At 38.2% G+C, this 72,089-nt stretch overlaps 1 protein-coding gene and 2 long non-coding RNA genes across 5 annotated transcripts; 1 reads left to right on the top strand and 2 right to left on the bottom strand.

Moving 5' to 3' along the window:
- The first annotated feature begins 21,358 nt into the window (after nt 1-21,358).
- LOC111899281 (lysine-specific demethylase JMJ29) lies at nt 21,359-35,283 on the top strand. 3 transcript variants are annotated; one of them, XM_042895970.2, is made up of 14 exons: nt 21,359-21,632; nt 21,769-21,939; nt 22,542-23,803; nt 23,892-24,013; nt 24,094-24,187; nt 24,278-24,410; nt 24,507-24,570; nt 24,654-25,365; nt 25,478-25,807; nt 25,947-26,297; nt 26,383-26,455; nt 26,532-26,617; nt 34,727-34,846; nt 34,981-35,283. In XM_042895970.2, the coding sequence occupies exons 3-14, from the start codon at nt 22,547-22,549 to the stop codon at nt 35,074-35,076; spliced, it is 3,438 nt and encodes a 1,145-aa protein (XP_042751904.1). In that variant the 5' UTR covers nt 21,359-21,632; nt 21,769-21,939; nt 22,542-22,546; the 3' UTR covers nt 35,077-35,283. The 3 variants fall into 3 exon arrangements, with proteins under 3 accessions (XP_042751904.1, XP_042751905.1, XP_042751902.1); XM_042895971.2 differs by having other exon boundaries at nt 21,756-21,939; XM_042895968.2 differs by lacking the exon at nt 21,769-21,939.
- On the bottom strand, nt 34,069-39,760 carry LOC122194757 (uncharacterized). Its single transcript, XR_006184556.1, has 2 exons — nt 39,463-39,760; nt 34,069-34,325 (listed from the first exon to the last, which is right to left on the bottom strand). It is a non-coding gene; the product is annotated as an uncharacterized LOC122194757 (long non-coding RNA).
- Nucleotides 39,761-48,571: 8,811 nt separating this feature from the next.
- Nucleotides 48,572-50,713, bottom strand: LOC111899282 (uncharacterized). Its single transcript, XR_008229887.1, has 3 exons — nt 50,398-50,713; nt 50,238-50,320; nt 48,572-49,339 (listed from the first exon to the last, which is right to left on the bottom strand). It is a non-coding gene; the product is annotated as an uncharacterized LOC111899282 (long non-coding RNA).
- Between the last annotated feature and the right edge of the window lie 21,376 nt (nt 50,714-72,089).

Genomic DNA, 72,089 nt, shown 5'->3' with positions numbered 1-72,089 from the left:
AGTACGGTTACGTAGATGATATATGATTGTAACGCCCGTGTTTCTAGGCTTGCCATTTTAGCAATGTAATAGTCTAGGTTAACCTTTGTAACCCAATTTGAAATAATAAAAATGTATTATTTGTGAATTATGTGAATTATGTGATTTATGTGTTTATTTTCTTAATTATTATAAGTTAATGAATTAAGAATAAAATAAGCGTCAAAATTTAAGTGTGAGATAAGCCCGATATCTTTGCATAAAGTTGTAATGGTTGAAACAAGGATTCCGGAGATATAAGGAATGCCAAAATCCGAGTTATAACGAAGAAGTTATGACCTGTCGAAGTTTCGCGACAGAACCGGCACGACGTCGAGTGACGTAAAATATGAATTTAAGATAGAGTGATATTTAGCCTTAGCGATCTAAACGAAAGTCGTAGATTTCGTTAAACCGAGAGCGTGCATAAAAGGAACGCCCAAATCTGACTTCGTATGAGGAAGTTATGATTTTTCTAAGTTTCGACTTAGCGGTATGCAGCCCAAATACTCGATTTGAGATCGAGCGGTTTTTAGCCGAAACAATCTAAATGAGAATCGAAGATCTCGTTGTTAGTAGCGAAACGATGAAAAGTTAGGCGAGAACGGACGTCAAACGAAGAAGTTATGAATTTATAACGAAGTTTTTCTGTCCCGGCCTTCTAAAAATAAATAATAAAAATAAAAGTCAAAATTAGCCGACGGAGTCTAAATGAAAGTTGTAGAGTATGGTCTGACCTTCGCGTGGATATAAAGAACGTCGAAAACGGAGCTCGTATGCGAAAGTTACGCAATTTAGAAGTTCGACGAGTCAATTACGCCCCGCGTAATTGAGTACGCCCCGCGTACTCAGTCGGATGCAACTTGTCTGACCAATACTCGAGTGCCACAGATCGACGCATGCAGTGACGTCAAAGTACGCCCCGCGTAACCGAGTACGCCCCGCGTACTGAGTACGCCCTGCGTAATTTAAGATTACGCCCCGCGTAATCCCAGACCCTCAGCCTATAAATAGAACTCGAAATCAGCCATTTTCTCTTGTTCAAACTCTTCTCTCTCTCTAAGTTTTGCCTCGATTTGCGTGCCAATCATATCCCGAAGCCCCGGTATCATTCCCGAGCCCCGAAGCAAGATCCGAAGCCCCGAGGATCCCAAAGAGCGTTATTCCCGAGCCGAAGCCCTGCCCGCGAGGAGCCCGGTTTTGGTGAAGATCTTCCAGATCTATCGAAGTATACTACTTCTATAAGCCGTAGTGCTGTCGGATCATCTTCTGATCAAGTGAGTGTATAGTCCCTTTTCAAAACGCAATATTATGAAGTATTTAATATAAAATACGTGCTACGTGTATATATTTTGTGGTTATATGTGTGAATGTATATTCACTCTCTTCTATCTCATAGATCTGATATATTCTCTATGAAATACGTGTTATGTGTGTATGCCTCATCTGTTATGTGGAATATGTATTGATTAAAGCATGCTATACAGTTTTTTTTTAACAATGTATAAAAATGTATATTTTTATCTACTAATATGTTGGGTAGAACATGGGTAGATAATTAGTGTGAAATAAACAGATGAGAGGCCTCGGTGTTATTGGTGTTATTCTAGTCATTCAGCAGAGTATGGATGACGACCACGGACTATTCTAGACTGTCCTGTGGAACACTAGCAGGCTCATTACCTGTAGGTGTTGTGAACGACGTGTTCACCGGTGTACTCTATCCCCCACATGGTTGCCTTTAGGACACTTATTGTTGAGGAAGCCCCTTTGCAGTAATGTCCGTCCCGATGAAAATCCTGAAATAAGTTCCTTATAATAGACGTTATTTTTAGGAACGTAAGGTGAGGATAACGGGAATGGGTAATCGGGTTTATTGTTGATTGATGAAATTAAATATAATTACTGTGGGTTTGAAAACCCTATATGCTCACCAGGCTCCCAAGCCTGACCCACTCAGTTTAATTGTATTACAGGAAGTGGCGCAAGAGCTTAAGATGGGCGAATCATCAAGTCATTTTTGTTTACAAGTCTGCATATGTATATAGTTGTTGAATGACTTGTAATGTAATCGTTTATGCTTTGTGATCTGTATCGGAACATGACATCCCGACTTTTGATTATGAAATGAAATCATATTTCTATATGAAATGTTTTGATAAATATCTATCTTATCATGTTTTGTTTTTGGGAACAAATTCCGCATCTCTTTTAAAATCAAACGGATTTACTCTGAAAATGTTTTAAAAAGCATAAATGAAATCGGTCTTTTCTGGCCGAGGTTTTTGGGGATGTCACAGTTGGTATCAGAGCATTAGTTTAAGCGAACTAGGAATTTGTAGGATTTCTAGACTTAAACTTAGTATGCTAAGTGGAGATTGTGAGATGTGTGTCTGATAAATTTTAGACACGAGCACTAGTTTATTTTAGGAAGGTTGCCTAAAATGCTTTTATGTGCTAAATGTTATATGTTGCCATATATGATATTGTTTGTTCGGATCTACGGTTTGTTGCCAACCGGATCTGAAGGTTTATGTGTTTAGGATTCTAAGCGTATGTATACGATATTAGAACTAGCATGTAATCGTTTGGAGTAATAAGGTGAAATTATTCGGTGTGTAGATCAAAAATGGTGAGAACAAGAAGCGGAGTTGGAAATGCTGATGAAAATAGGAATCAACCGCCTGTAATTCAACAAGTACCTGTTGTAGCTGATGCACCTGAGCCGATAACAATGGCTGGTGTACAAATGATGATTCAAGTGATGTTGGATCGTCAGATGGAAGAAACAAGACGCCTGCTTAGGCAGAATCGTGAAGAACCGTCAATTCAAGCGGAAGAGCCCGAGGAGAATGGAGGGCAGTCTGAAGGAGAAAACTTTAGTGGAATCATTGGTCAAGACGAACAACCAGTGGTTAGACGCAATAACCAGTATGGAGGAAATGATGGTCGTGGGTGCAAGTATAAGGATTTCATGGCATCCAAACCACCATGTCTATCCGGAAGCCCGACGCCGGTGCAAGTTATGGACTGGGTCTCCGAAATGGAGACTATGTTTGAAAGTTGCGAATGCAGCAACAGGCAGAAGACCGCTCTTGCGATCCCTCTGCTAAAATCTGGGGTGTTGAGTTGGTGGAAGCTGTTAGCTGACTCTATGCCCAAGGGAGAAGCAAGCAAAATGTCTTGGGAAGACTTTGTGGAACAACTAAAAATGCAATACTGCTCCGAGCAGGACCTTCTGGAAATCAGTAATGAATTTCAGAATTTGAAGAAAGGGAAATTGAGCGTTACTGAATACGTTGCAAGTTTCACGGAAAAGATGAAGTTTATCCCATATTTGGTGCCTACAGAACTCTCTAAGGTCAACAAGTTTGCCCTTGGACTACCAGCGGACTATGGTCCAATGGTTAAGCAAGCAACCACATTGAAAGCCGCCATCTGGGCTGCTAGAAATGTTGAGACCCAGATCAGGGAAAAAGGTCTGGAAAGGTCAGAGGTTGGCGAGAAAAGGAAAATCGATGGATTTTCAGGGTCCAGCAAGAAAAGTAAATTCTCGAAGTCTAGTTCGAGAGGAAGTGGAGGAAAGGTAGAGGCGAAATGGTGCGACAAGTGCAAGAAGAAGCATTATGGGAAGTGTGGCGGGGAAACCACATGCTTCAAATGTGGAAAGCTAGGGCATTATGCCAATGACTGCACCTTCACCAAGAATGTTTGTTATGGTTGTGGTGAGGAGGGGCACATCTCAAGGGATTGTCCGAAAAAGAAGGAAGCAGCAAGACCCAACATTCCGCCAAAGCCAAAGGCGAGAGCATTCCAAATGACACTGGAAGCTGCTAAAGATGAAGCTGATGTCGCTTCAGGTACCTTTCTCGTTAACAAATTGCCTGCCCAAATTTTATTTGATTCTGGAGCCAACTACTCCTTTATATCGCATAAATTTGGTAGAAAACTAGCTTTGCCTGTTGATAGACTAGATAATGCTTTATTAGTCGAAGTTGCTAGTGGCAAGTTTGTACCTGTTAGCCATCGTATGAAAAACATCTTAATTGATCTGAATGGGAATAAGTTCCACGAGGAATTATTGCCTATCAAACTTAACGGTTTCGACATCGTTTTGGGAATGGATTGGCTTAGCGCCAATGATGCTGAAATTTTATGCAAGAAGAAAATAGTGAAAGTGAATCCACCTGGGAAGGAATCGTTTATGGTGTACGGAGATAAACGCAGAGTAAACTCTGGGATCATTTCTCTAATGAAAGCCAGAAAATGTTTGACCAAGGGGTGTACATCATACTTAGCATTTGTGATCGATGCTAAGAAGGAAAAGAAGGTGATGCAAAATATTCCTGTTGTGTGTGATTATCCGGAAGTATTTCCCGAAGATCTTCCTGGATTACCGCCCGATCGACAAGTGGAATTTCGTATTGACTTGTTGCCCGGAACAACGCCAATTGCAAAAGCACCTTATCGATTAGCACCGACGGAGATGAAGGAGCTAATGATGCAACTTCAGGAGTTATTGGACAAGGGTTTCATTAGACCTAGTTCATCACCCTGGGGAGCTCCGGTGTTATTCGTAAAGAAGAAAGATGGAAGCATGAGGATGTGCATTGATTACCGAGAGCTGAATAAGGCAACAATAAAGAATAGATATCCGTTGCCAAGGATTGATGACCTATTCGATCAACTACAAGGTTCCAGTTATTTTTCAAAGATCGACCTGAGGTCAGGATATCATCAGCTAAAAGTAAGGGAGCAAGATATAGAGAAGACTGCATTCAGAACGCGATATGGACACTACGAGTTCTTGGTTATGTCGTTTGGACTAACCAATGCTCCAGCAGCATTCATGGATTTGATGAATAGGGTTTGCAATCCTTTTCTTGATAAATCCGTGATAGTGTTCATAGATGACATTCTGATTTATTCGAAAAGCCAAGAGCAGCATGGCAGACACTTGCGAGAAGTGTTGGAAGTCTTGAAGAAGGAGAAGTTGTATGCGAAGTTCTCCAAATGTGATTTCTGGATTCGTGAAGTCCAATTCTTGGGTCACGTGGTCAACCAAGAAGGGATAATGGTTGATCCAGCGAAGATCGAAGCTGTGATGAAGTGGGAACAACCGAAAAGTCCCACGGAGATCCGAAGCTTTTTAGGATTAGCTGGATATTACCGAAGGTTTATCCAAGGCTTTTCTTCGATCGCTAGTCCATTAACAGCTTTGACCCACAAAGGAGCTACTTATGCTTGGAGTGATAAGCATAAAGAAGCATTCGAGAGACTAAAGAAGAAACTATGCGAGGCACCGATGCTTTCTCTACCCGATGGGGTTGAAGACTTCGCTGTTTATAGCGATGCGTCTGGGGTTGGATTGGGTTGTGTTTTGACCCAAAGGGATAAGGTGATCGCATATGCGTCTCGACAACTGAAAGAGCATGAAAAGAACTACCCGACTCATGATTTGGAGTTGGCAGCGGTAGTTTTCGCACTGAAAATATGGAGGCATTACCTCTATGGCACAAAGTGCAAACTTTTCACTGATCATAAGAGTCTCCAATATCTCTTTAGTCAGAAAGAATTGAATATGAGGCAACGACGCTGGCTGGAATTACTTAAAGACTACGACTGTGAGATACTTTACCACCCCGGTAAGGCCAATATTGTTGCTGATGCTCTCAGTCGGAAGGTCAACCTTGAAAAGAAAAGGCCAAGAGCGTTGAGAATTGAAGTTGTCTCGACTATTTTGGAAAGTATAAAGAAAGCTCAAAGCGAAGCTTCTGAGAAGAATAACCGAAAACGTTGGTGTTCGGCATAAACAGTCACGGACTAAAGGTATTCCAAGATCGAATTTGGATACCTAAGACAGGAGGAGTCAGAGATCTTCTGATGGAAGAAGCTCACAAAACCATGTACTCGATTCATCCCGGTAGCACAAAAATGTATAGGGACCTGAAACCCTATTATTGGTGGCCGACGATGAAGCTCGACATTGCGAAGTATGTGGCCGAGTGTGTGACATGTGCAAGAGTCAAGGCACAACATCAGAAACCATACGGGAGTTTAGAACCATTACCTGTGCCTATGGGTAAGTGGGAAGACATTGCTATGGATTTTGTCACTAAACTACCCAGAACAAAAAGTGGTCACGACATGATTTGGGTGGTCGTTGATCGATTCACTAAGAGTGCGCATTTCATAGCAGCCAACGAGAAATGGTCTATGGAAAAGCTTGCGAATTCTTACGTGAAGGAAATTGTGAGGCTTCACGGTGTTCCGTTAACGATTGTGTCGGATCGTGACAGTCGTTTCACCTCACGATTTTGGAAAAGTCTACAAGAGGAATTGGGTACCAAGTTGTGTTTAAGTACAGCTTACCATCCGCAGACTGATGGTCAGAGTGAAAGAACGATACAAACACTTGAGGATATGCTGAGAGCGTGTACCTTGGAATTCCTAGGTAATTGGGATGAACATTTGCCTTTGGTAGAATTTTCCTATAATAATAGTTTTCACTCGAGCATAAAGATGGCACCTTATCAAGCATTGTATGGACAGAAGTGTCGTACACCGTCTTGTTGGCTTGAGGCTGGGGAAAAGCAGTTTATGGGGCCGGAGATAGTCCATCAAACTGCAGAAAAGTTGAAAATAATTAGGGAAAGAATGTTAGCAGCTCAGGACCGTCAAAAGAGCTATGCTGACAAAAAGCGAAGACCGATGACTTTTGAAGTTGGAGATTTGGTTTTGCTTAAAGTCTCGCCGTGGAAGGGACTTATAAGATTTGGTAAAAGGGGAAAGTTAAGTCCAAGGTTTATTGGACCGTTTAAAGTTCTTCAGAGGATTGGGAACCAAGCTTACAAACTCGAACTACCAGAAGAACTGAATGGAATTCATAACACTTTTCATGTGTGTTACTTGAGGAAGTTCATGGGAGAAGTTCCCGACATAATTCCACTTTCGGAGTTGAGGATCGATGAGAACAAAAGGTTGATCGAGGAACCGGAGGCAATCGTTGACCGAAAGACTAAGAAGTTGCGACGTAAGATGGTTGAGTTAGTGCTTGTCCGATGGAAACACGCGAATGGGCCGAATCTCACTTGGGAGACGGAGAGTGACATGATGAGTCGCTATCCGCATTTGTTTGCTGGTGTGTGATTCCGGGGACGGAATCATTCTAAGGTGGAGAGAATTGTAACGCCCGTGTTTCTAGGCTTGCCATTTTAGCAATGTAATAGTCTAGGTTAACCTTTGTAACCCAATTTGAAATAATAAAAATGTATTATTTGTGAATTATGTGAATTATGTGATTTATGTGTTTATTTTCTTAATTATTATAAGTTAATGAATTAAGAATAAAATAAGCGTCAAAATTTAAGTGTGAGATAAGCCCGATATCTTTGCATAAAGTTGTAATGGTTGAAACAAGGATTCCGGAGATATAAGGAATGCCAAAATCCGAGTTATAACGAAGAAGTTATGACCTGTCGAAGTTTCGCGACAGAACCGGCACGACGTCGAGTGACGTAAAATATGAATTTAAGATAGAGTGATATTTAGCCTTAGCGATCTAAACGAAAGTCGTAGATTTCGTTAAACCGAGAGCGTGCATAAAAGGAACGCCCAAATCTGACTTCGTATGAGGAAGTTATGATTTTTCTAAGTTTCGACTTAGCGGTATGCAGCCCAAATACTCGATTTGAGATCGAGCGGTTTTTAGCCGAAACAATCTAAATGAGAATCGAAGATCTCGTTGTTAGTAGCGAAACGATGAAAAGTTAGGCGAGAACGGACGTCAAACGAAGAAGTTATGAATTTATAACGAAGTTTTTCTGTCCCGGCCTTCTAAAAATAAATAATAAAAATAAAAGTCAAAATTAGCCGACGGAGTCTAAATGAAAGTTGTAGAGTATGGTCTGACCTTCGCGTGGATATAAAGAACGTCGAAAACGGAGCTCGTATGCGAAAGTTACGCAATTTAGAAGTTCGACGAGTCAATTACGCCCCGCGTAATTGAGTACGCCCCGCGTACTCAGTCGGATGCAACTTGTCTGACCAATACTCGAGTGCCACAGATCGACGCATGCAGTGACGTCAAAGTACGCCCCGCGTAACCGAGTACGCCCCGCGTACTGAGTACGCCCTGCGTAATTTAAGATTACGCCCCGCGTAATCCCAGACCCTCAGCCTATAAATAGAACTCGAAATCAGCCATTTTCTCTTGTTCAAACTCTTCTCTCTCTCTAAGTTTTGCCTCGATTTGCGTGCCAATCATATCCCGAAGCCCCGGTATCATTCCCGAGCCCCGAAGCAAGATCCGAAGCCCCGAGGATCCCAAAGAGCGTTATTCCCGAGCCGAAGCCCTGCCCGCGAGGAGCCCGGTTTTGGTGAAGATCTTCCAGATCTATCGAAGTATACTACTTCTATAAGCCGTAGTGCTGTCGGATCATCTTCTGATCAAGTGAGTGTATAGTCCCTTTTCAAAACGCAATATTATGAAGTATTTAATATAAAATACGTGCTACGTGTATATATTTTGTGGTTATATGTGTGAATGTATATTCACTCTCTTCTATCTCATAGATCTGATATATTCTCTATGAAATACGTGTTATGTGTGTATGCCTCATCTGTTATGTGGAATATGTATTGATTAAAGCATGCTATACAGTTTTTTTTTAACAATGTATAAAAATGTATATTTTTATCTACTAATATGTTGGGTAGAACATGGGTAGATAATTAGTGTGAAATAAACAGATGAGAGGCCTCGGTGTTATTGGTGTTATTCTAGTCATTCAGCAGAGTATGGATGACGACCACGGACTATTCTAGACTGTCCTGTGGAACACTAGCAGGCTCATTACCTGTAGGTGTTGTGAACGACGTGTTCACCGGTGTACTCTATCCCCCACATGGTTGCCTTTAGGACACTTATTGTTGAGGAAGCCCCTTTGCAGTAATGTCCGTCCCGATGAAAATCCTGAAATAAGTTCCTTATAATAGACGTTATTTTTAGGAACGTAAGGTGAGGATAACGGGAATGGGTAATCGGGTTTATTGTTGATTGATGAAATTAAATATAATTACTGTGGGTTTGAAAACCCTATATGCTCACCAGGCTCCCAAGCCTGACCCACTCAGTTTAATTGTATTACAGGAAGTGGCGCAAGAGCTTAAGATGGGCGAATCATCAAGTCATTTTTGTTTACAAGTCTGCATATGTATATAGTTGTTGAATGACTTGTAATGTAATCGTTTATGCTTTGTGATCTGTATCGGAACATGACATCCCGACTTTTGATTATGAAATGAAATCATATTTCTATATGAAATGTTTTGATAAATATCTATCTTATCATGTTTTGTTTTTGGGAACAAATTCCGCATCTCTTTTAAAATCAAACGGATTTACTCTGAAAATGTTTTAAAAAGCATAAATGAAATCGGTCTTTTCTGGCCGAGGTTTTTGGGGATGTCACAATGATGAGTTACTATTACATATTATATGTGTAGATACTGTTATATAGTTCTCCTTCTTATCTTTACCTTGTGATACAATCACATAATCGACGAGATAGATTGGACTTTATATCCTAGTACCAAAGGATACTTTGTGGGACTAACCATTCCTATCACCACTGTTAGCTACAGAGGTAAATGCACATTTACGGATGTCTACGGTTGATACCATTACAGGTATACCTAAGGGACTAACTATTCCTACACCCGGCTGTTAGCAACAGAGGTAAATGCACATCTACGGATGTCTACGGTTGATCCATTTACGGCGAGTTTCCACGTCGTGTGTATCTTAGTACCAAAGGATACAACATAAGTTATTATATTATTACTTTTATAGTTTTATAATAATAGTTAAACAGGGAAAAACCGTCACATTTTCAAGTGATGCGTACTTTCAAAACATTCGGGTCTTGGTAGAAGATTACTTTTTATACTAGTAGGAAATATGAGATTTTCTTGGGTTTTCATACTTATACTAAATGTTTCATCAAACATTCACCAGTATTTCATAACAACTTTTCAAAGCAATAACATTAAAATACTTATGAATTCACCAGCTTTATTACTGATACTCGCTTTCAAAATAACTTGTATTCTCAGGTTACAAATAGACAGATAACGATGTAAGGTTTAGAGAAGACGGAGCAATCAAGACTCGTCTTTTATTTTGAGTATTCATTATGTTGTTTTATACTATGAATGAAACATCCCAAAAATACAGTCTGAAAATTTCATTTAAAATTAGTAATAAAACCATATTCATCAATCGTCATATAAGAATCATAAAGAATGTATCTCAAAATATCTTAACAACTGTCAAATATATCAGAGTATAAACATCCCAGGTTGAACAAATGGTGTGTGCACTGCAATCTTTCCGAGCTCCTCTTTTGAAAACTGACTACCTGAAACCAAAACTGAAAACTGTAAGCACGAAGCTTAGTGAGCTCCCCCAAACTACCACATACCATACAATAACATATAAAGCATCTACTGGGCCTTGCCCACTGCATCGGACCGAAGTCCGGAAACTAACCAGGGCCTTGCCCTCTGCATCGGACCGAAGTCAGGAAACTGCATCGGACCAGAGTCTGGAACTAACCAGGGCCTTGCCCTCTGCATCAGACCGAAGTCCGGAAACTGCATCGGACCGGAGTCCGAAACTAACCAGGGCCTTGCCCTCTGCATCGGACCGAAGTCCGGAACTGATTGGGACCTTGTCCCCTGCATCGGACAGAAGTCCGGAATTGACTTAACATAACATAGCATAAACATATCAACTAGCATGAATACATATACTTCATACTGCATCGGAACAGAGTCCGGAACACATAACACAAAACATGCTTGAATCACAAAGACATCAAGCACTCTAACTACTGCATCAGACCGAAGTCCGGAACTACTACTAACTGAATGGGCCGACATTGTGGCCGTAGACCCGTTCCTACTGGAAGGAAACTCACCTCACACTGCTGAAGTCCCGTAGACACAATCCCACACTGCTGAAGTCCCGCAAACTCCACCCCAGCTGCTGGCTGACAGATTCCCGAACTGTCAACACCAAATAACACCCAATTAATAATTGGGTTCTAACAGATAACTAAAAATACATGCTTTGGATAATTACTACATTACCCCTAGCTTGGCTTACCCAAGCCCAAGGCCCAATCCATAGGCCCAAAGTCAACTAGGGATCAAAGCCCAACATATGGCCCAATTTTCCAAATTAGGCCCAAACCTCTACATGGACTTCCCTTAAGGCCCAATTGATCAGTCCAGTCCAACATGTATCATTCTAGGGCCCAATATCATACAACCATCTAGGCCCCAACTATGGCCCATCTATGGCCCAATTTTCCAATTTGGGCCCAATCCTTCATATGGGCCTTACCCTAAAGCCCAACTAATTACTCTAGTCCATTTGATTATTCTCGGATGGCCCAACACAAAGCCCAAGTGAAATTAGGGTTTCACATCAAATGATAACTAGGGTTAAGTGTTTCTTACTTAACCCACTAAGGACTTAACACACTAGGGACTTAATCCATTAAGTCCTTTATTGCTTAGATTAATTTCTGCCAATGATTATTATTTAATATTCACTTATTAAATAATTCTCGTGTGCGTGCTGATAATCTCTCAAATATTAGTATTTTCTCAATTAGCCCATTAAGGACTTAATCCATTAAGTCCTTTAATCTACTAGATAAACGGCATGGAATAGTTTGGGCTTAATTCATAATCCAATCCCAATGGCCCACAAGTAGCCCAATTAGTCTAAGGCCCAATACTCATAATTAGGATTTTCCACCCAAACATGGCCCAATAGGCCCAAAACCAATCTCTAAGCCTATTAGGGTTTGCTAGAGGGGCACCACCCACTACCACCTCGGGTAGTGGTGGTCAATGGCGGTTCGAGGCGGCGGCCACCACCTTACGGTGGTGGTTATGATTCTTTTCATTATTCAATTTGCTAATTACAATTACAAGGCTTTAATCCAAAATACACACACTCACTAACACACACACACACACTAACTAATACACACACACCCAACCACACCATGGTGGCCGGCAGTGGCGCTTGGCGGCAGCCACCACCTCATGGTGGTGGTAGTGGCTTCCTTGCTATATCCGGCTAGACTAAACACCCAAACACCACTAAACTGCAATAAACACACACACACATACAATTTCTGCTTGCAAAACGAACTCAGCCACCTCCCTTTGGTGGCATACGGCGACGACAACAATTGATTCACGCTGACAGCCACCACCTCACGGTGGTGGCACTGGTTCCTTTTTGGCTCCCAATCTCGTAGCAACACACTCTAGTAGGCCGAACCCTTGAATCAGTGAAACACTTCATCGACGGAATCAACATCAACGACGCTAAAGGCCGGAGATGGCGGCGGAGATCGCTGAATGAAAGCCACTAGCGACGGCGGAGTGGCGACAGTTGACGACAGTACCCCACCACGACCATGGCGGCGTCACATCCTGACGATACCGGCGACATGGTTGACTGAGTAATAGAAGAAGAAGAAAGAAACACGGAGAGGCGGCTCAGCGGCTGTTGGAACGATCCCAGCAGTGGCGGTGGTCGGAACGGAACCAGCGACAACAACTCTCCGTACTCGGCCTTCGACGGTCCTACCTTGGTTGTTCGTGACCTCACCGGCAGCGGGTTATGGCGGTGCTCAACACACCAGGTGGCTCGTGATCGGAGAAACAAGGGAAGGACGGTGATGACGGCTGGAGCAAGGAAGATAGGGGGTGACAGCTGCCTCTCATTCCTTAGGGTTAGGGTTACTCGACTTCTCTTCATGAAGCGGGAAAGAATGAGCACCGGGTCTTAACCCGTGTCTCATCCAAACATTTGACCATTTTGTCAATACTAGCCCCTCCTCCCATAATCTTTTTCAATTCAACTCATTTATTTACCCTTTTCGCCCCTGACTTCAAAAGTCCTTTCATAATAGGTCCTGAAATTACCAATAAGCCCTTAGCTTCCAACATCTTTCAAAAGTAAGTCCATTAATTACCAAACGTACCCTGATTTCTGAAACCCTTTTCAAATTAAATCCATAACTTACTCTTTTAACCTCCAACTTCTAAATTCTTCACCAATTAGTCCGGGACTTTCATTTGTTATTTTATTTAAATAACCGGGGCGTTACAACTCTCCCCCGCTTAAATTAGATTTCGTCCTCGAAATCATTCCTTACTTTTCCCTGCCCGCTCACTTCTCAAGTTACATGGTCATGATCCTGGGTACACCCTAGCCTTCTCAGGGTAGTTGTGACTAGCCATCACAAAGCCCTAATATTTGCAGGCGAACTAATTCCTCACGAAAAGTTCACACCTCCTTCATCTGAATACTACTGTCTCGGGATGGTCTGAATCCCCGATAGACCACTCTTACTAAATCACTATTGTTGAATCTAATCCACTTGTCTCTCAACTGCCTGCTCATCTCCTGATAACTCAAGGCTCCTACTAGAAAACTGAATTTCAGATCTACTTATCCCTATGATTCACTTATACTTGGCCAATGCTCCGATAATCTCGTTGAGGGTGACTTGTCACTTCCCATTAAACCAACTATCCTGTCTGTACTTGCAACTTAGGGCACAATTACTAACATTGCCCAAAAGTTGTAATTGCCTGAAACACTAAACTTTCTGAACACTGAACTACCTGAACACTGAACTGCCTGAAACACTGAATTGTCTGAACACTGAACTACCTGAACACTGAACTGCCTGAAACACTGAATTGTCTGAACACTGAACTGCTCAAAGCACTGAACTATCTGAACACTGAACTGCTCGGAACACTGAATTGTTTGAACACTGAACTGCCTGAATCATTGAATTGCCTGTAACTATATGCTGCCACGTGGCTGCTTCCTGACATCTACCGAGACCTACCTGGTCTCAATTTTCCGCCAATCATCTAAAATATCGGGTTCCAGCCCAACTGCAGAGTCAAAGGACTCCCTACTTAGCCGCCTCGCACGAATTCTGGACGAAATCCTTCTATGGATCTAGCTGCTACTAGTTATCCTGACACTATGGCCCTAACGGCCTTCTGCTCTAACTGATTGGTTCCATGCGTCGAATCCTGACGTCACCAAGCCCAAAGCTAAACGCGATTGCTACAGCACCAATTGTAGCCTTATGTCATAAATGACCTTAAGCAGTCCACTGCTTCCTTGCTCTCATCTCTATAGTGGCACTTCTACAATCTTATCACTGGCTTAAACAGGTCTCATCCGTCTGGGAAATTCCGAAATCCAATCTGTGGATTTCCATTTCCTCACTGCTACACCCGAACTGGTGGGTACTACTGTTCTTTCTGCATCCTAACAACGCACTCATGTTATCTACCAACCTAGTGAAGGCTGCGGCTACACCCACAGACTCACATCACTCTAGTACTATCTGCTAATCTTGTGAATGCTACGGCTACACCCGCAGACTTACAACACTCTAATACTATCTGACTGCTAGTGAATGCTACGGCTACACCCGGAGACTTACAACACTCTGATACTATCTGACTGCTAGTGAATGCTACAGCTACACTTGCAGACTTACAACACTCTGATGCTATCTGACTGCTAGTGAATGCTACGACTACACCCGCAGACTTACAACACTCTGATGCTATCTGACTGCTAGTGAATGCTACGGCTACACCCGTAGGCTTACAACACTCTAATACTGGATCGAACACGCGCTTGCCCCGCTATCAGCTGAACTTGTGTCATAACTGGAATCCCAAACCTGATTCCCTAAGGCTTGTTAGTAACATCACGGGAACGCGATCTCCTTATTGGCAAGCTTTTCCGAACTTCCATCTCACACTATCCTCAAACCATACAACCGCTTGAGCTATCTTCCTTCCCAATAAGGATGCGAAACTTATCCTAGTCTCAAAACTGCTCCTGCTTCTGAATCCTTGGGTGATTCTCCCCCACTTTGATTCAGCTAATTCCCTACAACACACAAAACTGGAAGAATTCCCAATCCTTCTCGCCACCCATGACCAATCTGCTAGAAACCACACTTACCATTGCTAGTGTTTCAACACTAGCTAATCTAAAAGATCACACAACTTCTAAAAATCCAAATAAATCTCCGGTAATAACATGTTAAACCCAGGAAGCTCCGAATCTCAGTTGGAGACCACGGAATTCTCCTCTGCATCACGGCCTCTATCTTGGCCGGATCGACTAGAATATCCTTCTGATTGACAAGGTGCCCAAGAAATTGCACCCCGTGCAACCAGAACTCATAATTAGAGAACCTTGCAAAAATTCTCTCCCTCCTCAAAATCTCTAGCACCTCCCTCAGGTGCTTCTCGTGATGCTCCTCAGCCTTGGAATAAACCAAGATGACATTGTACTTCCCAGTCCCACAAGTATTGCACCGAATCTGGTCCCGCTGGTCTCTCGAAAGCTAATCTGAAATCTACGGTCTCCTCCCGATACCCCTCACTATAAGCAACTGATTTGGTTCCCTCTACCAATGTGCTCCAAGTCCATATCCCGCTCTCGAGCTCTAGAAGTCATATCATTCAGGGTCTTGCACTCCGAGATACTCACAATCTCCCTACTATCATTCTACAGTATGTTCTGATAACTTACCTTCTTCATTTCCTCATCTGCTGCATACCGTGGTACCATATAAGCTCTTTCCCGAGGCTTGGCAGTGATCTCTGCCACAGTCTCAGTCTTCTGGTGGAGATCTAACAACTCTTGCGCCAACTACTGCGCCCCAATCGTCTGGGCACACTCTGCCCAGAATCTGGTCTGGAAGTAATCCCATGACATAACATCAACCACATCATCCCTCAACTCACTACCAACCTCTTCCTATCAGTCCCGTGCTCTATCCCTCAAGAGACAGGAAGTAAGTCAGATCTTGTCTCCTTTCGAGACAATGTCTGGTACGCAAAGCGTTGGTAACATCCGCCAACCATCTACTGCTAACAATGGGGTCCCTAACCCCCATGACAATCTGAAGCCTCACAAACTCGGAATTCCTGAAACATCAACTTACAGGTCTCTATCATGACTGCTATCTCAGTGCAGAATGCACTCGACCTCTCATCACAAATCTCTATAATGCCCTCCTTGATCACACTGAGGATCACAGGAGTTTGGTCAATGATACGGTGCAAAATTCTCAGATGAAATGAACTCTCTCATCTTATCATCAATCTGCCCGGCTCCAGAGTCCGAGCCTGATCCCCTATCGACACCAGAACTACCATCTGGTCTACCACGTAGCGTTACTATACTCGGCAACATGTCATCACTAACATCACAATACTCATCCAAACTCGAGGGATCTCACACACTACAAGTTCTTTGGATTCATCTCAGCCTTCCTTGATTCGAGTACGGATCCTCTACTTTCAGTAGTACGGGCCCATACCACCTTCCACATCTATCCGTACTTTCCTCAAGAACTGCCTTGACTCCACCAAGTCACTTCTACTACTACTAATCTCTGCTGCTCTCATCCTAGGCTCGCCCTAGGGAAACTTCTGACTCATCCAAACCAGTCCTCAGCTGCTGAAAGTCCCTTCATAATGCCAATTAGCCACCACATGGATACCATCACATGCAACGAGGCTCAGATGATCCTTCGAGTAAGGGACTCATCCCTATAACGGTTAGGACTCAGACAAGAGCTACGCAATAGGGTCAAATCCAATCCTCTAAGATTATTCAACCCTGATTGCATGTGACTTAACGTATCCACCTAATAGCTAACTCCCATCACTCAAAGTCCCACAAAGCACAAAGCAAGCAACATTCAGACAAAGGGAAACTACTCAAGCAATCTATTCTCATAACAAGAAATTGTACTAGCATACAATGTTAAGCTCATACTATCAGGCATAATCTAAACAGGCTATCCTACTACTGTCTAATCAATACTAGCACACAATTCTCATAAGCTGAAACACATAAATCAGGCACATAAGGCATCCTCCTAGATCCTTAGTTCTATACTAGCACGCTGTTCTACTGAGACTGAAGCTGAAATTGATAATCATAACATAAACTTGTATGGGTAATTTGGGAGTACTTACTTGAGCTCGGCTGATTGCATGCACCACACCCTTTTCTCTTTTCAAAACTCCTTTCACTTTTTCTAAAACTCTTTTCTTTATACTTTTTCTAAAATTGTTTTCTTTTCTCAAAATTCTTTTGTAACCATGGTTTTTCTCTTGAAAACTTTATATCACTTCCTTAGTTTGAGTTCAAACACACCCGAAAGTGTGTCCGAATCCCTCAAACCAAGGCTCTGATACCAACTTGAAACATCCCAAAAATACAGTCTGAAAATTTCGTTTAAAATTAGTAATAAAACCATATTCATCAATCGTCATATAAGAATCATAAAGAATGTATCTCAAAATATCTTAACAACTGTCAAATATATCAGAGTATAAACATCCCAGGCTGAACAAATGGTGTGTGCACTGCAATCTTTCCGAGCTCCTCTTTTGAAAACTGACTACCTGAAACCAAAACTGAAAACCGTAAGCACGAAGCTTAGTGAGCTCCCCCAAACTACCACATACCATACAATAACATATAAAGCATCTACTGGGCCTTGCCCACTGCATCGGACCGAAGTCCGGAAACTAACCAGGGCCTTGCCCTCTGCATCGGACCGAAGTCCGGAAACTGCATCGGACCGAAGTACGGAAACTGCATTGGACCGGAGTCCGGAACTAACCAGGGCCTTGCCCTCTGCATCGGACCGAAGTCCGAAACTAACTGCATCGGACCGAAGTCCGGAACTGACTGAACATAACATAGCATAAACATATCAACTAGCATGAATACATATACTGCATACTGCATCGGAACAGAGTCCGGAACACATAACACAAAACATGCTTGAATCACAAAGACATCAAGCACTCTAACTACTGCATCGGACCGAAGTCCGGAACTACTGCTAACTGAACGGGCCGGCATTGTGGCCGTAGACCCATTCCTACTGGAAGGAAACTCACCTCACACTGCTGAAGTCTCGTAGACACAATCCCACACTGCTGAAGTCCCGCAGACTCCACCCCAGCTGCTAGCTGATAGATTCCGGAACTGTCAACACCAAATAACACCCAATTAATAATTGGGTTCTAACAGGTAACTAAAAATACATGCTTTGGATAATTACTACATTACCCCTAGCTTGGCTTACCCAAGCCCAAGGCCCAATCCATAGGCCCAAAGTCAACTAGGGATCAAAGCCCAACATATGGCCCAATTTTCCAAATTGGGCCCAAACCTCTACATGGACTTCCCTTAAGGCCCAATTGATCAGTCCAGTCCAACATGTATCATTCTAGGGCCCAATATCATACAACCATCTAGGCCCCAACTATGGCCCAATTTTCCAAATTGGGCCCAATCCTTCATATGGGCCTTACTCTAAAGCCCAACTAATTACTCTAGTCCATTTAATTATTCTCGGATGGCCCAACACAAAGCCCAAGTGAAATTAGGGTTTCACATCAAATGATAACTAGGGTTAAGTGTTTCTTACTTAACCCACTAAGGACTTAACACACTAGGGACTTAATCCATTAAGTCCTTTATTGCTTAGATTAATTTCTGTCAATGATTATTATTTAATATTCACTTATTAAATAATTCTCGTGTGCGTGCTGATAATCTCTCAAATATTAGTATTTTCTCAATTATCCCATTAAGGAATTAATCCATTAAGTCCTTTAATCTACTAGATAAATGGCATGGAATAGTTTGGGCTTAATTCACAATCCAATCCCAATGGCCCACAAGTGACCCAATTAGTCTAAGGCCCAATACTCATAATTAGGGTTTTCCATCCAAACATGGCCCAATAGGCCCAAAACCAATCTCTAAGCCCATTAGGGGTTTGCTAGAGGGGCACCACCCACTACCACCTCGGGTAGTGGTGGTCAATGGCGGTTCGAGGTAGCGGCCACCACCTTACGGTGGTGGTTATGATTCTTTTCATTATTCAATTTGCTAATTACAATTACAAGGCTTTAATCCAAAATACACACACTCACTAACACACACACACTAACTAATACACACACACCCAACCACACCATGGTGGCCTGCGGTGGCGCTTGGCGGCAACCACCACCTCATGGTGGTGGTAGTGGCTTCCTTGCTATATCCGGCTAGACTAAACACCCAAACACCACTAAACTGCAATAAACACACACACATACAATTTCTGCTTGCAAAACGAACTCAGCCACCTCCCCTTGGTGGCATACGGCGACGACAACAATTGATTCACGCTGACAGCCACCACCTCACGGTGGTGGCACTGGTTCCTTTTTGGCTCCCAATCTCGTAGCAACACACTCTAGTAGGCCGAACCCTTGAATCAGTGAAACACTTCATCGACGGAATCGACATCAACGACGCTAAAGGCCGGAGATGGCGGCGGAGATCGCTGAATGAAAGCCACTAGCGACGGCGGAGTGGCGACAGTTGACGACAGTACCCCACCACGACCATGGCGGTGTCACATCCTGACGATACCGGCGACATGGCTGACTGAGTAATAGAAGAAGAAGAAAGAAACACGGAGAGGCGGCTCAGCGGCTGTTGGAACGATCCCAACAGCGGCGGTGGTCGGAACGGAACCAACGACAACAGCTCTCAGTACTCGGCCTTCGACGGTCCTACCTTGGCTGTTCGTGACCTCACCAGCAGCGGGTTGTGGCGGTGCTCAACACACCAGGTGGCTCGTGATCGGAGAAACAAGGGAAGGCCGGTGATGACGGCTGGAGCAAGGAAGATAGGGGGTGATGGCTGCCTCTCATTCCTTAGGGTTAGGGTTACTCGACTTCTCTTCATGAAGCGGGAAAGAATGAGCACCGGGTCTTAACCCGTGTCTCATCCAAACATTTGACCATTTTGTCAATACTAGCCCCTCCTCCCATAATCTTTTTCAATTCAACTCATAAATTTACCCTTTTCGCCCCTGACTCCAAAATTCCTTTCATAATAGGTCCTGAAATTACCCATAAGCCCTTAACTTCCAACATCTTTCAAAAGTAAGTCCATTAATTACCAAACGTACCCTGATTTCTGAAACCCTTTTCAAATTAAATCCATAACTTACTCTTTTAACCTCCAACTTCTAAATTCTTCACCAATTAGTCCGGGACTTTCATTTGTTATTTTATTTAAATAACCGGGGCGTTACAATGAAAGAACACACTTGTAAGCAGAATTATTCTATTAACGAAATGGATGATGTTGTTGCTTGTTTACTACTTTACATTGTTGTGATACATACATGACGTCCTCTGCCCTAGAACGTTTCCGCCGTTCTTGGTTTTGGGGTGTGACAAAATCCCTTTACAATCACACCAAAATCACTCTCAAAGGCTCTCACACAAGGCTCAGATTAGGGTTTCTTTGGGTTGTAAAGACGACGAGGGAGGCCACAACGAGCCATAACTTTTTTATATAGGCACAACCCCCTGGAAATTAGGGTTTCGCTTTACAGTGTCTACTCGCCGACTAGATCCTAAATCCCGCGTCCAAAATGATCTCTACTCAACGAGTTGGAGCTCCCCAACTCGTCGAGTTCCAATCTAAAACCCTAAAATCCTTAAAAGTAATTGATACCTGAAACGAGCGTTACACATATCAACAAAAGTCTCACTCAACGTCTACATGACGATTAATTTTACATATAAAATGTCACAAATGAAAAAAGTCTAATAATTTCAAGCTTTAATGAACCAAAAAACTCGTTTTAAAGTAAATATGATTTAGTGGGTGAACGTGTTAACGGTTTTATAAAAGAAAAAGAGTAAATTACACGAATGTTCCCTATGATTTGGGGTAATTTGCATGTTTGGTCCCTAATTTATTTTTTAAACTCGGAAGGTCCATACTGTTTGTCTTTGTTGCGCGCTTGATCCCTATCTTATCTAAAAGAACTATTTTGCCTTTGATTTTTTAATTTATTTAAATAAGATGAGGTAGGTAATGTAATGTAATGTAAGGTGGATATGAGGTTGATGTGTGTTTATTTAAATAAATTAAAAAATCAAAGGAAAAATAGTCTTTTTAGGTAAGACAGGAACCAAACGCACAATAAAAACAAACAGTAGGGATCTTCCGAGTTAAAAAAAAGTTAAAGACCAAACGTACAAATTAACCAAAACCACAGGGACCATTCGTGTAATTTACTCAAAGAAAAAAAATGGTGCAGGCCAGTGGGAAGGAGAAAAAATGCTAGTAATATGGGTTGGAAACGGCGGACTCTACCATCATCAATATGGATTTCCCCTCTCTGTATATATCTCTCTCTCAATAAATACAAAGATTACGACGAGAGAATTGGTTCTCTCTCTCTCTCTCTCTCTCTCTCTCTCCATCCATCCATGTGAGTTTCGTTTTTCATTTTTGACCTAACGCCTACCCCTTTTCCCAACAATCTCCTCTTCCAGACATCCGATCGCACTATTGTTTCTTCTATAGATGATTTTCCTTTTTTCGTGATTTCGATCGCTCAATACTACTGGATTTTACGAATTCGGTGAGTGAATTTCATGGTTATTGTTTTAAGATTCGTCTAGCTAGAATTTGGTTTTCCTTTTTGTTATATTTTCCAGATTATACTTAAATAAATGCGAGAAATTTTGTTCACACATTCGGTTAGACAACACGTATAGGTGAAGAATCTGGAATTAATTGGATGGAGAAGGTGACTGCAGGCTGAATTAGTGTTGAAATTCCAGTGATTGAACGTATGAGTTGGGAGATCGCGTGTGAATTTATGTACATTGGAGCTGATGGATTTGTTGACTCGGGAAGTTGACTCGGGTCAACCATCATATTTTTAGGTTTAAAGCTCCTTCTCTGCGATTGCGTTTTGTATCATTCTTTGGAATTTGCTCTTTTTGTTCTTCCTTAGTTTGTAGCTGACCATTTTTTCTTGAAGCATTTCTTTCTGAAAGAATCGAGAAACCACACCTAGAGTGATAATTTTGCTGGACTTTCTCTAGAGAAGTTCATGATCCAGCTGACATGGATCAGAAACTAACTCGAAGACAATATTACCTGAAGCTTACACAAATTCATTATTGTTCATCCATAAACACACACACACACATTGACTTTTGTATGCATATCAAATGAGATCACGAATCATGGCTAAAGGATTATACATCGCATTGTTAATGAAGTTTTCTATAAAATATCAAGTCATGGCTCTAGCAGCTCAAAACCACAAGGTGTCTATCCCTGTTCAGATTTAGCGTGAAGGGTCAATATATTGTATCTCTAGGCCCCAAGATATCTTTGCTTATTTCTTATTCCCATGGGGTCTCTTTGTCTGATGATGCATGCATACAAAATTGATAGGGTTTTTCATTCATATGTTGGGTTAACCAGTGCTAAAGGTCCTGTTTTTCCTAACAGATCTCTATTATTTATGTGTTTGCAGTGAAGATGGAGACACTGATTCAAAAGGAAAATCAAGCAAGTAGATTTTCTGGTAAAGAAATGAATACAGGACAAAAAGCCTCAACCAGTGTTCTTAGGCGTGGAACAAAGAGAAAGGATCCACAGTTTGCTAGTTATAAGAGAAGGGGTGACCGAAAATTATTTTTAAAGAAAATGGCAGAAAATCCTAACCAGAAAGAAATGTTCACTACAGAAACTAACTACTCTAGTTATGAGATGATCAGGGCAAAGCACAACAGTTGTGGCAACATACGTTTTTCTAGTGATCCTGAAGAGAAAGACCCAAATTTGCAAACCAAGAAGGTCTTAACACCAAAAAGGAATAATCCAGTCAAGACAATGGAAATTCCTGGAGTTGAAGGCTTGTATGAGATACCAAAACGCTCAATAAGCAAGAAAATGGAGATGGATGTTGAAAATGATGTCAGTGACTCTGATGAGGATTATAATGAGGAAGAAGATGATGATGATGACGATGATGACTCCACTCTGATTTCATCACTAAGGAGATCAAACTCTTCAAAATGTAAAAGAAATCAGACTAAAGATTGCAGAGCTTCAAATGAGAAACCAACCTCCAAGAAAATCAAAGATGATTCAAACAGTCTGATTTCATCACTAAGGAGATCAAACCCTTCAAAATGTAAAAGAAATCAGGCTAAAGATTGCAGAGCTTCAACTGAAAAACCAACCTCCAAGAAAATCAAAGATGATTCAAACAAGAAAGAAAAGTCCAACGAAAAGCAGGAGGAAAAGGAAGAGGAAATCAAGGACACCAAACAAAATGATGTTAACAATACCCCTCATCATGAACGAGTAATGAGAAATCGTCGTGCTGCTTCTGCTAGAAACAAAATTTTTGAAAATGGTTTTTTCTTTGGGGTGTGGGAAGATGAAGAAGATGATATAGTAGTAAAAGAAGAAGAAGATGATGATTTTGGTGATGACGATGATGATGATTATGTTGTTGATGATGAGGGTAATGAAGATGAAAATGTATTGTTGACACTAACACATCATCATGAGTTGAAAGATGTCAAGACAAAAGAAACTTTGAAAAAAGTGAAATTAGAAAACGATATTGATTTCATTGAAGACAAAAAACAGATGTCTTTTGTGAAATCTACTCCTAGTAAAAGCAGTAGTTCTAGTGATACAATAACAAAAAGAAGAATGAGGGACACTGGAGATTGTAGTTCTGCTTCATCAGATCACATTACAACTACTGCTGACAACATCAAGGTATAAATACTCTCTTTGATTCTTGCTATACACACTTTTGGTATGTTTTTTTTTTCTTTCTTATATTCATCTATAATCTACCAAACAGGAGCAGAGAAAAGGAAAGGAACAGTTGAAATGTCATCAATGCAAGAGAAATGATAGAAAGTATGTTGTTCCCTGTACTAAATGTTGTGAAACATTATACTGTATTCAGTGCATCAAACAATGGTAACTCCCCTTTTTGAAGTGTTAATCATTATTTGTCTATGTTGAATAGAGTTTTTCAATGGGTTTATTTTTCTTGACAGGTATCCTGATTTGTCAGAAGAAGAGGTTGCAGAATTATGCCCTTTTTGTCGTGGAAACTGCAACTGCAACTTGTGCTTACACTCAAATATTAAGGTTTGATATGTCTTCTGCAAATGGAAAAATGTCATTAGAACATCATCTGTTCTAACAATCTTTTTCATTACACTTCCCAAAAAACAACAGATGCCAAACATGGATCTCACAGATGATGAGAAGATTGAGCATCTTCACTATCTAATTAACTCACTCCTCCCTTTTCTGAAACAAATTCGCGAAGAGCAAATGGAGGAGATAACCATGGAAGCGTTTGTTCAAGGTTTTTATTTGAAAGCAAATGGAGGAAATAACCTGCTCATTTCCATTTCACTAAAAGCTTATATAATTAAGTTAAGATGATTCTTTTGATTTGCAGGGGTATCAGAGTCTTCAATTTCAGTAGAGCAGACAAGCTGTCTAAATGAAGAACGTGTCTATTGGTAATCATCTGTTAAATATAATATATATACTTTATGCATTGTTTAATCATATAACTAAATAAACATTTATTTCAATCGAACAGCAACCACTGTTCAACATCAATCACTGATTTTCATCGAAGCTGTCCAAAATGCTTATACGAGCTATGTCTTAACTGCTGTCACGAGATACGAAACAACAATCTTGTTGGTCAAAGAAAAGTTGACTTTGGGTACACTGATAAGGGTTTTGATTACATTCACGGGGGTGAACCTCTACAGGTTTCTTTCCATGAAAATTTACCAACTACCGAATCTAATTCCATGATCAAATGGGTAGCAGAAAATAATGGGAATATAATTTGTCCTCCAAAAGAATTGGGTGGATGCAATGAGAGTATGTTACAGCTCAAACGGATCTTACCAAAGGACTGGATTTCAAATTTAGAAGCAAAAGCAAAGCTTATATTGAACAAATTCAGAAACAACCAACAAAATATCGTATCAAATACAAATTCTCTTATATTTCGTGCTGATTTATACATGAAAGCAGCCAACAGAAAAGAATCAGAATCAGATGATAACTACTTATATTGTCCTGCTTTTCAACAAGGCCTTAAGGGTGAAGAGCTGATTCGATTTCGTTACCATTGGAGTAAAGGTGAACCGATAATTGTGAAGAAAGTGTTGGAACAGACACCTGGTTTAAGCTGGGAGCCATTGGTGATGTGGCGTGCATTATGTGAACATGTGGATCCAAATGTCAGTTCCAAGATGTCACAAGTGAAGGCTATAGATTGCTTAGCTGGTTGTGAGGTAATTATCAAGAGTTAATGTCCAATAATATAAATATAATATAATATAATGTTTGAAGAAAATTGTAGGATGAGAGTGTCCTAAGCTGTTGTAATTTAAATTAACATAACAGGTTGAAATCAGTACTAGGAGATTTTTCAAGGGTTATACAGAAGGAAGGCAATATGTGAATTCATGGCCAGAGATGCTAAAGCTGAAGGATTGGCCCCCATCTGATAAGTTTGAAGACCTTTTGCCACGTCATTGTGATGAATTCATAAGCATGTTGCCTTTCCAACTATATACTGATCCAAGAGCAGGTTTTCTGAATCTTGCTGTGAAATTACCACCAGGGGTATTAAAACCTGATTTGGGTCCAAAGACATATATTGCATATGGAATGCTTCAAGAACTTGGAAGAGGGGATTCTGTTACTAAGCTTCATTGTGACATGTCAGATGCTGTATGTATCATCATCCATCTCTTTTCTTACTTCTTACTTTCTCTTTCATTTTTCTTTTTTTAACTAAAGAATTCTTTATTCTATTCTTGCATTGCATGGCAAGCAAAGTGTAATAAATGATTCCATTATTACATTGTAGGTGAATATTTTGACACACACAGCTGAAGTATCAATAAGTGATGCTCAAAAGCTTGCAATTAAAGAGTTAAAGAAAAGACACTGGTACCAGAATATAAGAGAGAACACCATGACAGTTTCTGAACATTCTTCAAATGAGGAACAAGACTCTAAGGAAATTCTCATAAGCACAAACGAAATGATTCAACCTAGTGGAGTTCCACTGGATAAAACCTCTCCAAAAGAAGAAGAAGAAGAAACAGGTAGTGCTCTCTGGGACATCTTTCGAAGACAAGATGTTCCAAAGTTACATGAATATTTATTGAAGTACTCAAAAGAATTTCGACATACATATTGTTGTCCTGTTGATCAGGTAAATCTACTTTCAATTTTCTAATTGTTATTATTAATTTTTTTTTTCTGTAATTCTTCAATTGTTTGACAACTAACATGTGTAGGTTTATCACCCGATTCATGATCAAACATTTTACTTGACAATGGAGCATAAAAAGAGGCTAAAGCAGGAATATGGTTGGTATTTTCCTATTTCATATATACATGCCCATAAACTGCAACTCATGAATGAAATGATTGTCAATCTTTTTAGGTATAGAACCATGGACCTTTGAACAAAAGCTGGGAGAGGCGGTTTTTATTCCTGCTGGGTGTCCACACCAAGTGCGAAATCTCAAGGTAAATCCACTCCCTTCCCCCCCCCCCCCCCCCCCCCCCCCCCCTCTCTCTCTCTCTCACACACACACACACATTATTAGAATCTTTTGTCATTGTTTGTGCCGAAAGTGAATGCTTTTTAGCATAAGGAATGTAGTGCAGCAATGAAAGTATGTGTAAAACCCTAAGCCCATTAGTTATAGGCTAGCCCAATAACCTTTTGATCAACCTAAAACCACGGTGAAAGGTGTTTCTAGCCCACAACATAGGGCCTATTAAGGAGTTCATAGTTCTTAAGGTCGGATGGATTGTTACAAACTTAAGGCTAGTAACCTCTTTATGGTTCAACTTGAAACTAATGTGAAAGTTATTAGGAGCCCACAACTTAAGGCTTACAAGGGCTTACAAGTCTTACTTATGGTTCATGTGAGACGAGTAATGACAAACTCCTCTACTTTAACTATTTCAAGCCCACACTTATAATCAACACTTAGAAGTCTTACTTATGGTTCATGTGATATCATTTTCTAACACACACAACAATTAAAGTAGCAGATGGCCCAATAGCTTTTGGATCAACTTTAAACCATGGTGAAAGTTATAGATAGCCCACAACTTAAAGCTTATAAGGGACTTATAGTTCTTACTTTCTACCCATGTGGGACAAGTTATTACAATCAATACATCATGATCCACAAAAACTATAGACATGTCGAAACAACAAATTCAATGCCAAGAGTATGTAGGTAAGTGGACATAACGCTATTAAGTCCTTAGAATACGACATACAATTAGGCTTTTATTTGGTTGTTTTGCAAGTATCCAAAGACCTCCTTAGTGTACATTTAGTGTACAAGTTCATGAAAAAACAAATTTCTATCCTCTTACAAAATACTTGATTTTCTCTTGCGAGTTTGCATTGACAATAGAACAATTGCCATTAATGACAAAGTTTAGGTTTGACAATTGCCATTAATGACAAGGTTTAGGTTTGACACATATCTTGGATATGAAATTACAATGGGTGGAGCATCCACATGAAAGTATTATTTGGTTATCATGAAATTGTAAATGCTATAGAAAGTTATTACTTAATGGGTGGAACCATCTTTTCATTATTTTCTCTATTAAGTTATTCTTTCTATATTAAGGTCGTGTTTGACACGAATAAGCTAACTTGTTTATTGAGCCTATTGCAATGAAGTGTTTAGTGAAATAACTAAAATAACTTATAAGCTAGTTTTAATATTTGAGATAGTTTATTGATAAACTTATGGGTCTTTTCCACAACTTTTCTACCCTTAATTAAATAAATTTAACATTTGTAACATTGTGCTAGTTTTTAATACAAAATAAAAAAAATCATAACCGACTTTGAACAATATTTTCGAGTATTCAAATTCAATACCATTAAAAAAAATGCAGAAACAAAAACAACTCTGTCATTTTTCTCATTTACTAAAAGCATATATTGAATACATATTAATATAAACTACCCTTAATGGCGTTTATTTTTTACTTTTATGACTATCTTTTTCAAAAAGTTAATTAAAAGTGCCAAACTTCATCATATTTTATGCTCTTCAAGTTTTTTTTGAAAAACATTATGTGTTTGCACAATATGCATTCATGTATGATGTTGAATTTTTCCGGGCTTTATTAAAAAAAAAACAAAAATTGTCGAAGCTTATCATTATTTTATGCTCTAAAGTGTTGTATACAATTGATATATAAAAAAATATACAAAAAGTAAGTAAAAATTTTCTTTGAAAATAGTCTTTTTAGCTTTGATTACCAATGAAATAGTGCTTAATTTTTTTGAACCTCTCTCTCTCTCTCTCTCTCTATATATATATATATATATATATATATATATATATATACACACACACACACACACCCACCAATAATATACTAATTTTTATACAACAAACATAAAAACCATTGTTTAAGCAACTTAAATCTACATATCAAAGTGATGTAATTTAGCTTAATTTTTTTGCCCTATTCTTGATATTGTTTTATACACTATAACATTAGTTTTTAATTGTATATTTAAATGTCTCTTTGTCGTTTTATATTTGCGATATATATCCGTTAGTGTTTACCAAAACGTGTTTGGTAAAAATTCGTTTTTAATTTAGTCTGCCAAACATAGCCAAAGTCAAAGAAAACATATATATAACTTGTTTGATTAAGTCTTATTCTCATTAAGTCCATTAAGTAAAAAAGAAACATTGCCTTAGACATCATGGATGTCATTCAAAGGAACAAAGGTGATAAAGAAAGAAGAGTTTGAATGTTATGACATCCATATAGACTATTTTATGGAATCTTTTGAAACTCCTCACTAGTTAACTTCTTGCTCCCACAAATCAAATGAAAATGTATGGAGATTAACGTATAAAATGGAAACATATAGAGAAGAATATACAAAGAAAAAGCCATGTTTGTTTATGATTGATAACACATCCCAAGTGTATCATGGTGACATAAAAGAAGCTCATGAGCTATCATGAGTAATGAGTTATCCAAGATAAGGTTCCACATAAGCTCATGAAGATTGAGTGTACGATGAAACCACCATTAATGGTGAACAAGGTGGTGTACCGACTGAAGAGTGGTTATTATAATAAAGGATGAGGACGAGGACATTGATGTGTTCCATGGCAATATGTTGTGGTTATAACATTTAACATCGAAGAAGAAGCAATATCATGTAGAACAAGTTAACAAGTTCATGGACCATGCACACTTTAAATGGGCGTAACTATCATCCCATTAGTTATAGATCCCCCGAGTTTTTCATGGAAACACATTGATGGGATGAACATCATGTCATCATCATAGGCAACTATTTGCCTACATTTAGGACTTCATAGCTTAGCATTTTTGGTTTTTATTAAGGTTTATGATTTTTATTTGTTTTTTTTACAGAACACATAATTTCTTTGATTATTGTCGATCACATGGTATTTTAAATAATAATTGTTCATGAATTTTTTTCTTTGAATTTTCAAATTTTGCTTATTATCATGTGATAACGTGCTCACACAAAGTGTGCTTTGACTTCCTTGTCATGTTCAAAATGATTAACTTGAGACATCATATTCAAATCGCCAAATAACAAGACTGTGGATGCGGTGGATGAAGTTTGATGAATCTCTAACAACATTACCTCAATCCCATCCATGAAAAGGGCTAAATGGGAGGCAACGAAGCCCCTATCCCCTATTCGAGGGTACTACTTTTGTAAATGACCTTTGACATAGAAAAAACTAAAATAAATAAGTAAATGAAAATTAATATTGTGAGCATTGAATGATCTCCGACATATGAAACATCAAACGGTGAAAGCAGATACTAGAGACATGTTGATACTAAGAAGAGGTCGAGTAAAATTATAAAACCAAGCGATACATGCAAGTTGCAACATAAGAAAGCTAATCCCTAAACTTCCACCTTGATAAATTCCACTCATATGGATCTTGTGATAGCAAGAATAGAAACAAGGAGTATGCATATTGTGTATAGAGGTGCAAAATAAGGAGATGGAAAAGGGACTTGTGCATAAGAAGTGAATATGGAGACCATACACCTTAATACACTGACATTCGTATGTTATTACGAGAGATGTAAATCGAAGAATATCAATGGTAAATGGATGTATGCTCGGAGGGGGATATGTGCTTATGAAGCTGATCCACTACTCTCTCTTTAAAAAAAATTGACATGTTGAATTGGGCGGTTTACGAGCAAACAAAGCATAAGAAGAAAGGGTTGTCTTTCACAGACAAACTAAGAATCGAAAAGTCTTTTTTTAGAATTGTAAAATCTATTCATCACAAATAGACCCGACACTTTTATACACAACATGAACACGCCACATGTTTTTTGTGTACGAGTTTTAGAAATTCATGTTTTGTGTCTTCGTGTCGACACAAAATTTGAATTTGTGAAAGGTGTCTTACGAGCGTCAAAGACGAATTTACCAGTTTTAAACGTAGACGCGAGTTAAATTCGTGTCGCGTGTTCGTATTGACACGCGACACGTATAGACACATTTAATTCGTGTAAATCCGTGTAACATAGTTAAAACATGTCTATTCGTGTCATGTTACATCATATAAATAAATTACATTCCATGTTCGTGTTTGATACACAAAACATGTTTTACAATCTATGTCATGTTCGTATTTACCAAATATATGTTATGTAAATTCGTGTCTAACACGTGTTACACGATTGCCGGGTTTAATCATCAATAGAACCACTAAATTAAAATAATTTCAACATTTACCACAAAATAATTAACTATTTAATTTCGAGAATTCTAGATTTGTGTTTTTTTTAAAAGAAAATTTATTTTTTCCACAATAAAAAGTTTGATAAAGTTTTAATTTTTTTAGAAGGAAAATTTCTAGAAAAATCTTAAAATTTTATCATAATTTACGAAAAAGTCTTAAACTAAAATTTGTTTATGAAAAAGCATGAATTACCATTAGAAATTGCAATTTGACCCATTTTTTCCGGTTAACCCATTTCATTACTTATCTGTTTCATTCCCATTATTTTACCATAATTTATGAATAAGTGTCAAACTAAAATTTAGTGATGATTTGGCCATTCTCTATGTAATATATTTTATCGGTTTTATTGTTGATTTAGACATCTAGTCATTAAATTAGATGATAAGATGAATATGATGAGTTATATAATGCTACATTTACTATAAATTTTGATGTCGATATCATCGAGTCATTTATGACTATGTATCTAGGTCAACAATGAAACCAATAAAATATATGTTTCTAGGAAAAAAGGGCAAGAAATGAGTTGATGTCTGATAAAATGGATATATTCGCTTACATAAGATTAAGTAGACAGTTTGAAATTTCTTATAAACGTAAAAAATGACGTAATTGTTGCTAGTTTATGTAATTAATGCAGTCTTTGTTGGATGCATTTTATATTTCAAATAAATATACAACATATCAAGATATCAAGTCTTATGGTAAACATAACATTATTTAACCAAGATATTCATCTCATCAATTCATTTAATCCAGGTCAGTAATGAAACCGATAAAACGTATGTTACATGGAGAAAATGACAAATTCATCACTAAATTTTAGTTTTGGACTTATTCATAAGTTATGGTAAAATATTGAGACTTTAATAAAACATGTAAGTAATGAAACCGGTAACCGGTAAAAATGGGTCAATCGTCATTGTTACCGGTAATTTATGATTTTTCGTAAATAAATTTTAGTTTTGAGACTTTTTCGTAAATTAGGATAAAATTATAGGATTTTTCTGGAGATTTCCTTTTTAGAAATTGTTCTCTGATTTTCATATCATGTAACATCACGTGAGCTAACTATAGCTACCTAGATCTACATTAGTAAAACTTATTTTTTCTATGTCAAATTAATAAAAATAGAGTAAATTACAAAATTAGTTCTTATGGTTTACCAAAAAATGCAGTTTAAGACTATTTTTTTACACATGGTTAGTCCAAAAATGAAAATATCGTGCATATTTGGTCTTTCAGAAAGCAAAAAGACTTTTGTCATGATTTTTTCTTTTATTTATTTAATTACTTTTATAATTAAAGAAAGAAAATAAAATCCCTAATAACCTACCCTACCCACCTATTTATCTTTTAAGATACCAACTCTCTCTCTCTCTCTCTCTCTCTCTCTCTCTCTCTCCACCGTCGTCGGTCACCTGGCAACCATCGTCAACCATCGTCTCTGTTCAACTCCACCTCCGTCTATATCTATTTTCGTTCACCTCCCTCCAGTTTCATCACTACCTACCTCCATATAGATCTGTCAAGATCTATCGTTGTCTACCACCTCCTTCAAACAATTCTACAAAATGGATGAACACACTCTCTTTAGTAAATGACGACGATGGGTTAGCCCTTTGATCTAAGATCTCAGGTAGAGGTGGAGAGAGGTTCATATCATAGTGTGTTTCTTCTCCGGCAGAGTCGGCGCCAAATAATGCTAGGGTTTCGACATTCGTTAAGTTATAGCGCCACTGTCTTCCTCGTGTTACAACGTCAAGGTTCCATATGCTTTCCATATCCTGGCGACGAATCGAAGTTCTTGATCCGACGAAGAATCGCCAACGTTCCAACGGTGGCAGTATTTGCAGATCCGCTGACACCTATCCTTGATAACGGTGGCAATATTTGCAGATCCGCTGACATTTATCCTAGATGGCGCTGGTTAAGGTGGTTGGAGTAGGTGTCGTCTTTGGTGGTAGTATTTGCAGATTCGCTCACACCTATCCTTGATAACGGTGACGATATTTGCAGATCCGCTCACACGTATCCTTGATAACGGTGGCGATATTTGCAGATCCGCTGACACCTATCCTTGATGGCGCTGGTGAAGGTGGTTGGAGTAGGTGATGTCTTTGGTAGTTTCCGTCATTGAGAGTGGTTCCCGACGAGTATGGAGGTGGTTTCCGGCAAGACATTGGTGACCGGCGATAGCTGATGACGGTGATGCTCCAGCAGGGAAGAGAAGATAGAGAGAGAAAAGGAGTTGGTATCTTAAAAGATAAAGGGTTAGGGTTATGAGGAGTTTTATTTTTTAATTATAAAAATATTTAGAGTAAATAAAAGAAAATGAAAAAGGAAATTAGGACAAAATAATATTTTCAAATACCTTTAAATTTTCAAGGGACCAAATCTGCACAATATTTTTATTTTTGACTAAGCATGCCGTCTCAAACTGCATTTTTACCAATTTTGCCATTTACTCATAAAAATATCATTAAAACTCTTTTCATATGCATAAGTTATTTTTTATTTAAATAGTTAAACATTTATCATCTATTTGAAATGTTTATTAAAAAATTTATGTATGTTTTTTTCAAAGTACACATCATATTTCTTCTTTGTGTTTATTTATAAACTATTTAGTTAAACAAATGGAAAAACAACAAGAATTTTATCATTTTAATTTGCATATTTGATAAATTGTGTTAATTACTTAATTCCAAGAAAGAAAATTATGGGTAATTAGTTGGAGTCGATTTTCATAATAGTTTTTTTTTTTTAAAATTAATTAAATATTATATTTACATTATTTTATATATATATATATATATATATATATATATATATATATATATATATATATATATATATATATATATATATATATATATATATATATATATAAACAATAATGTAAATATAATATTTAATTAATTTTTTTTGTATATAGTTATGCTTTTTCTGCATTAATACATACGGTATAATATTAAAAAGAAAATTATAAACGTAAAAAAGTGTATATATTTCTATCGAATGTTTTGAAAATCGATTTTTTTTAATTGAATCAGTCTAATAACCGGTTCAATTGTCGGTCTACATCTACATCTAGCAATTGTATGTGTTGGCTTGCGGGTTGTGTACATTCCAAATAACCTTATTGATCGACTTATTGAATTTTTTTCGGAAATTGACTTTTTTTAATGGACGAAGCTTATCAAAGTTCAATAAACCGATTCAAACAATTTTTTTCATCAGTTTTTTATCACATTGGTTTCAACCCGATTTTTGAATAAACCATCGTCTGGTTCAATTCAGTTTAAAACTTAGCATAAAACCGATCGTTGTTTAACACCCCACCGTTTCAACATCGGGCGGTTCAAACCAGTTTCTAAAACACTGTTTCCATCATCGTCTCTCACTGTCACCGCCACCTGTTTTGCGAAATAATCAACCAATTTTGATTTGTTATAAATCATCCAAACAAACAAATATTTATAAAAAAAGAAAACTAATAAATATATCCAACCCAAAAAAATATATTATAATCCAATTTCAAATTTCAATTTAAATCATCTAAAAGATAACGTATAGAATCCCCAAAAACCCGTTAGGTGGCACCCTACCAGTCTCTCAAGATTGACGCCTACAATAATAAGTGTACTAGTAGCTTCACACAAACGACAGATTGTAAACAGAGGCCATGCACACAAAACTAGGCACCAATTTAGCTTTTCTGTTTTTATATTTTATAATCCTTCAATTATTTTTTTGAGTGGGTACAATATTGTACATATATTGTTTTTAAAATCATAATGTAACATTTTTATTACAGTCATGTACGAAAGTCGCCGTGGACTTCGTTTCTCCGGAGAACATACAAGAGTGCATCCGACTAACACAGGAGTTCCGTAAGCTGCCCATTAATCACAAAGCTAGAGAAGACAAACTAGAGGTATACATTATTATTATTTATGTTATTTAAGAGTTTTAATTCTTTTTTATGTGACATGAACTGAAGTCGTGAAACTTTGACAAAGTTTTATTTTTAGTTTATAGCATTTTAAAGTATATTTGTTTGTGTTGAAGGTAAAGAAAATGATCCTGCACGCTATGCGTCAAGCCATTGCTGATTTTGAGGAATTAACGACTAGCCAGAAGTCGGAAGTCTTAGTAGGGCAATAAGCCTTTTTAGTAGTAGTGGTAGTAGTAGTAGAACAACTACAGTAAATGTTCTAACAACATACATACTTGGCTTTCTAGACTTTATGCTTGTGATTGTGGTGTTATTGATATCTCGAAATGACTAGAGCTCGAGGTTAGGAATAGAAACTGTAGTTAATAGTAATACAAGTAAAAATAAAGGGTTGCTTTGGATGTATTCAAAATTAATCGCTTTGTGTTTTTTCAAAGTAACATGTTTGTTATAAGACCAAAGAAAATGAAAACAACTCTCCAAACTCAAACCGAATCAAGTATAGAAAAAACACTCACATAACTACAATTTCATTATTTTCAACTCCTAACTGTTAATAAACTCGACTTTCGCTTCTAGCAAGTCAACTTTCACTTTGTGTTGGACCATTCAATACTTTAAGATCTTCATTTGCTACTTTTTAATTTTATAATATAAATATAAATAAACATATAGTATTTATTATTTAAACGGGTTGGCTATGATATAAATAATAACTAATATATTTAATTACATGTATCGAAAATCTCAACGTAATTCCTATTGTAGACTTGGCAAAACATGACATGACACGAAATTAGCAGGTTAGTATCAGAGACTTCGACACGTTTATGTAAACGGGTTGACACGACACGACACGGTAATTAAACGGGTAGGGTTAAGGTCAAGACTTTCGACTCGAAGATGACTCGAATATGACCCGTTTAATTATATGTTAGTATTTATTATAAATTTCATATTTTTATAAATATATTATATGTTATAGACTTATAATGAGCCAAACTCAAGAATTACAAGTAATATTCAAATTTTCAAAGTTACTTAATTTTAGTCATCTTCACCACCTATCTCTTTGCTCTCCAACTTTAACTTTTTTCATTTTTCCTTCTTGACTTACTATAAATTTTTTCATTTCATCTCACAACTCTAGTGTTTCAATTTTTCATTTTTGCCTCCACAACTCTACTTTCCAACCTTTAAAATATTTCAACCCAACATGACACAACATATTTATAAGGTTTAAACCTTAACCCGAAACCAACATGAAACCGACACAAAAATAAACGGGTTGACATGACACGATAATTAAACAGATCGGGTTAAGGTCAAGCCCTTTCAACCCGTTTATTGTCTTGACACGACATGAATCCGACACGACACGACACGTTTGCCAGGTCTACTCTATTGCTTCCAAATAACAACAATTTATTTGATAATCTTGTCAAAAATTCTAAATACGTGCAAATATCAACTCTGGCGTATGGCTACAACTTTTTGTTATGATATTCATAATTTGTTTGAACCCGTTTGTATTAAGCATTGATCATAATTTTAGTTAATTAAATGATAAAGTGCATCAAATAAATGGTCCACACAAAATCAGGTCCACAGCCCATTACGTGGAAGGTTAAATAAAAAAGTACTATCAATATTTTTACTACGTCTAAGAGAAAATACAAAAATGGTCCATGTGGTACAGTGTAATAGGTACATAAAGTTTGATTTCGACAAAATGGACAAATTCGGTGCTTGTGTTTTTTTGATATTTACATGGATCGTCCCTAACGCTTTGTTCCCGAGTTCCACTTAAGGAGAGAAATGAGAGGATACGGAGGGAAAGTGAGGGGTGTCGAAGGAAAATCGTGTTCCCGAGTTTCATTAATGGAAGGAAAGTGAGGGGAGGGAAAAGATTTTAGAGTCATATTTTCCTTCCAAATTGAGCGGATTTGAGAAGAAAGTGAGGGGAAGAAAAATTTTAAGTTTTATTTTCTTTTTCCTCCTAACTCGGGACACAAAAACTAAAAATTTTCCTTTCATTTCCTTCGAACTCGGAAACATAGAATAATTAATATTTTCCTTCACCTCCCTTTCTTTCTGTCAAAATTTTCCTTCCCTTTCCTTTAATGAATTTACATAAAAACTCGGGAACAAGACGTAAGTCGCTAACCACAGAGCTGGTTAAATACAGTGAAATTACATTTTTACCCTTACTTTTTTATTTTTCATATATTTGTTTTTTATTAAAAGATCTTATAATTACATAAATGACCCCTCTCGCCCACATCCACATCCACCCCACCATCACCTCCGGCTAACATAAAAACACATACACTCTAAATCCTACTCTTAAACGATATCTTTGTCCACTACGAAACTTAAGCCCTAATCACTCAAAAGAAATGACACCTTTGTAAACACTTGATATCTCTTAGGATCACATCATATAGTTATATCATCAAATAAATTAAATATAGTTTAAGATTTAATATTATTTTTAACTATTATTATATTTTCAAAATGTCAATAAACTTTAAAAGTTTTGTAAACACTTGATATCTCTTAGGATCACGTAATTTTTTTTTATGTTCTATTATTTTTTTATGGTTAATTAAAAACACAAAACTTTTAAAGTTTATTGACATTTTGATTTGTATTTTAAATTTAGTATCATATTTAAATTACAAATTACGTATTGTATTAATAGTTTCAAATGGATATGGCTGAAGTATATTGATCTCTATTATAGAAGATATATAAATATTTAATTGATGTTCGAAGTTCACGATCTTTTATTTTTGTTGAAAAAATTAACAAAACAAATAAGTTTACAACTATTAAACATAAACGATAATCGCTTACTCATTGGAACCTAAAACCCAAAATAAAACCCTAAAGAAAATCAAACATGTAAAACAAAAAAAAGCTTGGAACAAACGTTTTTAGTTTGATTTTTGTTTTAAACAAAAAGCAAACCGATCAAACCTCATTCAAGCCATATCACCTAGGTGGTGTAGCACGAGTACGATTAAACATGCCATATCACCTAGGTGGTGTGGAATGAGTTGTGTGATTTAAATCAAGTAAACAAGGGTTTGCAAAATGGCCTAGTATCCTCATAGATTAATGGCCTAAGAGGTCATGTGTCGTGAGAATTTAGGATGGCAATCGATGGAACGAACGACAAGACCACGAAATGAAATTGAGAAGAAACTGAATTTTGAATTCATGTTCATGTTTTTGTCTAGTGAAAAAAAAACAATGTGATGTCGTGTTTAAAATTCATCACGAAATTAACACAATATAGCATGTTTTTATCGTGTTTTTGGTATTATGTATCATTAAATATGAATTATATAAAATAATGGTTATTTTGTTGCGTTTTTCGTGTTTTAATTGATGCGTTTTCATGTTACTGAAAAAATTTGTCGTGTTCGTGATACATAAAACTTTGTCATGTAATACCGTATCAGACAAAAACAAGTCACGATTACCGACAAAAACAAATCACGATTACCTGATTCGAGAGACCACATGTTGATGTAAATCAAGGTATAATCCATCTTGAGAGAATGCTCAAAAAGCTTAACAAACTAAAAAGATAAATCATACCTATTATGACAACTTACATCACACCCAGACCAAAGATTGTTCAAATATAGGTAAATTCCGAAACACTAACAATTTAGTGATTATGCCAAAGTACATCTTTTTACACCATTTCTAACATGTAACATCATTTTTTGCACAATGATGGAGCACTACTTTTTGCAAACTTAAATTATCTCCTACCTATTATATCAAAATAATATTTCAAATATATATATATATATATATATATATATATATATATATATATATATATATATATTAACTTTAACAAAACTTGTGATATGTCTTTTTATTACTATAATTCATAAATCATATCATAAGTTTGAAATATGTAAACACAATATCAAAATACAAATAATACAAATTAAAACATTAAATATGTAAATGAATTATACTATAAATATGTATCATGACAAATAGTGTTAGGGTTCATTTTGAGTGATTAAGATGTAAAATTTTATAATGTAAAATTATACAATGAATTCAATAATATTAGAGTTAGTTTTAAGTGGTTGAGATGTGAAATATCATTCGATTTAACTTAATTTTTTAGAGTTATTTATATTTCTATAATGAATTCAATAGTGTTAAGGTTAGTTTTAAGGGGTTGAAATATAAAATTTCATTGCTGCTTAACTTGACATTTTTAGGGTTATTTATAATTTTATAATGAATTCAATAATGTTAGGGTTAGTTTTTAAATGGTTGATATTAGGAATTTCATAGTCATTTAACTTGACTTTTTTAGGGTTATTTATTATGAAGAATATAACAAATAACCCAAAATAAGATAGAATGAATATTATTCATGATCTAACTTACAACAAATTAAATCTATTAGATCCAACTATTTCATAGATCTAGTTTTCAAAACCAATACTAATCCAATAACTTTCAATATTAATCTTATAAATCAATATTATCAAAAAGATAATAACTAAACCTCAATAGAAATCAAATTGATCATCAAAAATATAATAACTAACCTTTTTACAAACCCCAAAATAAGAATATTTGGTACTAATTCTTCCTCCTTTGTTTCAAACGTCAATCCTCAAAAATTCTTGATGACAAACTTCTAGATCTCACGCAGCTCTTCTTTTTCTTCGTTTCCTCTCTCATCTTATTGCTATTTTCAAACGTCGATGGTGGTGGGATTGGGATTATTTATAAAGGGAATAGGGGATGAATTTAGGGCTTCCATGACGGATGTTAAGTTTACGGAAATACCCTTTGTTGATTGTGGGCCACGTATCAATGTAGTTCCAGGAAAAGGTGATTCGGTGAAATCCTTTGATTTCGGATGGGATAAGACAACATATTATATAAATTACTATAGTTACGTATTTTTTATTTTTAAAATAATTTTTATCTTTTAAAATATATATATATATATATATATATATATATATATATATATATATATATATATATATATATATATATATATATATATATATATATATATATATATATAGCTGTTTACCCACGCCAAGCGATGGGTACGATTTTTTTCGTCAAAAATCAATTTCTTGAGTCAATTAGTTCTTTTATGCAAATAATTTATTACATCTAAACAATTATCACTAAGAGTCATGCTAATAGAAACGAAATCAATCAAAATTAAAAATGAAATGTTTGGATTATTTACAAATATACATGAAAACATGTTTAATTGTGTATTATTAATCGTGTAATACTTTTTTATATATCATATTTGATGTATAGACTTCAATGTCGTTATTAATCATGTAAAGCAGTGGGTGCCGAATAGCTTGTTTTGTCAATTAGTTTTTTTCGGCAAAGTTTATTTAAAATCTGAAATTTGATGATCGAAATGTATATTTTATTTTTTAGAAAATATATTTTAATGTGAGATGGAGTTGGACGGCGAATACAGTGGCGATGATACTACACTTTCAAAAAATTGTTTCTTATTTTTTCGAGATTGTTAAAATTGTGAACCTGATCGTAGGATCCTATGATCTCACGTAGGTAAATTGATCCCGACTTACTTGGGTCGTTTTTCGTTTTAGTGATTAAATGATGTATTAAAAATGTATTTCTCATGTTTTACAATATTTATTGTTCACTTGATGGATGAATATGTATTTTTTATGTTTTAAATTGCTTTTGGTAGAGTCTTACGATTCGATTCGATTTTACGATCACGATCACGATCTTGCAAAACGAAAAACGATTCCATATAAGATCCATGTCTTAACAACCTTGATTTGTTGTTTTGGGTGAAAAATAAATTCATTACGCTTTAGGTTAAAAATAAAGTATGTTGTTATTTTTAGTTAAAAATAAAAATACATTATCATTTTGGATAAAAAAAATAAAATTACATTGCCAATATATGTTGAAAAATAGAAAGTACATATGTATTTATGTAAAAAAGAAATCAAATACATATGAACATCACTATTATTAAGGTTTTTTTTTTGTCAAACTATAATTCTTAAAAAAATAGTTTTTAAAAGAGAGCCTTTTAGGTTTTTAATATCTCTTGCTCATCAAATTATTATTACTTTTATAATTTTTTGATTCCTCGTTTTATTTTATTATATAGATTATAATTTTGATTAAAAAACGTGAAAGGGGACTGGATTGATGATAAAATAGAATCCTGGGTTGCAAACAGTGATTCGATTGACGATGAAAAAAGAGAATTCTTGATTCAGTTCTCCACCTTAACGACAGAAAAAAGGATTGATCAAATTTTATTGAGTCTGACTCATAGTGATCATTTCTCAAAGAATGACTCTGATTATCAAATGATTGAACAACCGGGAGCAATTTACTTACGATACTTAGTTGACATTCATAAAAAATATCTAATGAATTATGAGTTCAATACATCCTCTTTAGCAGAAAGACGAATATTCCTTGCTCATTATCAGACAATCACTTATTCACAAACTTCGTGTGGGGCTAATAGTTTGAATTTCCCATCTCATGGAAAACCCTTTTCGCTCCGTTTAGCCTTATCCCTCTCCAGGGGTACTTTAGTAATAGGTTCTATAGGAACTGGACGATCTTATTTGGTCAAATACCTAGCGAAAAACTCCTATCTTCCTTTCATTACGGTATTTCTGAACAAGTCCCTGGATAACAAGTCTTAAGGTTTTGATAATATTGATGTTGATGCTAGTGACGATAGTGATGCTAGTGACGATATTGATGCTAGTGACAATATCCTTGATATGGAGCTGGAACTGCTAACTAGCATGAATGCGCTAACTATGGATATGATGCCTGAAGATGAAGACCTACTTTATATCACCCTTCAATTTGAATTAGCAAAAGCAATGTCTCCTTGCATAATATGGATTCCAAACATTCATGATCTGGATGTGAATGAGTCGAATTACTTGTCCCCAGGTCTATTAGTGAACCTTCTCTCCAGGGATTATGAAACTAGAAATATTCTTGTTATTGCTTCGACTCATATTCCCCAAAAAGTGGATCCCGCTCTAATAGCTCCGAATAAATTAAATACGTGCATTAAGATACGAAGGCTTCTTATTCCACAACAACGAAAGCACTTTTTCACTCTTTCATATACTAGGGGATTTCACTTGGAAAAGAAAATGTTCCATACTAATGGATTCGGGTCCATAACCATGGGTTCCAATGCATGAGATCTTGTAGCACTTACCAATAAGGCCCTATCGATTAGTATTACACAGAATAAATCAATTATAGATACTAATACAATTAGATCCGCTCTTCATAGACAAATTTGGGATTTGCGATCCCATGTAAGATCGGTCCAGGATCATGGAATCCTTTTCTATAAGATAGGAAGGGCTGTAGCACAAAATGTACTTTTAAGTAATTGCCCCATAGATCCTATATCTATCTATATGAAAAAGAAATCATGTAACGAAGTTATTATTTGTACAATTGGTACTTCGAACTTGGAACGAGCATGAAGAAATTAACGATACTTCTTTATCTTATGAGTTGTTCTGCCGGATCGGTCACTCAAGATCTTTGGTCTCTACCCGGACCTGATGAAAAAAATGGGATCACTCCTTATGGACTCGTTGAGAATGATTATGGTCTAGTTCGTGGCCTATTAGAAGTGGAAGGCGCTCTGGTGGGATCCTCACGGACATGCAGTCAGTTTGATAAGGATCGAGTGACATTGCTTCTTCGACCTGAACCAAGGAATCCCTTAGATATGATGCAAAATGGATCTTGTTCTATCCTTGATCAGAGATTTCTCTATGAAAAAGACGAATCGGAGTTTGAAGAGGGGACGAGCGGCAACAGATAGAGGAGGATTTATTCAATCACATAGTTTGGGCTCCTAGAATATGGCGCCCTTGGGGCTTTCTATTTGATTGTATCAAAAGGCCCAATGAATTGGGATTTCCCTATTGGTCCATGTCATTTCGGGGCAAGCGGATCATTTATGATGAAGAGGATGAGCTTCAAGAGAATGATTCAGAGTTATTGCAGAGTGGAACCGTGTAGTACCAGACACGAGATATATCTTCCAAAGAACAAGGCTTTTTTCGAATAAGCCAATTCATTTGGGACCCTACAGATCCACTCTTTTTCCTATTCAAAGCTCAGCCCTTTGTCTCTGTGTTTTCACATCGAGAATTATTTGCAGATGAAGAGATGTCAAAGGGGCTTCTTACTCCCCAAAAAAATCGTCCTACATCTCTATGTAAATGTTGGTTTATCAAGAAGACGCAAGAAAAGCACTTCGAATTGTTGATTAATCACCAGAGATGGCTTAGAACCAATCGTTCATTATCTAATGGATCTTTCCGTTCTAATACTCTATCCGAGAGTTATCAGTATTTATCAAATCTGTTCCTATCTAACGGAACACTATTAGATCAAATGACAAAGACATTGTTGAGAAAAAGATGGCTTTTCCCGGATGAAATGCAAATTGGATTCATGGAACAGGATAAGGATGTCTTATTCCTTAGCCAGAAAGATATGTGGCCATGAAAGGCGAAGGAAGGCTGGAATGCCAACAGGCGTCTATTATTGAATTCACCTGACCCGACAGTACCCGTTTGGGGAACGTCCAGTACCAAAGTCACTGAATGGGTAAGTCACCAATCCCTAAAACGAACTATGTAATGCTATGTAATGTACTTTAGCTGCTGGGTTACGGGCGGTCATTTTACTAGTTATAATCTACCCTTGTGTGATTCCTGTTGAAGCATATACTTGGGGGGTGGGTGCAGGGCGGACGGTTTTAAAGCGGACTCCCCATTCATTAGATAGAGAAGATGACCAAGATTTTGTGATCCGCTGCCGAACTTATTCCAAGAGAGCTCGGATCGAATCAGTATTGCTATCCGAGCTCTCTTATTGAATTGCTCATTCAATGAGCATTCTCAATATTATGCCTTGAAGAGGACTCGAACCTCCACGCTCTTTAGCACAAGATTTTGAGTCTCGCGTGTCTACCATTTCACCACCAAGGCATCTTGAAAGTGAATCATATTCCATGAATATGATATCTATCTAGTGTGATGTATGGAATATATAATAAAAGTAAAATGTTGGAATATATAAGGAGTCCTATTAAAACCAAGAAATATAGGCCTGCCTGCCATCCACACCAGAATAAATAGAGTTTTCCGAAAAAACCTGCTAGTGGAGGTGCTTTAACCATTTAGCCATGGATGCTTAGCGGGTCATAGTGAATGACCAGATTCCATTTCAAATGGAATCTTTCAACTAAAGCAATGAGATGCTTAAATGGAATTCTTTTGGTTCTAATAAATCAGGAGGAATTTAATGACAGGACATGAATTCAAGTCTTGGATTTTAGAATTGAGAGAGATCAAGAATTCTCACTATTTCTTAGATTCCTGGACCCAATTCAATTCAGTGGTATCTTTCATTCACATTTTTTTCCACCAAGAACGTTTTATAAAACTTTTTGACTCCCGAATTTGAAGTATCCTACTTTCACACAATTCACAGGGTTCAAAAAAGTGAAGATTTAGTTACGATTAGAAATTAGAAATCTACTTTTCTATCTTCATCCATGGATTCTTTATTCATACTTGTGACAACCCGAAATTTCCATTATGAACAAACAATATCAAGCCAATAGAAGTTAGAACAGTTTCAGCAAAATTCCAAACTTTAGGTATAAGTTTGAGTATTTCAGGTTTAACACTTAAGGAGATATCAGGAGAGTGGATGCACTAGGGTTTTGTGCAACACTGTTATTCCAATACTCTATGATATTAGAGTTTATTCCGGGAATAAAATATTTTCTACCAAAAATCTCAGGACTATATATAGAAAATTGAACCATATTTATTCATTAGTTACATTTCCAATTAGAGAAAAGCCAAAAATTCTCTCTCACGGATCTTTGGGTTTTTATCCCAAATTGTGAGTACTTCGATCTAGTTATATTATATAGCTTAGATTGTGTTTAGAAACATCAAAATCGGACCAAAACCCCAAGATTTGGGAGTTTACCGCCCAAGAACACCTTGGGAAGTAAACTCCATTTTAAGGGCCAAAAGTGTCCCAATGCCCCTCAAAGCCTTGGAACTCAAACTAGAAGCCTCCATTACATGTTTTAGACCCCAAATCAATTAGAAACTAAGGAAAGAAGTGAGTTCACGGCCAAGGAAGTTCTTGGGCCGTGAACTCCATGTTTAGGTGCCAAAATGCCTTAAAAATCCTCCTTAAGCCAAGAGAATAATTTGGGCATGTACCTAAATGAGTTTAGGAGTAGCAAACACACTTAGAACACCAAGAGTAAGGTGTTCACGGCCCAAAAGGTTCTAGGGCCGTGAACTCCATAAAATGGTGCCAAATGGTGCCATAAACTCTTCTAAAGCCAAGTACAAAAGCCTAGCTTTATTCCTAGTGAAATTAATGACTTGAAAACACCATAAACCTCCTCCCAAAGGAGATTACGGCCGTAATCTCCATGGGATATGGTCCCAGGGCCGTGAACTCCTCAAAGGAGTTAATAGGAAGCCCAAACACTTGTTTAAGCCTAGAAGCAATTCACCACATGAGTTGTATAAATGTTAGGCTTCATTTAGGGACTTTATTGAGAGTTTACGGCCAGGAGTTTACTCCCCTGGGCCGTAAACTCCAAAACATATGGTCATTTGGCCATAAACTCCCATTAGAGGTCTTGCACTCCTTTGTTGCAACCAATTAGCCTCCTAGCACTTGACCAAAAGTGTTTTCCTCGCATTAGGATGTTTATACATGTTTAATTAGTGTTATAATCACTAATTGTTTATATACATATGTCTTCATATGTAACTAGGACCATTGTGTGTGTCTAAAGTCTCCAATTGACACCTAGCAGTCCTACCTCATCAGTTCATCCGTATCACCCACAACAAGTGAGTTCATACCCCTTAATCAATGTTTTAAATGATTTTAAATGCTTTAATGGGGGGGGGGGGGAATACAAGTAGAAAACAGTATGTTATTAAATCAATCTTATGTATTTTATAACTGTGTTTTCACTCAGTAGATTTCACATACTTCAAAAGGTGATACATGAAATGGTTTTCTATCTTAAAATACCTTGATAACAAAAGTATTAGTTTTGAAATGTTTATTAAAATGACATCAAGTCATTCTTAATTATTGTTCAAAACTCTTAGATATCTTACCAAACCATTACTTTTACCTTCTTGAACAAAACTATACTTATACACTTATGTTCATATACATGTTAGAAATTATAGTTTTCATCCTTCATTTAGTTTCCCACACTCTTGTGTAGCAAGGGTGTATAAACCTACTTGAACAACCAATTACCTTTCAGTTAACTATCATAGGGATAGTTAGAAGATATCAAACATTATTCCTATTACAAGGAATCACACAAGAGTCAGTTCATTCATGAGTCTATACCAGTACCTTACATGATACATGAGTACACTTAGGATTTCATGATACATGAGTACATTTACATAGATACATTTATCTGAATACGCTTACATGAATACCATACATGAGTACTGTTACATAGATACATTATCCTGTATTCACTTACGTGGATGCTTGTACCTAGAGTTACGAGGAAGATTTATTAGTGCCTTCTGTGTAAATTTTCTTGCCCATCCCAGTTGAAGGGGATGTCTAGACGGGACTAACCATTCCGGAACCCAGCTGTTAGCACCAGTGGGTGATGAACATCTACGGATGTCTAAGGTTACTACTTATATTAGGTAGATCGATTTCGGGACTAACCCTTCCTCCAACCTGCTGCTGCTACAGAGGACAATTGGACAATCTTCGAATGTTCATTAAGTTATACCTTTCGCTTCTGTGATGTTGTGTTAGTCCTGGTAACCCAGGGATAACACTTACACGGTTATACTTTTTCCTGTTTACTTTATTTTGTGATACTTTCACATAAACGAGGAGTTAGACTAAGTACTTTAGTACTAGTCAATAGAAAGGAAAAACTATCATTTTACTTATAGAACATTTAGGTCTTGGTAGAAGACTATCATATACTTTTTCCTGTTTACTTTATTTTGTGATACTTTCACATAAACGAGGAGTTAGACTAAGTACTTTAGTACTAGTCAATAGAAAGGAAAAACTATCATTTTACTTACAGAACATTTAGGTCTCGGTAGAAGACTATCATATACTTTTTCCTGTTTACATTATTTTGTGATACTTTCACATAAATGAGGAGTTAGACTAAGTACTTTAGTACTAGTCAATAGAAAGGAAAAACTATCATTTTACTTACAAAACATTCGCGTCTTGGTAGAAGACTACATTTCATACTTGTAGGAAATAAGGGATTTTCTAGGATTTTCAAACTTATATCAATTGTTACATTTAAAGATTTGCCAGACAATCATGACAGATTTCCAAACAAGACAATGACACTTAAATACTTATGAATTCACCAGCTTTAGGCTGATACTCGTTTTCAAAATAACTTGTATTCTCAGGTCACCAGTTAGACAGGTACGATGTCCAGGCCTTGAGAAGACGGAGCACAGTCAAGACTTGTCATATTTTGATTATTCATTTTTATTGTTGTACATTATGAAAGAACACACATGTATTAAAACTTTATTTTTAATGCAATGAATGATGTTGTTGCTTGTTTACTACTTTACACTGTTATGATACTTCACATGACGTCCTCCACCCCGGAACGTTTCCGCTGTTCTTGGTTTTGGGGTGTGACAATACTCATTCAATTGGAAGTATTGATCCAATTTTAAAATTTTGTTTCGCAATTTTATAATCCAAGTTTTCATTTTTTAATTTACCTTTGGATAAAAATCCCGAAAATTTATATTTTTCCTTGAATGTGTCATTGAAAGGTAAATGATTGAATCTTTTTAATGAAATAAAGTTTTTGATCGGAATATGAATCAAACCGAAAGACCATTTAACTATTAAGGGGGTTAATAGAACGAATCACACTTTTACCACTAAACTATACCCGCTACAGTGCAAATTATTATATCGGCTAGATCCTATACAAAAGTAAACGCAAAATAGAACGGATAATTGAAGGGAACAAATATTTCTGGGAGGGGTTATTCGTCTTCCTAGTCTTCGATACAAGAAAGGGGTGTGAAAAATCCTTTTCTTGTGTCGAAATAATAATGATTCTTGATACTGTTCGTCAAACATTCCTAGTGTTAGTTTATATTTTTTACAGTCGTATCAGAACGTTTTTTTATAGTTATTACGTATTTTATTAACAAAAAAACATATATTTAGTTATTAAATGGATATCATAACATTATGATATTTTTTATAACATAAAATCTTAACATTTTCATATATTGACTTTATTGAAATTGCATGAAAACTACATATTCATTAACTAAAAAAAATGAAAAGTAAAGTTGTCATATGTTAGATAACTCTACTAAATGATGCACATCTATGATTAGTGGAGCAGTACGCAGTACTACTTGACAAACATTGAAATCTATGTCTTTTAGGTGATTTAGAAGCTGTATTTTAAGTTTGAAAGTCTTCTTAGGAGGGCAACATCACATGCATATTTCTATGCCTTCATGGGGTTAATGTCTTAATGATCGTCTTTTTTGTTTTTTGTTTATTCTGCCTGCATTTGTAGCCCAGTCCATAACCTAGAATTCATATTTGGAAAAACATATGAGTTGTTTACATAATCATACTCAAACGAATATGAATTACAGAATCAATAGAGATTCAAATCGAACCATAAAAAAATCAATTAATCAATTAATCAAATTTTGATGATAACAGATTTAAGCAAGAAAAACCATAAAGATCTGAAATGTAAAACATTCCTACATCAATCAATTAAATGCTTCCCTGAAAGGCATTCATGACCCATGTACCTTGCTTTGCATCCTGCCAACAACAACCAGTATACACACAAATACACATATTTACATAAAAATACACACAAATAAACAAATTCAAAACCTAAACTTGCCACCTCTATTTTTTAGACCACTATGGGATGATTTCTCTATACCGTTGCTAAAAAAAACACTCTGCAAAAAAGAAAAATAAAATAAAAAGGAATCATAAAAAACATATAATATGTATGAAATTCAAACCCTCAAGCTCAATGTACAACAACAACAAATCATTAACCATTCATACCCTCAATGAATGAAATATATTATATTCATTACCTTCATTCCTTCAACTTCCTTAAATCAGCTATGTGTATATTCACTACATCATACCAAAACAAAATATTAATATTATTTCCTTTATTCAATAAAACATGTAATTATTTAAATAAACATGTACATATAAACCATAGTAGAAAAGGAAAGAATAGGGGCAAACGGCAAACCTGCATAAGCTAAAACTCTATTTCAAGCCAGAGGGAAATGTATTCTGGATAGAGGTGGCAAAAATTGACACGACACGAAACCCGACACGAAATAAACGGGTTTGGGTAAAGATATTTCAACCCGTTTAAATAAACGGGTTGACACGACACGACACGATAACTAAACGGGTAAGGTTAGGGTTGAGAATTTCAACTCGACTATGACTCGAAAATGACCCGTTTATTTATATGCAAGTTTTTTGAATTTTTTAAATAAACTAGAAAGATACAAAACCAAAACAATAAGTAAAAGAAAACATTTTGATTGAGTTATTTTGTAATGTTGAAATGACTTAGTCATCTAGATCAAGATTTCAATTTCATTTTTTTCATTATCTCTCAAACTATATAGTCTCTTTAATCACTCTCTCATCCTCATGATCTTGTCCTCCACCTCCCAACTCATACTTTTTAAATTTTGTCATTTGAACATGCTATGACTTCATCTATTCCCTTCAAACTATTAGCTTTTCCTTTCCTTCTATCCAACTCCTACTTTTTCAACATGTTCAATCTTTTAACCTCACATGATACGACATATTTCAAGGTATACCTCTAACTTGAAACCCGACACGAACTCGACACGAAAATAAATAGGTTGACACGACACGACACGTTAATTAAATGGGTTGAGTTAGAGTCAAACACTTTCAACCCGTTTAGTGTTTTGACACGACACGACACGAACCCGACACGACACGACTGCCACCTCTAATCCTGGATTTTCAAAAAAAATATCAAAGAGAACATGACAATCATGTAAAAAATAACAGAAAATCCCAATTAAGTCAAGTGCTATATGTTTTCCATTTCTTATGCAGTTAATAGCAGCAAATCGAAAGTTTGTGTGGAATGGGAGAATGTTAAAGACAGAGAGATATAGAAGCAAATAACGTAACCTACTTAGGAGAACCTCTTTGTCGATCTCACCCCTGCTTTCTTTTTTTCCAATAGAAAATCTTTAATACCCAAACATCTTCAAAACCCTACAACAATTTCACCAAAAAATATTATTATTTACTAATTACGAAGGAAAATCAAACTAAAAACGAAGAACACAAACCTAGAGGTTTGGAGGTTTGTATTGGTGGAAACGATGCTTTAGGATTTCTGAAAGGCGGCGTGCGATGATGGTGCAGTTGTTAGTGGTCATTGCCGAAAACCTAGGCTAGGGCATCATCGTTGTTGAAGCCGACCCGGTCTTAAATGAAGCAAAGCTGAAGCGATGGTGGTTACGACGGTAAAGGTTGATAGTGGTAATGAAGGAGGCGCAGGGGAGCGGCGGAGAAGCGGAGATAACGTGATCATGTGAAGCATTTGAGATTTGGGCATAGGTTGGATGAAGATAGGCACCGAGATTGAGAGTTGAGATGTATTATAAAGTACTCCCTCCGTCTCAAAATTATAGTCCATCTTTCCTTTTTGGTTTGTCCCAAAATAATAGTCCACTTCTAAAAATAAATAACGTTTTTACCAAAATACCCCTTATTATTAATTAACCAACTAAGCATTTAATGGAACATTAAATGCAAAGTAAGGACAAAACAGTCATTTTATTAAATAAAGTTAGTGGTAATTAATGCTTTTCTTAATCTGTGTGTTTTTTGTCTGTGGACAATAATATTGGGACGGAGGGAGTATTTCTTATTGATCGATTCAATTGACACTTAGAATAAAGGAATGTGGTTTTTAGTTTTTGAAGTGGGTGCTAGGGTTTTAGACCGATTTGTGTCCATCTTTATCAAATAAGAACAAACATGATTTGCTTAGCCTTGTTGTGCGGATTCAATGATGGAGACGTATATGGAGGAGGGTAGAGGACGGCGGTGGTCATGACGCTGGAATTTGGTGGATCGAGGTGGTAACTGGAATTGGGTGAAGATGCTATATATGGGGGAGATTGTTGGATTAGGTGTCTAAGCCCATAACTATAATTGGTATATACTTGAATCGATAGTAGCACAGTTCTTTTGGGTTGTCCTCATAACTAGCAACTAGACAAGCAGACTTTTGGAGAGAGAGACTGAATTTATTATTTGATTAATAAATTGAAATAAATGATTTGTTAATATATTATGAAAATAAAATGTTGATTATAAATAGTAATATTTAGTTAATATTTAATTAGAAATTAAAGTGTAATTGTTCAATATTGAGCAAGAGGTTCCAGAACCTTTCTAGGGAAGGAGGTGGACGGTTTCATCCGGATAATCTAGGGTTTCTAGATTATCTCATGTGGATAATTAAGGAGGTTGATAATTACCTAATTTGAAATATTAATATTATATTCAAATTATGTCTATCAAGGGCATACTATCTACACTACAAATAGACCCTTTACTCTTACAAATTTCGGCCAATTGAAAACCCTAGAAGGATAGATGAAATTCTCAAGCTCGCTCCCCAATTGAAAACCCTAGAAGGATAAATTGTAACAGGTGTTGACAGATTCTGTTGGCATTCGGAATACTCGTTCAATATGGTGAGGGTCTGGCAATCGATTAGAATGAGTTTTCCGATTTTAACTATGCATTTGACTTTTTCATATTAGACGTGATAAGATAAGATCTGATTATCTTTTCTAATATGCATTAATTAATTGTATATATTGCATAAGGTCTTGTACCTCTTAAAATTAAGCAAAACATGGTAAATGTTTTTTAAGGTATAAAGATATACCCGCACAATGCGACGAACGACAATAACTTTGTTTCGACTATTAGTTTTTTTTCGGTCAGTGGCGAGGCTATGTTACGGGAAGGTGGGTCACTTGACCCACCTAAAATTAAATAGTTTATGACAAGTCATATACAAAAAACATTTAGGACATATCTTAAATATTTTGAAGGACCTACCTTAATGTGTTTGGTAAAAAAAATGAATAAAAAAAGATATAATCTAAAGACAATATAGGCATATCATAATTGAGATTAACTAGTCTCACGTTAACTCTAAGAAAACAATGATTAAAGAGTTTTCTGTTATAAATATATGTTTGTTCTTTCACATTTGTACAACATAAGCTTGCTGATGTCTGTTTAGACCAACTAACTCCAAGTATATGTTGTTTTTAGTAAAAAAAAATTAAGGAATACCCAATTCGGGCTTAGTCATTTCAACTATAATTTTTATACATACTAAAACATTTATTTTGCTTGGTGAACCAACTCGATTGAGCACATTTTTTTTAACCATACCGACTTTTAGTGAACCACATGGTTTTCCATTCTAAACTCGTCACTGATTTCGGTGGATAGTTTCTAAATAGAAGTTAAAATTTTTAATAAATAGATTTCTTGCGGCGATGTTTCATTGTGGAAACATGGAAGTGGATGATGATTGCACATGGTTGGGTTAAAAATAAAAGTTTATTGTTTTCTTTTGTCAAAATTAAAGGTATGTTTTTTTGTTTCAAAATATTTTGTATGTTCTTTCCATTTAACATATAACTTGTATAATTATTTTGGGTTAAAAATAAAATTATATTATTATTTTGAGTAAAAAGTATTGGGAAAATGTCACCGTAGGCCCACGAACTTTCACATTTTGGTTTAAAAGGTCCCTATTGTTATTTTTTGGCTTTATAAGGGCATGAATTCTCTTTTTACCGGCTAATTAGGGACTTTTGCCCCAATTCAACCAGTTTCTTTGCCTAGTCATCACCTAACTCAGTTACAGAGTCAACTCACCCAACTCAGATGACACATCAACGACTCACTAATGAGTTGCCTTGCTTGGGCCCTAAGGGTACAGTGGTCACCCAATTCATCACCCGTTTTCGTTGCCAAATTTGTGAGATTCACCAAAATGTCAGGTTGTCAACCATCTTATTGTATCTTAACATGAAATCGAATTAGGGATTTTTGGATGATGCAGAAGCGTATGGATGAAGTCCTTGACCTGGCTCTCGCCATCGAAATGGTGGAAAGGGCATCTAGGGCCGGGGGCAGAAGCCGGAGCCAACGAACAACAATTGAAGATTCTTATCCATGATTGTTAAATCTTTTGCTCATCTGTTCTGGAATCGATCTTTGTGAGTAATAGCATTATCGACATCAATTTTGATTTTATCAATTCATTCTTTGTTTAAAAAAGTCTATCTACTCATTCTCGTTTCAACATCAATTTAGTTTCTTGTTTACGTCATTCAATGAAATTAATGATGATATGAAGATTCGATGTTTTAAAGTTTTGAAAATACAGATAATTGTGGTAATGAACTCGACTGATGATCTGTTTGATCTTAAAATCGATTTGAAGAAGTGGGATTTGGTGTTTATGATGTGTTGGGTTCCGAATGGTTAATTTAACTCACAGGTTGTGTCATACGAGCGAATGAAATCGTGACAGGAACTCAATGGAATGAAATCGCGTTTGTAAGGGTGTTCTTGTGAGTCAAACTAAAAAGGTCAAAATTAGAATTATTGATCCGTGAACGGTGTAATCGGATTTGAAGTACATATATCAGAAGCGCAACTTTCATCTGCCATCGGAAATTGAACAGATGTTCTTATGGGTCAATGGGAAAGTCAAAATTATGTTAGCTGCGAACGTTTGGCTCGGATATGGCGTTGTGGTTGATCGATTTGGACGAATGGGTTCGTTGTTGGATACTTGACTTATCTCAGATTCTCAATTGGGGGTTGACGGATGCAGCCTGCTGAGGTGTGCCAAGGAGTGCGAGTATGTCTCCAGCGGTGGTAGTGGTCGTTGTTTCTTGGAGTTGACTTTCGGAATTGAGATGGAATGATAACAGGGGTTGGGGGAGAGTAAGACGAAGAAGAAGCAATGAGAAAGAAAGAAATAAATGATGAATGCTATTTTGAGGGGAAGTGATGATAATGGCGATGGATTCCACATGGTTGTTCTCCCTCAATTTCGTGCTCTCCTGTCCGTATATATTAGGTGGCATCTGATCTGGCAAATGAGTTGGCTTTTTTTTTTAATGATGTGTACAAGATAACTGGCTGATTGTGAAAGGGGTGACCCCTTCACTTTCTAGAAAATGGCCTTAAAAGCCGGTAAAAAGAGAATTCATGCCCTTATAAAGCCAAAAAATAACAATAGAGACCTTTTAAACCAAAATGTGAAAGTTCGTGGGACTACAGTGACATTTTCCCAAAAGTATTTTGGTATTTTCTTGTTAAAAATCAAAATATGTCTATATATATATATATATATATATATATATATATATATATATATATATATATATATATATATATATATATATATATATATATATATATATATATATATATATATTTTTTTTAAATAGAATGAATTACACATCTAGGCCTTTTATAGGATTTTTGATATTATCTATATTTTTCTATTTTTTTAATACCGGTTACATATTAAGTTATAATATGGAGCATTTGTATTTAATAATTTATTAGGTATTAATCAATATATTAAAATAGTTGGTTTCCGAGCAATTTAAATTAGACATGTTTGATTTTTATTGTTAAGAATTATTAATCATTCAATTTGTTTTTATTTAAGACTTTCTTTCTTGTTTTGTCTAATATTTTCAAATATAAAGATAATAAAAAATTTCATGTAAAATGCATAGTTTTATTTTCTTCATATTGAAATTATTTTTGATAATTGTTATTTTCAGATTTGATATAAATGACGTGTGTATATATATATATATATATATATATATATATATATATATATATATATATATATATATATATATATATATATATATATATATATATATATATATAGAGAGAGAGAGAGAGAGAGAGAGAGTTAGGTTTAAATGTTTTTACTATCTATTGTGTGCTTGTAGGATTGATTTTAGACCAATCATTTTAGTTAGTTTAAGAAAGTAATTAATGCATATTAAATGTTGAAGTTCTAATTAATGCTTATTATATCTTTAACATCTAATATGCATTAATTAGTTTCTTAAAATAACTAAAATGATTGGTTTAGAATCAATCCTACATGCACACAATAGATAGTTAGAACAATATATATATATATATATATATATATATATATATATATATATATATACAAAATGTTTATTACCATTTTATTTAGAAAGTGAAAGTATTAAATTTCAAAAAAACAATGAATAACCTTATCTCGGTCATTTTCATTTTTATATTAATAACCTATATTAATAACTAGGGTAAATTACATCATTTGTTCCTCGTGCACATACAACAAGCGTGTTTTGTATCTATTTTCAAAAATTAACTCGAACTGTCCCTTGTTTGGTTAATAATTGCACGCTTTATCCCTCGTTAGTTTAAATTTGCAAGCTTCATCCCTTACGAGACCTAAAATGACTATTATGCCCTTTTATATTCTTTTCCACTTAATTTAACGTTATAATAATTATTACTTTTAATTTAAAAATAAAAGAAAAAACAATATGGTCCCACTTCATACCCTCACCCCAACAGATCATCGGATGAACACTACCTACATCTCTCAAACAACATACTTCCATCGCCACCTTCCCAATTCCACCCTTCTTCCTCAATCATATACCTTATACCACCTTAAAACCCACCACCAGCTTCCTACCTCATCCTTCGTCAGGTTACACCACCATCAGAACACCCTTGTTGCACCCCTGTTCATCGTCACAAACCACAACCAACACCCACTTTAAACCTTACCTTCAAAATCGAAAAACCCACCTCAGTCAGAACCACCTTCATACATGTCACACCCCCGAACCGGACGGCGGAAACGTCCGAGGGCTCTTGTGACTTAAATTGAATACCATCACAATGATTATACATGAATCATAACATCATTCATCACCATGCATTGAGATATTACAATTGATATTGTTTACATTCAGTACATTGTTTTAAACATTACAATTTTCATAACATAAACCGTTCGATAAATAATCTAAGCAAAACACCATGACATAACTTGATACTTATTCTTCGGCTTACCTGGTACCTGAGAATACAAGTTATTTTGGAAAACGTCAACATATGAAATGTTGGTGAGTTTATAAGTAATGTTATGGAAAAATGATTTTTGTGAAGTTTGAAAAACCCAAAAAATCCGATATTTTCTGAAAAGGGTATTTGTTTATAAAAAGTGTGAAGATCCGTAAATATGCTTGTCGATTTTGAAAACATGTATAATTGTTGAATTTTGTTTACATCACATAGGTGAAAATGTTGAACCTCCCGGGAAAACCCGATGTTTTCCCAATACGTAAATTACATGACTTGTTTATTGTTATACTGATACGACGATTGTTTTTTATTACCCAGGTGACATTGGATTAATTAAGGGTTGTGAGTTGTTACAATCACGCATTAATGAAAATGACTAGTTTATAACTACAAATTACAAACGATCCTTGAGGCGTCATCCATACTACTCACATAATCCAACCACCCTGATTTCTCTTGTTTAACGTCACGAATCTGTTTACTCTAATTCTCATAAGCCGGTCAACCGAGGAGAAAGGAGGGTACGAAGCCCCCTTTTATTTCCATAAGTTATTCAAGGTTATCGGGAATGCGAAAGGCACTTGGCCCGGCTCACATTTGACTTCTCGACCTCACTAGCAGTACTAATGGACCATTAGGGCCCAATAGCACAATAGACCTATTGAAAGTCCTTTTACATGAAATTAGGTCATAGAAGGCCCATTAACATGTAAGCGCGTTCCCTTCGGGCCCAAAGATCATGTTATTGGGCTAGCAAGGCCCAACAAGCACGATTTGAAACTTTCAAGCCCAAAGATTGAATGTTCACTCCTTGTAGTTATCGCGTGTTTATTGAAATCCTATGATTTATTGATTTTTGTTTTGTTATTGATTCGAGACCGAATCAATTCGTTTTGTAACGATATTGGGTGTTGAGAGTGTATTTGTTTTTATGTTTCGTCGGTAGTCATGGATCTTGTATTTTGTCTTAATGAATTAATTCGTTTAAAAGTAAGATTTTTACCTTTTCACAACCTTTCTTTTATAAAAATAGCACTTTTAGTCCTTTATATAAAAGATTTTCATTTTAGTCCTTAAAACATTATTTTGACACTTTCGTATCATAAACTTGTAGAAAAGACATTTTTAGTCCAAATTTATTTTGTAAAAAGCTTTAGTCTTTCCAGAATGATGTTTTCTCGGTTAAAACCCTCAATTTCGCAACTTTGACAGTTTTGGCCCAAAATAGAAAACTTTTACATTTTTGGTCCTTTTTGAATTTGAAAAGCATTTTTGACCATTGGAATAGTTTTATTACACTTCAAATCCCCTTTTTTACAGAAAATTTCGTTTTCAGCCCCTCAAACTTAGAAATCTCGCAAATTTGAAGCTTATTGGGCCGAAAAGCCCAAATTTAGCCCATTAAATCCAAATTTTACATTTTAAGCCCCTAAAAAATGTTGTTGTCCAGAAAAATTAACATAGAAACTGCTTGGACCCTTTTGATCCTCCATAATTTATAATTTGTCGGTTTGGACCCCAAGTTTTGTATTTTTGACAATTTAAGCCCAAAAATGAGTTTTATGTTCAAGTATGTTCATCCTAACCATATAAACTATTTTTCTTGACTTGATTAGTGTAAAATAGTTTAAGTTATGTTTATTTCCTTCCCCATGTTTTAGATCTCGGTTTTTACACACTTTTTGGATAACATATTCATCACAAACACATGATATCACACACATACATGCATCAAATCACACATAGGATACATTTACACATAGATCTACACATTTACTTGTATTCTCCCCCATAAAAACTCATAAAAACCGAAAAGAAGGGGGTACGAAACTCACCTTGTGGTTTGGATTTGGTTTTGATGAAGATTTGAGATAAGATTTCGGCCCTAGCAACTTTTTGAGGAAGTTTTCGAACTTAGATGATTCTAGGGAGTTAGATCATGAATTTGCATGAGTTAAGATGAGATGTTTGATAAAACAAAGAATCTAGATCATAAATCTAAATATAAACTTACCTTGGATGATGATTTTTGTGGAAAGTCTCTTTGAAAAGCTCTTGATTCTCGAAAATTTGATGAAGAAAAGTGAGGATGTTCTTTGAGAGAGTTTGTTTAAGAAAATTGGATGAAGTGTGTATGTTTAGGAGGCTCTCGGCCGAGAATCAAGAAGAAGAAGAGAGAGAGAGAGAGTTGAGGTGACTAACTTAGATGCATGTTGGTCCATGCATGGAGGTATGTGATGTATAAATGAGGTGGCAATCTCACAAGTCAACTCTTCCTTCTTTGGTTGGGCTTGGGCCGAGATTTGTAGGAATGAGAAGAGAGTTTTGGGCCTTAAATGCTTAAGCCCAATTTTCATGGTTACGTTGAGTGATTTTTGGTCCAAATAAATATAAATGTGATTTTTATGACCTATTAGGGCTAAATTAGGTTAATTATGGCCCAATATGGTTCATTTAAATAATTTATTTCATTCTAGGCCCAATATGGCCTAAAATATTGAAATAAATGGAAGTGGGTCCAATTAGAGCCCATTCAAGAGTTTTAAGCCCAAGATAGTCCAATTGGAAGTTTATTGGTCCATTGGGCCCAATAAGGAAATCCTAATCCGTAATGGACTTAAACAAGGATTTCTAAGGTTTCCAATTGTTTGTTGACTATTTGCAGTGCTTGTATGAAGTGTTTGATTGAAATTTTGTTGTCATAGAGTAAGCATCATACATGCTTTCATGTTTTTGATTCATAATTGACATAAGTGTTGTAGTTACAAGGCACAAAAATTTCTAGTTGTGACAGTACAACCTGCACCATTCGAACATCGTCGATTCATTGCCTCCAAACAACAACTATCACCTGCCTTCTACCACCCTCGAAGCCAACCATCTCTATCCCCCCCAGTATCTAAACTTTATCTTTACCGAAACCACCTAGAACAACAACCAAATCAGCCCCTGAAAACCATCTTAAACACTGCCCTATTTTGTGATCACCATTCCCTCTTCATTGTCGATGGAGAAGATTTGAGTTCGATTTGAACCCGCTTCTCTGATCGAAATCTCCTTCATCTTTTATTTATAAGTTTAGGGTTTGGTTTGGTTTCATTTTCAGGTTTAGGGTACATCTTTTGAGGTTTGAGTAATGATTGGTGGTGATTGCAGGAGGTGTTGGTGGTCTGTGAGACAGAGTGAGAGAGATGATCAATTGAATTCAAAGAAGAAGAAGAAGAAAAGAAATTAGGGAAAGGTAAATCGCAACTTACTTCTCTCTTTTCGATCTTCTAATTTGCTGCAAATCAAGAACAATAAAAACGAGAGACGACTTAGGGTTGGGTGGAGATATGAGATGGTGGTGGTGATTCTGGTGTTGTTGATGATTCCACCGACGATGGTGGTGCTGTTGATGATTCCATGTATAGTTCCTTCTTGAGTATTAGGGTTTGATAGAGGCAATTAGAGGAGGATGATGATCGATTGGTCCGATTTTGGTTTCTTGCATTGGGGTGAAGGTGAAGGTGGGGGTGATGGGGCTTTGCCGGTGTCGGGAGCGGCTTAGAATGGGGGGGGGGGGGGGGGCAAAGGTAGAGGAATACGTAGGAGGGGAAAGCGGGGAGGGGTGGGTTCATGTATGTATATTTATTGTTTTTTTAATCTAAAACTAATAAAAAAATAAACAGAAAATTAAAAAAAAGAAATAAATTAGGGCAAAATGGTCTCTTTATGTCCATAGGGACGAAACGTGCAAGTTTTAAATGAACGAGGGACGATCCAAGTTAATTTTTGAAAATATGGACTAAACACGCTTTTTGGCATGTGTACGAGGGACGAATGGTGTAATTTACCCTAATAACTAACTTGTATTTTTGTGATTTTGTATAATAAAGATAAATATTTTCATCAATATTTATAGACATAATTTAATTTATTATCCAAGTATTAACCTCAATAATAAAAGCAGAGTTGTAACCTTCAATTTAAAATTTGAATCGTCGCCTAACATTTCCAATTTTCCACAATATACGGGACATGTTTTTATTTGGTATTTTAGATAAGGATTTATTAATTTTATTTTACGAATAATATATTTTTACTTTGAATTTTTGCCTATCTTGTCCATCTAAATATGGTTAAGTTAGAAATTTAATATTACTTTATTGGTTGTTACTTGTACTGTTAGCTAAATTGTTTGGACGTCTTAAAAAATAATATTATTATAAGCAATTTTTAGAACTAGTGAGATTTCTTTTATGATGTATTGTATATTGTAACGGCCCGATTCTCAGGTATTGATCTATGGTTATAAATTTTCATGATTTCAAGGTCTACTCGACGAGTTGGTTGCCCTGACTCATCGAGTAGCAGCGGGTTGGTCCATGTGTTTAAGTGACCTACTTGCCGAGTCCAAGAAAGGACTCGACGAGTAGGAGCTGGAGGATGAAACCCTAATTTCTGGGGTTTTGCACCCTATTTAATGGATCATTAGCCTCCTTTGGCCTCCTTACAGTCCCTTGAGAGCTTAGCAAACCCTAATACATGTGTGTGTGTGCTCTATTTGTGTGTTTTAAGCTTTGGAAAAGGATTCTTGGTGAGAAGAGCATGGAGATCAAGTGACTAGAAGCAAGGAACTTGTAGGGATCTGATATCTACCTCAGTTGGCATCTAGTAGAAGGTATCAAGTCGTTACCTTGACCTCATTTCATTCTAGATCTCCTTTGGTTAGAGATTAGGGCTTTTCTAGCATAATAAGAAGCTATTCTTGGGTATGAGCTAAGATCTGAAGTTGTAACTTCAAATCTGAACTCTCCTTGGTCTCTAAGCCCATAAAGCTTTCAACTTTAGCAAGTATGAGCCTCTCCTTTAGTGTAAAACTCCATTGCAAGCTTGGTTTTGTCATTATAAGACTTTAGAGCCTTACATGCACGTAAAGTTGGCAACATTACGTGATAAACATGCATTGGGAAGCTGGATCTGCAATATGGAACCTTAAGATGGCTTAATAAGCATCTGTATGGATATGGACTGAAGGGACTCGGCGAGTTGCATGGTCAACTCGGCGGGTCCGATGAATATTGTCGTGGGCTCGGCGAGTCAGTAGGGTGACTCGACGAGTCAGCGGGGATTTTCTCGACTTTTGGCACGCATGAACTCAGCGGGTTGCAGAAAAACTCGACGAGTCAGTGGGGGTTTTCACAACTACTCGAGTTCTGGAAGGACTCGACGAGTCAGTGACTGCACTCGACGATTCGGGTCAACATAGACTGTTGACCTTGATCGTTGACTTTGACTTTGACCAAGGGTTGACTATTTGACTTCTGGGGCATTTTAGGAAATTGGAAATGTAAGGTCCTGAAACGGATCTTACCAGTGATCAAACAATCAATAATAACGAGAATGAAGTAGAAACGGAAATTAGAACAAGCTTGCATACACTTCTATCGATAAAAAACGTCTGGCACAACTTGTGAATATCTACCGTAGACTCTGTGGCATCAACAACTACCAAATGACCTAGCTAGCATCTATATATAGTGGACCTGGGCCGCCTTTGGGTTTACGGCCGTAAACTCATCACATGGCCGTGAACTACACAAAAGCTACTAAAACTGCATATTGACTCAAAAGAACCTATTACAAACGAAAGCCTAGACCAAACCATTAACTAGACCCTTCAATCTCCCCTTTGGTTTGGTGCTAGCTTGAAGTTAATCTTTGTTGACCACCATCACATCTGACTGCCCTATTTCCCCATTCCACATATGCTTAATGATAATCTCGGCAACCATAGATGTGTACTCTTTCGCTGCTTGTTCAAAAAGCTCCTCGACAACTACTATTTGATAAGTACTCAGGTGATGAATGTCCCACCTCCCGAACTGGAACAAATCCCTTCGATCATACAGACGAATGCACCCATTTTTAATGTAACGACCCAAATTTCACGTCCAAAAATTTTGTTTTTAAATCAATACTTAAGAAAACATTTGTAAATAAAACATTGTATGATCAAACCATTTCATAACATACATCATGTCTGAAAACCGAAATATGAAAACAATCACATATCAGAGTACACAATCCCAGAATGACTTATGGTGCGGAAAACATTGTGCGTGTATGATGTGTCGCTACCACGCCAGTTCCTTCCCCTTCGCTGAAGAGGTACCTGAAAACAAAACTATAAACCGTAAGCACGGAGCTTAGTGAGTTCCCCCACCGTACCACATACCAAATAATCACATAACATACATATATTGTCAGGCATATCTGGGTGCCCTACCCCTTCGGTCCTCTCGACCGGATACTGACTAGCATATATGGGTGCTGGTCTCCCCTTCGGTCCTCGCCACAGGATGCTGACTAGCATACCTGGGTGCTGGTCTCCCCTTCGGTCCTCTCGATCGGATGCTGACTAGCATACCTGGGTGCTAGTCTCCCCTTTGGTCCTATCGATCGGATACTGGGGACTATTTCACCCCTACCACTACCACATATCACGTATCACATAACCTATCTAGCATGGCTAGGCATGACTGCCCCTTCGGTCCTATTGACAGGTAATCTGGGGACTATCTCCCCTACTGTCACTAGCACATAGCATCATATCATACTAGCACATAAACATAACACAGGTAGTAGCAACCCTAGATGAATATCACAGAGACAATCATCTAATCATACAACTCCTACTAGTGGGCCGACATTGTGGCCTTAGACCCACTGCTACTGGAAGGTAACTCACCTCAAAAGTATCTGTCGAAAATCTGCTTGCTAAGCGCCTGACTGCTGAATCGGTACTCCTCCGGTTATAAATCATAAACATAGATTAGCCACTCGTAAACACCCTTAGGTTAGATGACTGACCCACCCCTGGTCCAAGGTCAACTCCTTGGTCAAAGTCAACTCCTTGGTCAAAGTCAACTTCCAGTTGACTGGACTCGCCGAGTCATGGCACCAACTCGTCGAGTCCTTCTCCCACTAACCCGGTCCTACTCTACAAGTCCCTCATCCCACTCACTGAGTCACCCTTAACTCACTACTTGGGACGATAGAACCGGCTTGCGATCCGACTCGCTGAGTCCAAGAGCAACTCGCTGAGTCCATACGAGCAGATGTCCTACTCGCTTCCAAATCCTCACTAGAGCATCCTTTATGAGGATTTGGGTTTCTGGGACTATTGCTACATGTTAAATTGCTAATTCCGCATGCGGATACGAAGGGTTGGACCGTCAACACCTAAACCCCTCTTACTCAGTAACAGTTCATATGACTCGCCGAGTTTGAAGAACAACCCGTCGAGTTCCAGGCAATCTTCATAGGACTCGCCAAGTTTTTCATCCAACTCGCCGAGTCTAAGGCCATCTTCATAGAACTCGCCGAGTCCCTTCGACCCATTTCCCATATAGACCAAATCTGAGACATGCAACGCTTCCAAACCATAAATCTATGTTCCTAGGGCATGCTTATCACGTAAAGTTGCAAAATTTACGTGCATGTATGGCCCTATAAGCTCCAGAAGGCAAATCCAAGCTCTTTATATGGCCATACACTCAATAGGGACCTCAATCACTTCAACCACAGAGACTTTAAACTTCTAATACGTCCATAAGGTCTAGATCTGAAGTCCTTTCAGATCATAAAGCACAAACACATGGAGTTTGGTGTTTTAGGGACAAAAGGGAATCTAATGAACTAGTGATCAAGGTAGGGACTTTTCAACCTGAATGGAAGCCTCTTGTAGGGTAGATGTCGAATCTACTTCTCCTCTTGCACTCTTCCACCTCCTTCTTCTTCTCTTAAGCTTCAAGCTTCCTTCACAAGGCCAAAATCACTCACAAGGACAAAAAGGGGCTAGGGTTTCGGTCTACAGCTCTTCTGGAAGTGTTAGGGTCAAGGGAGGCCGAGTTAGAGTGCTTAAATAGGGTACAAACACACGGGTTAGGGTTTTTGCCCAAACAGGGTCTACTCGCCGAGTCCGAGGCTCAAACCCCGCGTCTCATCCCGCTTCTACTCGGCGAGTTGGTCCTTTAACTCGCCGAGTCCAAGGCAAATTACATTAATTACGAAATATTAATTACAAGGAATACGTACCAGGAACCAGGTGATACAAATCTCCCCCACTTATTTTAGACTTCGTCCTCGAAGTCTGCTGCTCGATCCTGGAACAGCTCGGGGTAGTGCTCCATCATCTCTTCCACCAGCTCCCAAGTCCACTCCGATCCCTTCCGGTGCTGCCATTGCACCTTCACGAGTTCCACTTTCTTGTTCCTCAGATCCTTCGACTTCCTGTCGAGGATCGCCACAGGCCGCTCGATGTAATTCAGGCTGTCATCAACCTGAATATCCTCCAAAGGCACCACTATCGAGTCGTCCACCAAACACTTCCGCAACTGAGAGATGTGGAAAGTGCTTTGGATCTGGCTGAGTTCGGCTGGCAGATCCAACCTATACACCACCTTGCCCATCTGGACTACAACCCTGAATGGCCCGATGTACCTTGGGCCCAACTTGCCTCGTTTTCTGAATCGGATGACGCCTTTCCATGGCGACACCTTCAGAAGAACCATATGCTCAACTTGGAATTCCAAGTCTGAACAACGCTTGTCGGCATAACTTTTCTGTCGACTCTGTGCACTCTGTAGCCTGCTCCGAACTTGCTGAATCTTCTCGGTCGTCTTGAGCACCACGTTGGTGCTCCCCATGACCTTCTGTCCAACCTCACCCCAACATATTGGGGTCCGACACCTCCTTCCGTACAACATTTCGAAGGTAGGTCGATCAATACTCGCATGGTAGCTGTTGTTGTACGAGAACTCAGCTAGAGGAAGATAGGTATCCCAGCCACCACCGAAGTCTAGCATGCATGCTCGCAACATATCCTCAAGAGTCTGGATGGTCCTCTCACTCTGACCATCTGTCTGCAGGTGAAAGGCGGTTCTAAAATGCAGACGAGTGCCCAACTCGTCATGAAATTTCTTGCAAAATCTGGAAGCAAAACGCACATCCCTATCTGAAATCACGGATATTGGCACCCCGTGTCGCGCCACTATCTCCCTGATATAGATGTCGGCCAACTTTTCGGCCGATATGCTCTCCTGAATTGGAATAAAATGGGCGCTCTTGGTCAATCGATCCACGATGACCCATATCGAATCCACTCCTTGCGCGGTCCTGGGAAGCTTCGTGATAAAATCCATCGTAACATATTTCCATTTCCACAACGGGATGTCCAACGGCTGCATCTTGCCGTGCGGTCTCTGATGCTCGGCCTTGACCTTCCTGCAGGTCAAACACCGCTCAACGTACCAAGCCACATCCCGCTTCATGCAGGGCCACCAATAGTCTAGACGAAGATCCCTATACATCTTCGTCACCCTGGGATGAATAAAGAACCGAGATTTGTGCGCCTCCTCCATCAGAACCTGACGCACACCTCCATGATAAGGGACCCACACCCTACAGTGAAGAGTCAATAACCCTCGACTATCATAGTCGAAGGAGGAAACCTGTCCCACAATCCGCTCACTCTTCCAATGTTCCTCCTTCATAGCTTCCTGAGCCTCCCGAATCCGCTCCAACAGCGGAGTCACTACTATCATCCGTAGGCAGATATCTCGGATCGGCACTGCCTTATGGTTAAGCGCGTCGGCCACCACATTGGCATTCCCTGGGTGATAAAGGATCTCGCAATCGTAATCCTTTACCACATCCAACCACCGACGCTGCCTCATGTTTAGATTCGACTGATCCATGAGGTACTTCAAACTCTTATGGTCCGTGTAAATGGTACAACGAACCCCATAGAGGTAATGACGCCAAATCTTGAGGGCGAACACAACAGCCCCCAGCTCCAAGTCATGCGTTAGGTAATTCGTCTCGTGAGGCTTCAGCTGCCTCGACGCGTAGGCGATGACATGCCCTCTCTGCATCAAAACCGCGCCCAAACCTGAGATGGACGCATCGCAGTACACAACAAAATCCTCTATGACCTCTGGCAGGGCTAAGATTGGCGCCTCGCACAATCTCTGTCTCAGTGTCTCGAACGCTGCCTGCTGCTCAGGCCCGTAACGAAAGACCATGACCTTCCTTGTTAGCCTGGTCAATGGTACGACTATCTTGGAGAAATCCTGTATGAATCTCCGATAATAGCCCGCTAAACCCAGGAAACTCCAGATCTCGGATGGAGACTTCGGAACCTCCCATCTCATCACGGCCTCCACCTTGGCCGGGTCTATTGAAATCCCGTCCTGGTTGACAAGGTGCCCAAGAAACTGCACCTCGCGCAAACAAAACTCACACTTGGAGAACTTAGCATATAAGCTCTCTCTCTCCTCAGGGTCTCCAACACCTTTCGGAGATGCCCCTTGTGCTCCTCCTGCGTCTTGGAATAAACCAAGATATCATCAATGAAAACTATCACAGACCAATCCAACATCGGTCTGCACACGCAGTTCATCAGGTCCATGAACACGTCAGGAGCATTGGTGAGCCCAAACGGCATCACCACGAACTCATAATGTCCATAGCGCGTCTGAAACGCGGTCTTCTGCACATCCTCCTCCCTGACCCTCATTTGATGATATCCTGAACGCAGATCAATCTTGGAGAACCAAGATGCTTCCTGTAGCTGGTCAAAGAGGTCATTAATCCTCGGGAGTGGGTAACGGTTCTTCACCGTTACCTTATTCTGCTCCCTATAGTCTATACACATACGATGTGAACCGTCCTTCTTCTTCACAAACATAATCGGGGCTCCCCAAGGCGAACTACTTGGCCTGATAAATCCCTTGTCTAGCAACTCCTGCATCTGCGTAGACAACTCCTGCATCTCGGGAGGAGCCAACCGATAGGGTGCCTTGGCTATCGGAGCCACACCATGGACTAGGTCGATCTTGAACTCTACATGTCGCTCCAGAGGTATTCCAGGAAGCTCCTCTGGAAACACATCAACGTAGTCTCGAACCACCGGAACCTCGCTCACCGTCGCCTTACCCGCCTCCCGGGTATCCATAACATACGCGACATATCCCGCACAACCCTGCTGAAGGTAGTGCCTAGCTCTCGCTGCTGAACATACTGTGGGTCCATGCTGTGGCCTCTCGCCGTGGATCACCAACTCTCCCCTACTTGGGGTCCTGACCCGCACCAGCTGTTGTGCGCAATCTATCACTGCAATATTGGGGCTCAACCAATCCATGCCTATAATCACCTTATTCCCACGCAACGGAATGGGAACCAAATCCACCAAGTAGCGCTCCTCAAACAACCTTAGAACACAATCTCTGAACACTGCTGATGCTCGCACCGATTGATCATTGGCAATCTCTACCTCTAAAGGGCAATCCACCATGCCCAAAGACTCAATAAAACTCTTGCTAAGCGCAAGAGAAACAAACGATCGGGTAGCGCCCGAATCAAACAATACCCGAACTGGAATACCGTTCACATGGAACGATCCTAAACAAAGCACATACATATTATATCAAAATCACAACAGCATATCATAATAGCATAAATAAGAAGTCATACCCGTCACCACATCGGGTGTAGCACGTGCCTCCTCGGTAGTCAACTGGAATGCCCGACTCCTCACCATTGGAGCCTCTGCCTTGCCCTGCCGGCCATCAGTGACCCGTAGGGTCGCTGGAGCTGGCGCCTTCACCGACGCTGATGCTACTGTCAATTGGGGGCAATTGGCCTTCTTGTGGCCCCTCTGGTTGCAGTGGAAACACAGCAACTCAGACGTCTGAATAACCGATGCAGGGGCAGTACAATCCCTGCTGAAATGCCCTAACTTGCCGCACTTATAGCAGCCTGACGATCCCAACTTGCACGCTCCCTCGTGTGTCTTGCCGCATTTCCTGCAGCGGCCTCACCCCGGTTGGCCTTTTGGCCCAACATTTGATCCCTTGGGCTTCTTCCCCGAAGCCCCTGTAACCTGTCCCTCCTCAGCCTTCCTCTTTCGGATATGCTCCAGATCAATCTCCCTCTCCCTCGCCCTGGCAATCATAGACTCCAGGGTAGGGCAAGCTAAAAAACTAACATGCTCCTGAATGTCGGCTCGCAGCATGTCATGATAGTGGGTCCTCCTCATATCCTCGTATCCCGCATACTGGGGCACTAGCAATGCCCTCTCCCGGAACTTGGCGGTGATCTCCGTCACAGTCTCCGTAGTCTGCCTCATATCTAAAAACTCTCTGGCCAGCTGCTGAAGCTCGACAGCCGGCGCAAACTCTGCCCTGAATCTGGTAACAAAGTCCGACCAGGTCATAGCCTCGACAGCCGAGGCTCCCAATGCGTCACCGACGGACTCCCACCAATCTCTAGCTCGGTCTCGTAAACCTCACCTTCGACCCCTCGGGGCAGAAGCTAGTTAACTGTGCAGACTCGATGTCTGCAATCCACTGCCTGACAGCTATGGGGTCCTTCGCCCCATGAAAATCCGGCGCACCACTGCCCCTGAAGTCCTTAAAGGACAGTGTGCGAGATCCCGACTGGCCAGATGCCATGTTGCTCCTGAATGACCTGAGGCGATCCTCCATCAACTCAACTATCCCTTCCTTGATCGACCCGAAGATAATGGGAGTCGACTCAAGGATGCCCATGGTGATCTTTGACGCGATGAACTCGCGTAGCCTCTCATCTGCTGGCTTGGAACCTGATCCCGAACCCGATCCCTATCCAGGACTGCCAACTGCTGGCCTCTGACGTAGTACCACCATTCTGCAATACATACATGCAACTATTAGTGATACTGATATCTTTAAAGGGATCACATCTATTACAAGTTCCCCGGTCTTGTCTTAGCCTTCCTCAATTCGAATACGGATCCTCTGCTTTCAGTAGTACGGGCCCATACTACCTTCCACATCTATCCGTACCTTCCTCAAGGACTGCCTTGACTCCACCAGATCCCTTTTACCACTGCTGATCTCTGCTACTCTTATCCTAAGCTTACCCTAGGAAACCTCTGACTCCACCAAAACTGGTCCTCAGCTGCTGAAGGTCTCTTTGTAATGCCAATTAGCCATTACCTGAATACAATCACATGCAACGAGGCTCGGATAATCCTTCAAGTAAGGGACTCATCCCTACAACGGTTAGGACTGAAATAAGAGCTACGCAATAGGGTCAAATCCAACACTCTGAGATTATTCAACCTTGATCACATGTGACTTTAACGTATTCACCTAATAGCTAACTCCCATCACTCAAAGGCCACAAAGCACAAAACAAATAGCATTCGGACAAAAGGAAACAACCTCAAGCAACTCTATCCTCGTAACAGGAACTACACTAGCATACAATGCTAAGCTCATACTATCAGGCATAACCTAAACAAGCTATCCTACTGCTGTCTACTCAAATCTAGCATGCAACTCTCATAAGTTGAAGCATATAAAGCATACACATAAGGCATCACTCCTAGATCCTTAGTCCTATTCTAGCATGCTGTTCTACTGAAACTGATAACGTAACATAAACTTGTATGGTTACTTTGGGGAATACTTACTTGAGCTCGGCCGGCCGCGCACATCACCCACTTGTTGTTTCTAAAACAAAATCTCTTCTGTTTTATTCTTTAGAAAACTATTTTCTTATAAAATCTTTTAATCCCTCGGTTTGAGTCCAGACGCCCCCGAAGGTGTGTCCGAATCCCTCAAACCAGGGCTCTGATACCAACTTGTAACGACCCAAATTTCATGTCCAAAAGTTTTGTTTTTAAATCAATACTTTAGAAAACATTTGTAAATAAAACTTTGTCTGATCAAACCATTTCATAACATACATCGTGTCTGAAAACCGAAATATGAAAACAATCACATATCAGAGTACGAAATCCCAGAATGACTCATGGTGCGGAAAACATTGTGCGTGTATAATGTGCCGCTACCGCGCCAGCTCCTTCCCCTTCGCTGAAGAGGTATCTGAAAACAAAACTATAAAACGTAAGCACGAAGCTTAGTGAGTTCCCCCACTATACCACATACCAAATAATCACATAACATACATATATTGTCAGGCATATCTGGGTGCCTGACCTACCCCTTCGGTCATCTCGATTGGATACTGACTAGCATATTTGGGTGCTGGTCTCCCCTTCGGTCCTCTCGACCGGATGCTGACTAGCATACCTGGGTGCTGGTCTCCCTTTCGGTCCTCTCGACCGGATGCTGACTAGCATACCTGGGTGCTGGTCTCCCCTTCGGTCCTCTAGACCGGATACTGGGGACTATTTCACCCCTACCACTACCACATATCACATATCACATAATCTATCTAGCATGGCTGGGCATGACTGCTCCTTCGGTCCTATCGACCGATAATCTGGGGACTATCTCCCCTACTGTCACTAGCACATAACATCATATCATACTAGCACATAAACATAACATAGGTAGTAGCAACGCAAGATGAATATCACAGAGACAATCATCTAATCATACAACTCCTACTAGTGGGTCCGACATTGTGGCCTTAGACCCACTGCTACTGGAAGATAACTCACCTCAAAAGTAGCTGCTGAAAGTCTGCTTGCTAAGCGCCTGACTGCTAAATCGGTAATCCTCCGGCTATAAATCATAAACATAGATTAGCCACTCATAAACACCCTTAGGTCAGATGACTGACCCACCCCTGGTCCAAGGTCAACTCCTTGGTCAAAGTCAAGTTCCAGTTGACTGCACTCGTCGAGTCATGGCACCGACTCGTCGAGTCCTTCTCCCACTAACCCAATCCTACTCTACAAGTCCCTCATCCCACTCACTGAGTCACCCTTAACTCACTACTTGGGACGATAGAACCGGCTCGCGATCCAACTCACCGAGTCCAAGAGCAACTCACCGAGTCCATACGAGTAGATCTCCTACTCGCATCCAAATCCTCACCAGAGCATCCTTTATGAGGATTTGGGTTTCTGGGACTATTGCTACACGTTAAATTGCTAATTCCGCATGCGGATACGAAGGGTTGGACTGTCAACACCTAAACCCCTCTTACTTAGTAATAGTTCATATGACTCGCCGAGTTTGAAGAACAAATCGTCGAGTTCCAGGCAATCTTCATTGGACTCGTCGAGTTGTTCATCCAACTCGCCGATTCTAAAGCCATCTTCATAGAACTCGCCGAGTTCCACTTTGGGACTCGCCGAGTCCCTTGGACCCATTTCCCATATAGACCAAATCTAGACATGCAACGCTTCCAAACCATAGATCTATGTTCCTAGGGCATGCTTATCACGTAAAGTTGCAAACTTTACGTGCATGCATGGCCCTATAAGCTCCAAAAGGCAAATCCAAGCTCTTTATATGGTCATACACTCAATAGGGACCTCAATCACTTCAACCACAGAGACTTTATACTTCTAATACGTCCATAAGGTCTAGATCTGAAGTCCTTTCGGATCATAAAGCACAAACACATGGAGTTTGGTCTTTTAGGGCTTGAAAACCACGAATTAGGGACAAAAGGGAGTCTAATGAACTAGATATCAAGGTAGGGACTTTTCTACCTGAATGGAAGCCTCTTGCAGGGTAGATGTCGAATCTATTTCTCCTCCTTGCACTCTTCCACCTCCTTCTTCTTCTCTTAAGCTTCAAACTTCCTTCATAAGGCCAAAATCACTCACAAGGACAAAAAGAGGCTAGGGTTTTGCTCTACAGCTCTTCTGGAAGTGTTAAGGACAAGGGAGGCCGAGTTAGAGTGCTTAAATAGGGTGCAAACACCCGGGTTAGGGTTTTTGCACAAACAGGGCCTAATCGCCGAGTCTGAGGCTCAAACCCGCGTCTCATCCCGCTTCTACTCGGCGAGTTGGTCC

Source organism: Lactuca sativa, chromosome 1, assembly GCF_002870075.4.
Source record: "Lactuca sativa cultivar Salinas chromosome 1, Lsat_Salinas_v11, whole genome shotgun sequence".
NCBI classification, from domain to species: Eukaryota; Viridiplantae; Streptophyta; class Magnoliopsida; order Asterales; family Asteraceae; genus Lactuca; species Lactuca sativa.
This window is presented reverse-complemented; position numbering and strand designations above follow the sequence as displayed.

Bases quoted from the DNA above. Each gene is read 5' to 3' on its own strand.
- LOC111899281 (XM_042895968.2), top strand. From the start codon at position 22,547: ATGGAGACACTGATTCAAAAGGAAAATCAAGCAAGTAGATTTTCTGGT. The intron at 24,014-24,093 runs GTAACTCCCCTT...TTTTCTTGACAG, and splicing joins ATTCAGTGCATCAAACAATG to GTATCCTGATTTGTCAGAAG. The intron at 25,808-25,946 runs GTATGTATCATC...ATTACATTGTAG, and splicing joins ATTGTGACATGTCAGATGCT to GTGAATATTTTGACACACAC.